The following is a 67,583-nucleotide window of genomic DNA, read 5'->3' as shown; positions in this document are numbered from 1 at the left end:
AGAAGACAATGGACAGAGGGGGGGCTGGGGGCCGGGGATCTCAGATGCCCAGCTGGGAAGCAGGGGGGCTCGGGGCTGGAGGGAGGGAGCAGGCAGAGCCCCCCCGGATGCAGGGGAGACAGGGGTGGGCTGGGCTGGGGGAGGCCAGGCCTGAGGCCGGAGAGTTTCCTGTGCTGGGTTCAGATGCTCAATAAACTCTCCAGTCTAGAGAACAGGGGGGCAACATCCCCTTCAGGGGGTGGAGGCCCCGGGGGTCCAGAGCGAGGGGACTCCCTGAGGGGGCCCATGGCAGAGACGGGTGTGCTAAGGCTCCGACAGGTGTGGCTCAGGAGGTGGAGGGCCTTAACCCCGAGAGAGAGTGGACCCCCAGGAAGGGCTCTCTCACTGAAAGGGGCACCCCCCCATGGACCACAGGGGGCCAAGAGTGGGCACGATCTGTGAGTCTGTGACACCCCCCACCCCCACAGGCAGGGCAGTGACCCCCCCCAGCCCGCTCTGAGTCCCCCAGCCCCTCCCCTCCTCCTACACTCTTTCACCTTTTCTGTGATGTTTTTGGAAGGGGGAGGCTCAATTTCAGATTTTGCCCTGGCCCCTACAGACCCTCCGCGTGGCCCTGTGGGTGTGGGGCAGGGTCAGTGCCCTGGAGCCGCCTCTGCCCTGGTCTGGGGAATGTGCCTGGCGATTCACCGATCTCTAGGCCAGAGAGGACCCTGGTGAGCATCTCGTCTGACCCCCACGTAACCAGAGAGCGCCCTGCAGCAATCCTGGTTTGACTAGCACGGAGCTGTTAGAAGAATATCACCCCGGCCCGTGCTGAATTGTCCCACTGGTTAATTCCCTTCCTCGTACAAAGGGACGTCTGATTTCCTGACCAGCTCCAGCTTCCAGCCACTGGATCGTCACGTTCCACGTTTGCGGCTGGTCTAAGGAGCCCTCTGGTATCCACCCTTTGTTCCCACCCCCGGTAGGAAGGGACAGACTGTAGCATCACCCCTTCACCTTCTCCTGGGTAAGCGAAATACATGGAGCTCCTGGAGTCTCTCACTCTCAGGCAGGTTTTCTAATCCTTGAATCATTCTCATGGCTCTTCTCTGCCCCCTCTCCAACTTATCAACATCCTTCCTGAACTGTGGGCACCAGGACATTGGATCCAGCAGCGGTCGCACCAATGCCAGATACAGAGGGAAAATCTCCCTCCTCCTTGACAGCTTTCAGAGTAACACCCGTGTTAGTCTGTATTCGCAAAAAGAAAAGGAGGACTTGTGGCACCTTAGAGACTAACCAATTTATTTGAGCATAAATCTCCCCACTGTATTTTCCACGGCATGCATCTGATGAAGTGAGCTGTAGCTCACGAAAGCTCATGCTCAAATAAATTGGTTAGTCTCTAAGGTGCCCCAAGTCCTCCTTTTCTCCTCCTTGAGATTCCCATTTATGCCCCCAACAGTCGCATTAGCCCTTCTGGACACAGCATCACCCCCGAGCTCATGTTCAGCTGATTCTCCACCATGATCCTCACGTCTTTTTCCTCGTCCCTGCTTCCCAGGAGCCAGGCCCCCACTGGGTAAGCGCGGCCTGCAGTCTTTGTTCCTTCACGGGTACATTTATGTCTGGTCGTATTAAACCCCATATTGTCTGCTTGCAGCCAGCTTACCAAGCGATCCGGGTGGCTCCATGTCAGTGACCTGTCCTCGTCCTCACTCACCACTGCCCCAAACTTGGTGTCTTCTGCAGCCTTCATCAAGGATGAGTTTATGTTTTCTTCCAGGTCATTGACAAAGATTTAAATAGTGGAAGGCCGAGAACTGATCCCTGTGGGCCCCTGCTAAAAACTCACTGTGACACTCTGGGCCTCAGGGGAACCCCCTGCACCCCCATGTTCATCCTTATAAAATGATTGTGTGGTATCATTGGGGGGCGGGATAGCTAAACCCAGGGTTGTGAGTTCAATCCTTGAGGGGGCCACTTAGGGATCTGGGGCAAAAATTGGGGATTGGTCCTGCTTTGAGCAGGGGGTTGGACTAGATGACCTCCTGAGGTCCCTTCCAACCCTGATAGTCTATGATTCTATCCAATGCAAGGTTTGTCATGTGGGTGTCTTTGGAAGGCTCATGATACACTGAGCAGTGTTGCTATAGTGATGTTATAGCTTGTAATTTCTTGTATATAGTTAGGAGGCTGAAAACGTGTCCTCATGGCTTAAAGCCAACCGATGCAAAAACTCTCCAAGAGCAGAGAGGCAGTTCACACCTCATCAGGGTATGTATGGACAAACCCAGCCCAGCCTCACAGGGACAAAGGATGCTGGCCTAGGCAGCAACAAAGGATCCGTTGGACTCTCGAGTGAGTCACCCTCTTCTTCTGGGTAGTCTGGGACTGTGATGAGATAATGCTCACCTGACCCTGAAGGGCAGTGGGAGCAAAGTCAAGAGGGAGGAAAGGACATGATAAACGGGAGAGACATTTGCCAGGTTCTCTCTCTCTCTTCCACCTACATCTACAGCCACCACCACCAAGGGAGTAAAGCGCTGATCAAAGAGGAGAGCCTGGCTGAAAAGTAACCAGCCAGCGTGTGCTGAGAAACATCTAAGCTTGTAAGGGCATTGAATGTGTTAAGATCAGCTTAGAATGCGTTTTGCTTTTATTTTATTTGACCAAGTCTGACTTGTTATGCTTTGACTTATAATCACTTAAAATTTATCTTTGTAGTTAATCTGTTTTATTCTACCTGAATCATAGAATCATAGAATATCAGGGTTGGAAGGGACCTCAGGAGGTCATCTAGTCCAACCCCCTGCGCAAAGCAGGACCAATCCCCAACTAAATCATCCCAGCCAGGGCTTTGTCAAGCCTGATCTTAAAAACTTCAAAGGAAGGAGATTCCACCACCTCCCTAGGTAACGTATTCCAGTGCTTCACCACCCTCCTTGTGAAACAGTGTTTCCTAATATCCAACCTAGACCTCCCCCACTGACACTGAAGCAGTGCATTTGGTTTGACATTTGTCAGAGACTCCCCTTGGGAGAACAAGCCTGGTACATATCAATTTCTTTGTTAAACTGATGAACTCATAGAAGCTTGCAGTGTCCAGCGGACACGGAGTTTCCTAGGGTTGTGTCTGGGACCGGAGATATTGGCTAGTGTCATTCGGTTGCACAATCTAAGGAGCAGCTTACATGCCAGAGGCTGAGCGTGAGCAGCCCAGGAGTGGGGGTTCTCTCGGCAGAGCAGGATAAAGCTGGCTCCCAGAGTTGAGGATTGGGGGACCTAGCAGATCACCGGTCTGGATAACAGCAGGGGAACGTCACACCCACCTGCTCAGTGAGACCTGGCACTTAGGCCATTTTCAATCCATTTTCCATGTGCCACATGGAGTTTATCACTTTCTAATTTCTTAATCAAAATGTCAAGTGGTACCAAGCCAGACACCTTCACATCACCGCAACGCGCTTGATCGGCCACCCTGGGAATTCATCAAAAAAAGCCCCCAGGTGCTGTGACAGGTTCTACTGTCCACGTTCTGTGTCTGGCACATGCTAGTCTAGAGACCCCAACTCTTCCCACGGGAAGGATTTCAGTATCTGCCCATCCAAGGGGCTGTGGGGCTTCGCGCCAGCAGGGATCGGTGTCCCGGGACGGAGATCATTTGGGGGTGAGCCCAGCCGTGGTTTGAGCCCTACATGTGCACAGAAGTGGGTACTAGCTGTGGAATCTGTGAACTGGTGTTTTTGGGGGGCTGTATCTCAGAAGTCCCTGGCTCAAATGACCCCCAGTTTGGATCACCAACTCTCCCCCTCACCACCATGAGCACAGCACATGGATTTTCGAGCCCTGTGCAGAGTGGCCCTTTACACAGAGTTCCCGACCTGGTCCCTCGCCCATCTGGCCCACCAGCTCATCCCCGTGGCCCAGAGCCAGGAGTCCCAGAGAAGGAATCTCCCCATGGGAGGGTCCAATCCTGCAGGGACTGCCATCCCTGCTGCTCCGTGGGGCACCAGCTCCCTGGCACAGGGTATTTTGGGCCAGGGTGTTTTCCTCTCCCAGGGCAGCTGCACTGGGGAATGTTCACTTCCCACTCCCTGCTTCCTGCCGGGCACGGCACGCAGAGCCAGCTGCATCCTGGGGCCTGGAAGGAGGGAGGGTGATGGCGGGGAGCAGTTGGGCTCTGAGCTCCCCAGCGGCTGGTACTGACCATGTCACCCCCTCAACTGAGGCAGGACAGGCAGAAATGGGGGACTCTTCCCCCAACAAGAGCCTTCTCCCTCATCCCAGCCCTCTCGCTGCTCAGCCCTGGTGCCCAGGGCCTGCCGGAGCTGCCTGAGCAGTGGGGTGTGGTGCTGTGCCCCGTGCAGGGGGCTCTGGGGCCCCCCACATTGAGAGGCAGGTCTGCCCCAGACCCTGACACTGCATTCCAGAGCCAGGTCCCAGTGTCACTCCTGTCGCTACAAGGGGCTCAAGCCAAGTGTCCACCCATCGGATGCCAGTCTACATTCGCCCAGCTTTCCGGGGCTGACCCCTTCCAGAACTGCTGCATCCCCATGTGGGGACACCGGGCAGCACAGGCTGGGCGCTAGAGTGCCTGAGAGTACCCCAAAGTCTAGCTGTGAGCAGTGGGCCCAGAGGGAACCCATGCAACCCCCTCCCCAGGGCTGGCACACCTCCCTTCCCCCGTTCCTTGGGCCAATGTAGGATTGCCTGACATTGCCCCTTTACATCCTGGCTCGGGCCAGCTCAGGCCAGCTGGGTCCCTAATGCTGGGGAAGCCGCAGGGCTGCTGTAACCACTAGGCGAACTAGGCGGCCGCCTAGGGCGCCAAGATTTGGGGGCGCCAAAAAGCGGTGCCCCAAAATAGGACCAGATAGCAATCAAGATGCTGGCTGCAGATCGCAGACTGTCGGGAGGCCGTAGCTGATAAGAACCACGCGCCCAATGAATTGCTCTCCCGCCATTTAGAAAGGCAGCGAAGACCTTTGCTTGTGAATGGATAATTGCACAGATATTGCTGTTTGTGGGGACATCACGGTCACAGTCCTCTGTCTCGCAGCTTGCACAGCAGCCAGGAGGAGAGTGGAGCAGCTTGCGGCGGGAAGTGTAAGGCCCCGCTGGGGCCGGGCGGTGCAGGCCGGGGCCGGCTTGCCCATGGCATGCTCGGAGAGCGGGCTGCAGCATTTCCAGGCAGAGGCTCTGCTCCCTGGGGAGAGAAGGGAGGGAGGCCGCGGCTGGCAGCTCTGCAGGCTCTCTCGTGTGGAGGGGCTAAGCCGCTTTAACCCACCTCCCTGCACCCCAGCTTTCTACCCTCCCGACTCTGCCTCACAGGCCTGCCTGGCCCATGCCCGCCTGCCGGAGCGAGAGCCCAGCGTTCAACTCCCCGGCCTGGTGCAGGACGGACTCGTGAAGGCAAAGCCGGCGACACGCTCCCATTGCCCTGTTGCAATTGCACTTGGCCCGCTGTTGCATGCCAGGGACTGGAGAGGAGAGCACCCATTTCACCTTGCAGCTCTTTGAATCCTACCCCCGCCTCCTCCCCGGCCAAACCCAGCTTGCGCCCTCTTCCCCCCTCCACACCCAAACCCGGTCTGCTTCCCTTCCACTCCCCATCAAAACCGATTCCCTCTCTGACCGAACTCAGTCTGCTTCCCCTCCCCATCAAACCCGATTCCCTCTCTGACCAAACCCAATCTGCTTCCCCTCCCCGTCAAACCCGATTCCCTCTCTGACCGAACCCAGTCTGCTTCCCTTCCCCACATAACCCGATACCCCACTGACTCAACCGGGTCTTCTTCCCTTCCGCTCCCCAGCCAAACCCAATCCCCCACTGACTGAATCCGGTCTGCTCCCCTTCCCCACCAAACCTGATCCGCCAGGAGTATCCACCATTCTAATTTTATAAATTTTATTAATAACAATAATTGGATATTATAAAGGTAGAATAAAACATAGTAGATTTTGGTATGAAAGAACGAGGGAAGGACGTAAGGTGACTAAAAAGGATGTATTTCCGATTACAATCAACATTGCTTAATTGTCAGGAAACGTCATCGTGATCTCTTAAGCCATGTTTACATCAATCAGGTGATGACACAGATGCTGAGAAACTCTTGGCAGATGCCGGGGAGCTTGCGGAGGAATTGGATCTACTGGCACTTTTTCAGCCAGATCCAAGCCGTATTGGACAAGAGAGGAAGCAGTTCACACACGAAGCAGCTGACGAACCCGAAAGCAACATTCAACGTGAACTTTTACTTTGCAGCCGTCGACACACCAATACACTGGGCCGAAGAAAGAGTCACAGTGATGCAGCAAATGAGTTCAGTATTTGGCTTCCTATATGATGTTTAGGTTGCAAAATACAACACCAGAGCAAATTAGGGAACATTGCTTGAATCGGGAGCAAGCTTTGCCACATGGTGAATCCAAAGATATCGAAGCCTTTGACTTGTGCAGTGAGTTGCAAGCTATTGCAAGACGAGTCGAGAGGAGTGCATCACCGCAGGAGGTATTGAACTTCGTATGGAAAGATAAGCTGACAGACAGTGTCCCCAACACAGCTATTGCTCCTCGCATCCTCTTGACTCTCCCACTTTCTGTGGCCAGTGGTGAGCGAAGTTGATAAAAACTTGGGGGGGGGCTCAAGGTGGAAGTTTCGCCTAGGGCACAAAATATCCTTGCACCGGTCCTGGGAAGCCGTGTGGTTGTCTCTCTGCAAGGGGCAACACTGCCAGGTTGAACGATTCCACTGTGAGCCCAGCTCTATGGCCACAAAGCCCCAGCGCCCGGAGTCCCATGATCATGTCAGAATCCCAGCGCTCATTTCAAAATAACCCAGAGGAAGGCTTGGAAACGTCCCATCCCGTCCCCCCCGGCATGGCTCAGAATTCAGGTGGCCACTAGCCAGAGCCCGAATCTCTCACCGTTTAAGCACGCAGCTTGTGGTTGGTGAGCTCTCCCCATCTCTGGGAGGGGAGTGGGGTCTAGTGATTAGAGCAGGGGGCTGGGAGCCAGGACTCCTGGGTTCTCTCCCTGGCCCATGGATCTCTGGTTCCTTTCATGCAGCCCAGGGCTCCCACAACGTGGCCTACGAGGGATCTTGCGGATGGTCCGGCGGCCCACAGAGACCAGACGTCTCTCTCTCGACCTGAGCAGCCCCGCAGCAATGCATCCTGGGACTTGGCGCAGAAGCAAGGGTGGCTGCCCATTAACCGCCCTCGGCTTTGTGGGCAGACCCAGGCTATGCCCCGAGCAGAGAACAATGGGGGCGCCCTGACCCCAGAGCCGCCCTTGCTCTGCCACGAATGCTGCGGGACACGCTGGCCCCTTGGCCAAATGGCCATGTCCAGAGATCTGTGGGGGCCCCCCACTGTGGGGCCTCGTGCAGGAACCTTAACGAGGGGGCGTAGGGATGGCTTGCCCAGCATCGGGAGTCCCTCCCGCACCCCTCTTAGCCTCAGCCTGGGGGTCGGCTCCCCGACCCACCAGCCCGTCTGGCCAGCCAACTCTCCAGGGCTGGGTTCTCGTCTGCCCTGGCGCACGGATCACTCAGGCTTCCTCCACAGCGGTGTCACCCCCAGCAGCGTTGTGTTTCACGGCCACAGAAAATCGTGCCCTGGGAAGGGCACCCGGCGCGTCGCAGGGGGAGGGGAGCATGCCCTAGGAGTCAGAGCATGAGAGGGGGTCAGGGCAGCCCAGCTCCACCGGTGACTCTCCATGTGCCTTGCGGAGGCCGCTCTGTGCCTCAGTTTCCCCAGCTGTATAATGGGGGTGATAACACCCAGCTGGGTGGAGGTGGGGCCCATGTTGGCAAAGGGCACTGATCGTTGGGAATGAAAGGGGCCCGAGCTGAGCCACTGGAGTCAGTGGCCATTGGGTCGGGCCTGGGGAGTTTTGCCCCTGTGTGCAGCCGGACGCCCCTTCCACGCCCGCTCAGCGGAGAATCCTCGTTAGACCCAGCCCAGCGACACCCAGCCGACAAGCTGTGCTGGGCGTCGCTTCAGCAGGCAGGTTAACATGCCCCCTGCTCCGCAGGGCCGTGCCGCGCATCCCGGTGACTGACCCGCGCACAGAGACTGGGCAGAGCAACAACAGGGATCTAGTCCCTGAGCTGCCACTTCCCTGTCCCTCTCGGGGCCTCAGTTTCCCCACCCACCAGTCAGGCCGGGAGCGCAGCCCTCACTCCTGGAGACAGGAGGGTAACTCCAATGGGGGGATCAGACCCAATGTTTCTGGGCATGGCTGGAGAGCGACCTGGCCTCGCGGGGTCTCTGGGAACCTGGCCACAGTGGGTGGGAGCCCTGGAGGGCGTTGGGAGCCAGGCGGCGGAAGATGTCCTGGGCTCTGCCTTGGCTGTGCTCTGGGGTGGGACCAGCAGGTGGCTGGGGGAGGACCAGCCGGAGAAGCTGGGGGTGTCCCCCAGAGGAGCAAGGGGGCTGATAGCCCCTCAGGAGCTGCCTTGCCCCACCCGGGCCTGGGGAGAGGTTGCCATGGTGCCTGTGTAGTTGCCATGGGGTCCCACCACACCCCGGTGCCCCCCGCTGCAGAGAGCTCTGCCCCGGCCCCAGCCCCGCTGGGAGACGCAGCCAGCCGTGGTCCCACCAGAGCCTCCAGTCTCCATAGTGAGGGTTGCCAGGGAAACGGTGCCATTTCCATAGCAACCCTGCGTTCTGCTTTCCCTTGCCAAGGGCCAGCTGGCAATAGGAGCTGTGGGTGGGGGGCAGGGGGGGCACGGCGCTGAAGTGGGCTGGAGGGGGGCAGGCAATTCCTCCAGGCCCCTCACTGGGCCTGTGGAACCAGCCCCATTCAAAGGGCCAAGGCCCAATTCGCTTCTCCCAGCCGGGTACCCCGAGCAAGGCAGCCCAGAGCCTGGGGCAGCTGAGCCAGGGAGCTGCCTGAGGCCCCACCCTGGATCCCACAGGGCGTCCCCCACAGCCAGGCTGGTCCAACCCCCAGGACATCAGTGCGGACAGGCCACGCCGATCCCCCTCCCTGGGCAGTGCACACTACCCACTAGGCGACACTCCCTCCCCTGCAGTGGCGTAAGCCCCCTTGGGCTATGTGCCGGGCATGTCTCTCTGAGGCACTTCCCCAGCCCTAGGGGCTGGGCATCTCGCCACCCGCTGGGGAGGCAGGGCAGCCCCTCTCCCCCCCGGACCCCACGGGCAGCTGACATGGAGAGCCTGAGCCACAAGGGCTTGAGGAGGGTCAGTGGGAGTCCGACACCTAAATACCATTGAGAGTCGGACAAAGCGATGACCAAGGTGCTGGGGGAGAGCAGGGAACTGACGCAGGGTTTCCCAGCTGCACCCACTGGGCCATCCGGCCCCCAGCTTCCCAGGGGAGGAGAGCCCAGAGGGGCCAAGTCTGGGTTACGCTGAGGGTCACTTTGATTTATGCTACCTAGGCCAGGCCTAGGACACAGCACCTCTAGTGCACTGCCATGCAGCCTGGCCGCGGGGATGAGCCCCGGCTACCTGACATGGGGCCCCAGGGTGGGGAAATCTCAGCATGGCAGAGGGCTCTACGGGTCTCCTGCTTTGCTGTAATCCTCTGGCCTTGGCCAATCACTCTCCTCTGAGGATCTCAAAGTGTCTCTGTGATGATGTGAAAAGGAAAGGAAAGGAAAGGAAAGAAAAGGAGGACTTGTGGCACCTTAGGGACTAACCCATTTATTTGAGCCTGAGTTTTCGTGAGCTACAGCTCACTTCATCGGAGCTCACGAAAGCTCACGCTCAAATAAATTGGTTAGTCTCTAAGGTGCCACAAGTCCTCCTGTTCTTTTTGCGAATACAGACGAACACGGCTGTTACTCTGAAACCTGTGAGGATGTGACGCAGCAGGGAGGGGGGAGCGTTGACCTGGGAATGTGCCCTGGGGATGGGAGACCTGAGAGCCTGTCACCTGAGCCAGGAGGGGGAGGGGGAGGTGACACCTCTGCCCAGGAATGTGGAGGGAGGCTGCAGGAGGGAACCTGCTGGGGGGGTTTAGTTTCAGTTTGGGGCTGGGTGGAGGAACACAGGGAACCCCAGGGCTGGGGTCTAAGCTCCCTGCTCCCCCAGAAGGACTTGACTGAGGGGTCCTGGGTGTACCCACAAGCTCTGTTTTGGACTGTGTTCCTGTTGTCCAATAAACCTTCTGTTTTACTGGCTGGCTGAGAGTCTCAGTGAATCCCTGGGAGAGGGGTGCAGGGCCTGGACTCCCTCACACTCCGTGACAACTGGTGGCAGCGGTGGGATGTACTGCACCCCGTGAACGGCGCTTCCTGCAGTAAGTGACTGGGGAACAGTAAAACGAAGGGGGATTGACGGGGACCAGGCGTGCTGAAGATTCAGAGAGAGACGGTTTCGGGGGGCAGTTAACCCCTGGGAGTGTGTGACCAGAGAGAAGGACTTTTGCAGTAACAGGGTCCCCCGGGGGATTGCAGCGAGCGGTCCCAGGGGCGGAGGAGTCTGCAGCTCGACCCTGGCAAAGAGGTGGTGACCTCAAGAAGGACTGGCACACTAAGGGTTTTTCCTGGAAACCGTGGGAAGCTGCCCGGCCTGCGAGTGGCCAGCAGGGAGATGTACGCTAAACGCCTTAAGAGCGACCTGGTGGAGCTGTGCAGGCAGAGGGGGCTGCGCATCGGGAGGTCCACCAAGGAACAGCTGATTGCCCAGTTGGAGGAGAGGGATCGCTTGGATGACCCGATCCCTGTCCCTGAGGGAAGCTGCCCGGGGGACGCAGCATGGGCCCTGGGGCCTGACCGGGCTGGGAGGGGTCAGACTGCTGCCGAGGGCATCCCGAGACCCTTCCTACCTAGGCCTGGGGGAGGGGTTGGGGGAAGCCCAGTGAATACCGAGGGCACCCTGACCCCGGCACCCAGCAGGGGATCCTCCCGGCGGAGCTCCCCATCCCTGGAGCGGAGGCGGCTGGAATGGGAGAGGGAGATGAAAATGAGGGAGCTGGAGGATCATGAAAAACAACGTCAACATGAGGAGAAACAACGTCAACATGAGCAGGAGGAGAAGGAGAGGGAGCGTCAGGAGAAGGAGAACCAGAGACAGCATGAACTGGAGCTGGCCAGGCTGAAGAGCAGTGGGGCCCCGGCTGCGGTGAGTGAGGGGGGACCCAAGACTGCAAGGAGCTTTGATAAGTGCTTCCTGGCCCAGCGGAAGGAGGGGGAGGACATGGATAGCTTCCTGACGGCCTTTGAGAATGCCTGCGAGATGCACAGGGTTGACCCTGCAGACAGGCTCCAGTTCCTCACCCCCTTACTGGACCCCAAAGCCGTGGAGGTGTACAGCCGGATGACAGGGGTGGAGGCAGGGGACTATGAACTGTTCAAACAGGCCCTGCTCCGTGAGTTTGGGCTGACCCCCGAGATGTACCGGAGAAGGTTCCGGAGTCAGCGTAAAACGCCTGAGGTCACCTACCTACAACTGGTCAACCGGATGCAGGGGTATGCCCGCAAGTGGGCAGCTGGGGCCCAAGCTAAAGAGGACCTGCTTGACCTAATCGTACTGGAGCAACTGTATGATCAGTGCCCGTCCGACCTGAGGCTGTGGCTGGGGGACAAACAGCTCGAGAACCCCCAGCACGCAGGGCAGCTGGCCGACGAGTTTGTGAACAACTCTTCACAAGATTGTGCCAATCTTTAAAAAAGGGAAGAAGGAGGATCCTGGGAACTACAGGCCAGTCAGCCTCACCTCAGTCCCCGGAAAAATCATGGAGCAGGTCCTCAAAGAATCAATCCTGAAGCATTTACATGAGAGGAAAGTGATCAGGAACAGTCAGCATGGATTCACCAAGGGAAGGTCATGCCTGACTAATCTAATCGCCTTCTATGATGAGATTACTGGTTCTGTGGATGAAGGGAAAGCAGTGGATGTATCGTTTCTTGACTTTAGCAAAGCTTTTGACACCGTCTCCCACAGTATTCTTGTCAGCAAGTTAAAGAAGTATGGACTGGATGAATGCACTATAAGGTGGGTAGAAAGTTGGCTAGATTGTCGGGCTCAATGGGTAGTGATCAATGGCTCCATGTCTAGAGAACCTCCAGCACGCAGGGCAGCTGGCCGACGAGTTTGTGAACAGTCGGTCAGGGGGTAGCCGGGAGGAGTCCCAAAAGAACAGGCCCCCCCCGATGCAGAGAGAGAGTCACCAGGGGGCCTCCCAGCGGGGAAATAGGGAGAACCCCCTCCCACGGGGAACGCCTGGCGTCGGGCCCCTCCGACCCGCTCGAGGGGACCAACGTGACCTGAGCTGCTATCACTGTGGCCAGAGAGGCCACGTACGGACCCAGTGCCCCGGGCTCAGGGACAGACTGAGCAGACCCAACCTACCCAGGGTTAACTGGGTAGGGACTCAGCTGGACAAGGGGCAGACGGCCCAGGCAAGGGGGGCTGCCAGTTTACCACCTGCTCAGGAGGGAAGAGTACCCCCGGCCAGCTCCGCCAGAGGGCTGGAGGCTCTGGACTCAGGGTGCTCGGTTTACAGGGTGGGCGCGGGGCTGTCCCTCCGGAGACAGTGCCTTGTTCCCCTGGAGGTGGATGGGAGGAAGGTCAATGGATACTGGGATACGGGCGTGGAGGTGACGCTGGCCCGGCCTGAGGTGGTGGCCCCAGATTGGGTGGTGCCCAACACCTACCTGACCCTGACAGGGGTGGGCGGGACCCCATTTAAGGTGTTCGTGGCAAGGGTACACCTGAAATGGGGGGCCAAGGAGGGCCCCAAGGATGTGGGGATACACCACCATTTGCCCACTGAGGTTTTGATGGGGGGAGACCTAGAGGACTGGCCAAGCAAGCCCCAGGCCGCCCTGGTTGTGACCTGTAGCCAGAGCCGGCGAGGGGCACTGCTCCCTGACCTTGTTGAGGGTACCACACCGGAGGCGCAGGACCCTACCCTGGTGGGGAGGGAGTGCCGAGGGGCACGGCTCAGAGAGGCGGAGGCCTCAGACCTGGCCACTGAGGGGGAACCAGTCCCCATCCCTTCCCCAGCCGCTGAGTTCCAGGCCGAGTTGAGGAAAGATCCCTCCTTGCGGAAGCTCAGGGACCTGGCCGACTTCGGTGTGGGACGGACCATGAGGAGAGGCTGCCAGGAGAGGTTCCTGTGGGAGAAGGGGTTCCTGTACCGAGAATGGGCTCCCCCAGGGGAAGTGGAGTCCTGTGGGATCAGGAGGCAGCTGGGGGTCCCCCAGAAGTATTGCCGCAAGCTCCTGTACCTGGCCCATGACATCCCCCTCGCAGGGCACCAGGGAATCCGGCGCACCCGGCAGAGGTTGCTACAGAACTTTTACTGGCCCGGGGTCTTTACCACGGTCCGGCAGTATTGCCGATCCTGTGACCCCTGTCAGAGGGTGGGGAAGGCCCGGGACAAGGGGAAAGCGGCTTTGAGACCTTTGCCCATCATAGAGGAGCCTTTCCAGAAGGTGGCCATGGACATCGTGGGGACTCTCACCAAGACGACCCGGTCGGGGAAGAAATACATTCTGGTGGTGGTAGATTTTGCCACCCGCTACCCCGAGGCAGTGCCCTTAGCTTCCATTGAAGCCGACACCGTGGCCGATGCGCTCCTGACCATTTTCAGCCGAGTGGGGTTCCCCAAGGAAGTCTTGACAGACCAAGGCTCCAACTTCATGTCGGCCCTGCTCCGGTGCTTGTGGGAGAAATGTGGGGTCCGGCACGACTGGGCCTCAGCTTATCACCCCCAGTCCAATGGGCTGGTGGAGAGGTTCAATGGGACGTTAAAGATGATGCTGAAAACCTTTATGGACCAGCACCCACAGGATTGGGACAAGTACTTACCGCACCTGCTGTTCGCGTACAGGGAGGTGCCCCAGGAGTCTACCGGATTTTCGCCTTTCGAACTGTTATATGGCAGGAGGGTGAGGGGCCCCCTGGACCTGATGAGAGACGAGTGGGAGGGGAAGGCCACTCCCGATGGAGAGTCAGTGGTGGAGTATGTCCTGATCTTCCGAGAGAGACTGGCTGAACTCATGGGCCTGGCCAGGGAGAATCTGGCCAGAGCCCGGAGGAAGCAGAAAGTCTGGTATGACCGCACGGCGCGGGCCCGTGCCTACGCCCCCGGGGATCCGGTGATAGTTCTCATCCCAGTGAGAAAGAACAAACTACAGGCCGCCTGGGAGGGCCCTTTCAAGGTCGTCAAGCAGCTCAATGAGGTAAACTATGTGGTGGAGCTGTCAAACCGGGCGCACCACCGCCGGGTGTACCATGTGAATATGATGAAGCCATATTATGCCAGGGGGAATGTGGTGTTGGCCGTGTGTGGACAGTGGGAGGAGCAGGGAGATGACCCTTTAGTAGATCTATTCCCTGGGACCAGAGCTGGTTCCGCCCTGGAAACAATTCCCCTCTCGGATCAGCTAACCCCTGCCCAGCAAGCTGAGGTCAGGGGGGTGCTGCATCCATCCCGACAGCTGTTTTCCAACCAGCCTGGACGCACTAATCTGACTGTCCACCGGGTGCAGACCGGGTCGCACCCGCCGATAAGATGCTCCCCGTTCCCAGTCACAGGGAAAACTGCTCAGGACCTGGAAAGAGAGGTCCAGGACATGCTGGCTTTGGGGGTGATCCAGCCCTCTGCCAGCCCTTGGGCCTCGCCGGTGGTGCTGGTCCCCAAAAAGGACGGGTCGGTCCGGTTCCGTGACTATCGGAAGGGGTAGTATCTGATGCCTACCCCATGCCCAGGCCGGACGAGCTCCTAGACAAGCTGGGAGGAGCTCGGTACCTCACCACCATGGACCTTACAAAGGGCTACTGGCAAGTGCTCCTGGATGCAGATGCCCGGCTGAAATTGGCCTTTATCACCCCTCTGGGGCTCTATGAGTTCCTGACCCTGCCTTTCGGCCTCAAGGGAGCACCGGCCACCTTCCAGCGCCTAGTGGACCAGCTCCTGAGGGGGATGGAGAGTTTTGCCGTGGCATATATTGATGAGATCTGTGTCTTTAGCCAGACCTGGGAGGACCACGTGTCCCAGGTTAGACAAGTGCTGGACCGACTCCAGGGGGCTGGGCTGACCGTAAAAGCAGAGAAGTGCAAGGTGGGGATGGCGGAAGTATCTTACCTGGGCCATCGGGTGGGGAGTGGCCACCTAAAGCCGGAACCAGCCAAGGTGGAGGTGATCAGAGACTGGCCCGCTCCCCACACCAAAAAGCAGGTCCAAGCCTTTATTGGGATGGCAGGATACTACCGAAGATTTGTGCCCCACTTTAGCGCCATAGCCACCCCCATCACTGAGCTATGCAAGAAGGGGAAGCCAGACAAGGTGGTCTGGACCGAGCAGTGCCAGGAGGCTTTCCGGGCGCTGAAGGAGGCTCTGGTCAGTGGCCCAGTCCTGGCAAACCCAGACTTTGACCAGCCCTTTGTGGTGTTCACCGACGCCTCGGACACGGGACTGGGGGCGGTGTTAATGCAGGAGGATGAAAAGGGGGAGAGACACCCCATCGCGTACCTGAGCAAGAAGTTGCTGCCCCGGGAGCAACACTACGTGGCCATCGAGAAGGAGTGCCTGGCCATGGTGTGGGCCCTCAAGAAACTAGAGCCGTATCTCTTCGGGCGACACTTCACCGTGTACACCGACCACTCTCCCCTGACCTGGCTGCACCAGATGAAAGGAGCCAACGCCAAGCTCCTGAGATGGAGCCTGCTCCTGCAGGATTACGACATGGACGTGGTCCACGTGAAGGGAAGTGCCAACCTGATAGCGGACGCACTGTCCCGGAGAGGGGGCCCCGAACTTCCCCAGGTCACTGGTCAGCGTGACCCCGCTCAGTTGAGTCTCGAAGGGGGGAGAGATGTGACGATGTGACGCAGCAGGGAGGGGGGAGTGTTGACCTGGGAATGTGCCCTGGGGAGGGGAGACCTGAGAGCCTGTCACCTGAGCCAGGAGAGGGAGGGGGAGGTAACACCTCTGCCCAGGAATGTGAAGACAGGCTGCAGGAGAGAGCCTGCTGGGGGGGGTTTAGTTTCAGTTTGGGGCTGGTTTCCACAGTATGCATCCGATGAAGTGAGCTGTAGCTCACGAAAGCTTATGCTCAAATAAATTGGTTAGTCTCTAAGGTGCCACAAGTCCTCCTTTTCAGTTTGGGGCTGGGTGGAGGAACACAGGGAACCCCAGGGCTGGGGTCTAAGCTCCCTGCTCCCCCAGAAGGACTTGACTGAGGGGTCCTGGTTGTACCCACAAGCTCTGGTTTGGACTGTGTTCCTCTTGTCCAATAAACCTTCTGTTTTACTGGCTGGCTGAGAGTCTCAGTGAATCCCAGGAAGAGGGGTGCAGGGCCTGGACTCCCCCACACTCCGTGACAGTCTCCCTCACCTTCATCTGCTGAGCCTCTCAAGGTAGGTCGTTATCCCCATGTTAGAGGTGGGGAAACTGAGGCACGGAGCAGGGTCATGCAGTGAACGGAACAGAGCCTGGGTCTCCCCCTCTGACCAGACTACATAGCGCAGCAGGGTTAGAGTCGGAGGGGTCAAGATCAGAAGGGAACAGCTCACCCAGTCTGACCCCCCTGTATATCCCAGACCACCCCCACCCATGGACCCAACAACCACAGATCCCAGCCCTCGGGAGCCCAGGCTGGCATGTGCCCCAGGCGGAGAACAGGAGGGGCTGAGGTGCCCGGTGCCCCGCAGTGGCAGGGAACGATGACGTGAGATACACCCTGGCAAGGGACCCACCCCCCACGCTGCAGGGGAAGGTGACAAGCCCCCAAGGTCCCTGCGTCTGACCTGGGGGAAATTTCTTCCTGTCCCGTCTCAGGCCACCAGGGAGACCCGGGGGTGTGAGCCAGAGCCGGCCAGCCACGGGCCTGAGACAGAGAGAGCCCGGTGCCCCCGCAGAGCCCGGCCCTCCCCACGGGCCCATCTCCAGCTGGCACCACCCCCATGCTTCAGAGGCCAGCGACTTAAAAAAAACCTCCCAGAACACAATGGGGGGGGGACCCTCCCTGACCCCCACTAGCGGGAGGGACCCAGGTTTGATGGAACCACTAGCCCACGCTCCCTCTGCCACCAGCGGTCAGTGGGGAGCCGGTGGCTCCCAGCCTCCCTTCGGCTTTCGAGGAAACCCCTCGCGCTCAGCACAGCCGGGAGGCGGCTGCTCCTGCTTCACACCCCTGCAAACGGGCTCTTCACGCTGCACGGCCAAGGCCGAACGCGAGCCGGGGCCAGAACGCGAAGCTAGAGGAGTTTAGACTAAAATAGGGCACCAACCTTGGGCTTGGAGGGTAACGAACCCCTGGGACGACTCCCCCGGGCCGGAGGCTTCTCCGCCCCGGAGCCGGTACATCAAGGGCTGGTTTTCTAGCAGACCTGCCCAGGAATGACTGTGGGGCAGGTCTCTGGCCTGTGCTATGCAGGGTCAGGCTGTAACCACACCAGATCCTGGGAACCCCCATGTGCCAGCAGAACCGGCGCTAGGAAAGCGCTGGCCGTCGGTGCCCTCTACCGGCTGGTCCGTGAATCTGCCAGCTGGCATCGCACATAGAATCACAGCCTATCAGGGCTGGAAGGGACCTCAGGAGGTCACCTAGTCCTACCCCCTGCTCAAAGCAGGACCAACCCCAGCTAAATCATCCCAGCCAGGGCTTTGTCAAGCCTGACCTAAAAAACTTCTAAGGAAGGAGATTCCACCACCTCCCTAGGTAACGCATTCCAGTGCTTCACCACCCTCCTCGTGGAAAAGTTTTTCCTAATATCCAACCTAAACCTCCCCCACTGCAACTTGAGACCATTGCGCCTTGTTCTGTCCTCTTCCACCACTGAGAATAGTCTAGATCCATCTTCTTTGGAACCCCCTTTCAGGTAGTTGAAAGCAGCTATCAAATCCTCGCCCCCGCACCCCTGCTTTTTTTCTGCAGATTAAATGAGTCCAGTTCCCTCAGCCTCGCCTTCTAAGTCATGTGCTCCAGCCCCCTAAGCATTTTCGTTTCCCTCCGCTGGACTCTCTCCAATTTGTCCACATCCCTTCTGCAGTGGAGGGACCAAAACTGGACACACTACTCCAGATGTGGCCTCACCAGTGCTGAATAGAGGGGAACGATCACGTCCCTCGATCTGAAGGCAACGCTCCTACTAATACAGCCCAAAATGCCATTGGCCTTCCTGGCAACAAGGGCACACCGCTGACTCAAACCAGCTTCTTGTCCACTGTAACCCCCAGGTCCTTTGCTGCAGAACTGCTGCTTAGCCAGTCGGCCCCCATCCTGTAGGGATTCTTCTGTCCTAAGTGCAGGACTCCGCACTTGTCCTTGTTGAACCTCATCAGATTTCTTTTGGCCCAATCCTCTAATTTGTCTAGGTCCCTCCGTATCCTATCCCTACCCTCCAGCATATCTCCCTCTCCTCCCAGTTTAGGGTCATCTGCAAACTTGCTGAGGGTGCAATCCACACCATCCTCCAGGTCATTAATGAAGATGTTGAACAAAACCGGCCCCAGGACCGACCCTCGGGGCACTCCACTTGATACCAGCTGCCAACTAGACATGGAGCCATTGATCACTACCCGTTGAGCTCGACAATCTAGCCAGCTTTCTATCCACCTTCTAGTCCATTCATCCAGCCCATACTTCTTTAACTTGCTGGCAAGAATACCGTGGGAGACGGTGTCAAAAGCTTAGCTAAAGTCAAGATATTTCATGTTCACCGCTTTCCCTGTATCCACAGAGCCAGTTATCTCATTATAGAAGGCAATCAGGTTGGTCTTGCCCTTGATGAATCCATGTTGACTGTTCTTGATCACCTTCCTCTCCTCCAAGTGCTTCAAAAGGGTTTCCTTGAGGACCTGCTCCATGATTTTTCCAGGGACTGAGGTGAGGCTGACCACTCTGTAGTTCCCCGGATTCTCCTTCTTCCCTTTATTAAAAGATGGACACTACATTAGCCTTTTTCCCATCGTCCGGGACTTCCCCCGATCGCCATGAGTTTTCAAAGATAATGACCAATGGCTCCGCAATCACATCCGCCAATTCCCTCAGTACCCTCGGATGCATTAGATCTGGACTCATGGACTTCTGCATGTCCAGCTTTTCTAAAGTCCTGAGCCTGTTCTTCCACCACTGAGGGCTGCTCACCTCCTCCCCATGCTGTGTGCCTGTCGTAAGATGAGGCCCTGAAACATAAACCCTTGGTATCAGAGGCCCAGTAGGAGGCCTAAGGCCTGGGCTAAAGTAATGGTCAAGACTTTGCTGACATAAAGCACAGTTAAGCTGTGAGCCAGAGGCTGGCCCTGCTCACAGACGCTGGCAAGGAGAGGGCTGATGTTGCATAAACATATATCTAAAGGGGGCTGGATACCAGAGCCATACATGAATGGTACAAGAACATTCTTATACCGTCCACAGAGATAACAAGGACAGGGGCAAAGGGCTAGGATGATGGAGAGAGTTGTTTTGTTCGAACCAACATGTACAAGGCGAGAGGTGGCAGTAGAAGCGTGGTGCGTTGTTACGTAGCGGGGTTGCATCTCACTACGTCACGGGTGTTCTGTAACTGGTTTGTACCTGTGTATAAGATACATCCCTGAGTGGATGTCTTTGTCCGGCCTAGGGGGCAGTGGAAAGTCCCACCACTGATTGAGCTGTGTCCGTTGTCAGGGAGCACATAGGGACTAGCAACAAACCGTATATAAGTTATATGAATCGGGGAGTTAGAGACTGTGTTTCTCTTCGACAATAAACCTGCCCGGGTGCCTTCGTACCTCACTAGAGTCTGTGGTCTCTGGAGGTTCTCTCGGGGTCTGCTGCGTCAGCGATACGCACAGAGCCGGGGCAGTACACAGAGGGAACGCGCACGCAGCCGACTGGTATCGCCATCGAACAGAGCAGAGCACCACACCGGTGGCATCTGACAACATTGCCCAGTGCAGCAGTCTGGGAGCTGCCCTTGGCTGTGAAGACTGAGGCAAAACAAGCATTGAGTACTTCAGCTTTTTCCACTTCCTCTGTCACTGGGTTGCCTCCCCCATTCAGTAAGGGGCCCACACTTTCCCTGACCTTCTTCTTGTTGCTAATGTACCTGTAGAAACCCTTCTTGTTACCCTTCAAATCCCTTGCTCGCTGCAACTCCAGTTGTTTTTTGGCCTTCCATGGTCCTTTCCCCCACCCTGCGCCCCGGGTTCAAAGCTGGCTGGCAGCGTGGCAACGGGACGGACCCAGGCATGGGGCAGGGCTGAACCGTGGCTCTTCGGGGCGACTGTCCCCGGCGGAGGGGGAAGCATGTCCCGTGCTGGGAGCAGATGTGGGGAGAGTGATGCTGCCCCAGAGATGTGACTACAAGCCCCTTTAGGGGGGCCAGGTGTGTTATGGGGCCTGCAGATCTCACCCTCCTTTCACACAAGCCCCAGTGATTTTGAACTGCCGGCGCCGGGACCAGAGAGGGGAGCTGGGCTGTAGCCGGCAGTAAAGCTGGCCACCAAGGAGGTTGGCGGGGGGCAGCCCTTGGCCCTGCTTTAGGAACTGGGGGAAGGGTCTTGTGCTGGGGCACAAGCCAAAAGAGACCCCAACCCTAGCCCGGCGCCACCAGGAGCAAAGCGCCTGGCTCACGTCCAGCAGCAAAGCTGAGCTGGGAGAAGGATGCAGCTCTGCCCCCAGCCACCTCTCAGACCGTAACACCAGCTCCAGGCCAACTCATTCGCAAGAGGCCTCTGGTCTCGGGGGCCAGCATGAGCCCCCAGGGGCTGAGCACCCCAACCCCTGCTACTGCAATAGGAACAGGGCACCTCCGGGCGAGGCTGAGTGCTCTCCGCCAGGCTGGTTTGAGTCCCTGGGGTGCAGCGGCTCCCAGCCCAACGCAATTGCACCGGCAGAGAGCTCAGCCCAGAGGCAGCAGCCAGAGCAGGGCAGCTTCTCGGCTCCCAGACTGAGGCAGCAGAGCCTGGAGGTCAGGGGCTAGGAGGAAGTGAGAATTCTCTGTAATATTGTTATGAAGCCTGTGTGCCTCAGTTTCCCCAGCTGCTACACTGTTCCCTAGTGGGAGAAGGGCTGTTTGCTCTGGGGGCAGGTTAGGACACAGGTGTGAGAGGCCACCCAGGTGTCCTTAGGAGGCCTGATCTCCATAGCCATGGAGAATCCAGACAACGGCAAATCCCATCCCCAGGACATCAAACCTGGCAACCAACCCCACCTGGCCCCACCTCACAGCATCTCCCTCAGCTCGCGGACACAGGACATGGGGGTTGGGGGGAAGGTGGGAGTTAAGCGTGGGCTGGGGGAAGCCATTGAGGCACCTGTGGGCTCACTATGGAGGAAGAGTGGGACCCCTCGGGGGACTCCCAGAGGCAGTTCTGAAGCTGGGGCCATAGTCCCAGTCCTGGGGACCCGAGAGGGGGGTGCAGAGCCCCGCCTGACTCCAGCGAGACGCTCCCTCAGCCCCACCCCATGCCCAGGAGTGATCTCCAGGAGCCGCCAGCGATGCTTCCCCAAAGGGATTAAAAGTCCTGCCCGCCCTGGGAGAGGGCACCGTGCTGGGGCACCCTGCCCTGGGCCAGGACTGACGCGTGGCCCGTGGGCTCGGGCCCCAAACACAGCCTGGTGAGGCACACTGCCACCCCCCGCCCTCATTGGCCAGCAAAGCCCTTTGTACCCCGCTCACCAGCGCCCCCGGCAGAACAGCCTGGCAGCTGCTCCCTGCCGGGCTCTCTGGGCCAGGCGCCCAGGCTGGGTTGCTCCAAGCCCCCAGGAAGTCTCCCCCGGCCCCAGACGACACTGCCTCACATGGATGCGACCCACCTCCAGGGGGCGCCAAGGGAGCTCAGCCCATTCACCTGCTGCCCCCCTGCAGCTTGCCCGTGGGCAGCTGCCGGGGGCTGTTCCCAGCTCCAGCGCCCCGGCTCACGCTCGATCCAGCTGGGGGATCCGGGGAGAAATGCCGGGGGATCCCCGGGGGTAACGTGGCGGCCAGCGTAGCGAGCGGTTGTGGCACCTCTCGAGCCGCAGCCAAGGAGCCGAAAAGCACCCGGGAAAGGCACAACCCAAAATCACGGGCACCAGGACAATCCAGGCTCAGGCCTGCATCAGCCGCAGGGGCCGTGGGAGTCAAGCCCCAGGTATGATCCCTGCTCCACCCCAGGCCCCAGGGAGCTTGGCTACAGGGGGGTGAAAACTTCACACCGCAGGGCGGAGCCCCACCGCCCTCCCCCCGCTCTGTGGAGCTGGGGGGCCGGGGACGGCTCTGTCCCCGCTCAGGGAGGTGGAGGAGAAAACCCCTCCCGGCCACAGGAAGTGCCCATGTGGCCTTCGGCAAAGCGGGGCGACAGCCCTGTGGATAACCGGACTGAGTGCCAGGTGCCCAGACACTGCGGGGACGGGGGCTTGACAAGTACCAGGGACGCGGAGAGGTGATGGGCACCTGCTTCTTTGGGGCGTGTCCCTCTGGGGACCAGCTGCAGACAGTGTCCCAGAGCCGGGTACCAAGCTGGCGGGACCCCAAGTCTTAAAGAAATTCCAGCTGTGCCCTGAGCTGAGCCAGCCAAGGGGGCTGAGGTTTGGTCTGGCAGCAGCTGCCCCACCCAGGCCAGGCAGGAGGCAGCAGCTCAGCTGGCAGAAGGATAAATAAGCTGCAGCCGGCACCTTGGTGCCCCCTCGCCAGGGAGCTCTGGGGATGGGCAGCAGAGCAGCGAGGGTGGGGGCTGTCAGGCCAAGTGCAGGCTGCATGCCCCGGGGGCCAGCCGCTCACAGCTCTCCCAGGCCAGAAGCAGCCAGGGGCCACTGAGGGGCCGGGCTCCCAGGGTAGCCCCCTTGGCAATGCTCCCAGCTCCGCACGCCTGGGGGAGACGGGCAGAGGATCAAGTCATACAGCATCAGGGAGAACCGCTCCCAGGAACGACGCCCAGACACACCCTGCGCCATTCAAACAAGGGTTGTATTTCCAGTGGCTATTTATAAAGGGGGCAGGGCCAGGCGTGGGAGACAGGAGACAGCCTCCCGCCGGGGGGCCCCAGGGCAAGGCTCTGCCCCCCTGCTGTGACTGCAGGGCACAGCCCGACAGGCCAAGGAGCTGCGGGCAGGGGGCAGGGGCCAGGCTCCAGGCCTAGCTGAGGTTGCCCTCGGTGCCGCTGTCCTCGTCCGGGGGCACGGGGCCCCGCTCCAGGCCCGGCTCCAGGTAGTCAAGGATGCGCCGGTCGGCCTGGAGCAGGAACTGCTGCTGCCTGAAGTAGACTTTCAGCACCCCCTTGATGGCCACAAAGGTGATGCCGCCCTGCGGAGGAGGGGCGGAGATGAAGCCAGCTGCTGTGCCAGTCCCATGGCTCTGGGCAAACCCTAGCAGCACAGCCCCCCAGCCAGCTGCCGCCCCCCACTGAGCACCAGAGACAGGGGCGCCCCCCAGCTCTGCCGGTGCCCCTCACTCCCGACCCGCAGCCCCGGCTCCCCCCAGCTCTGCCGGTGCCCCTCACTCCCGACCCACAGCCCCGGCTCCCCCCAGCTCTGCCGGTGCCCCTCACTCCCGACCCGCAGCCCCAGCTCCCCCCAGCTCTGCCAGTGCCCCTCACTCCCGACCCGCAGCCCCCTGCTAGCCCAGCCCCAGCTCCCCCCAGCTCTGCCGGTGCCCCTCACTCCCGCCCCGCAGCACCGGTCCTCCCACGAGCACAGTGCGGGCAGCGGTGCCAGGCTGGCCTGCCATTTCCACGGCAGCGAGCAGATCACAGACCGCCGAGGTTTCCCAGCTCGGACTCCCTGGGCCCGGGGTTCTCAGGCCAGGAGTCTCCAGCTCCAGGTGCGACAGGCCGCAAGCCGCACCTTGGGCACCCCGCAGTGGCTGGCACAGCCCGGCCCCGGACTCACCAGGATGGTGCGCTGCAGGCTGGAGTCCACCCGCCGGAAGAGGAGCCTGCCCACCAGGCTGGCGATGGTAGGAAACACCAGGGCCCCGCACAGCGAGCGCGAGAGGGACGTGTGGTCGCTCTGGGGGCGGGACTCAGCCAGCGGCCCCGGGGCCACCGGGCGCCCAATCCCTGGGGAAATGGGAAGGAAGGGGAAACTGAGGCAGCGATTGGTCACTGCCACCTGGCCAGGGGGCTCAGACCTGAACCGCTCCCCACACCACCCGCCTCTGCCCCAGTGTCTGTCCCCCACCCCCCCCAGCGCTCTGCCCCTCGTCACGGTCTCTCCTCCCCCCGCCAGGCCACCCGCTGATGGCGCTACTGCCCAGCTTCCCCTCCCCCCACAGCTCTGCCCCCTTCGCTGCCAGCCCGCCCCTGTCTCGGCTCACTGGCAACCGTGCCCACCCCGCACCAACCTGCCCACCCACCGGCCCCACCCAGGGCAGCCCCAGAGCAGCCCCAGGCCATCCCCGCCAAGCCGCCCGCCCCCGGCGGCGATGCCCCGCACCTGGCACCAGGGCCTGCAGGGCCTGCAGCTTGCTGGCGTACTTCCGCCAAACGCGCAGCACGTAGTCCTCCCAGCGGATCAGCCTGCCCAGCACCAGCATGACGGGGATGGTGGGCAGCCCCATGAGCAGGAAGAGGGGGTCCGCCCGCTCCATCACATCCAGCCCCTTCTTATGGCCAACCACCTGCAGCCGGGGGAGGAGGCAGCTCAGAGCCCGCGCCGAGAGCGGGGCTCCCCGTGCTGGCTGGGCCGGCCGCACCCCGCAGCACGGGGCATGGGCCCTCTCAGGCTGGGGTCACAGGGCAATTCCCAGCAGCGCCAGCTTCCTCCATGGCCCCAGCCGTGCCCTGCCGCAGCCAGCCTGGCACCCGGCAGCTCCCACTGGAGCAGTCACCCCATTGCCTCTGTTGCGGAGCCTGGCGGAAGCAGCAGCCCCGGCTCAGCTCGGGCCCCCTTCGGGGCCCCCCCAACACGTTACCTGCATCACCGTGACGGCCCCATAGGTGACAGCCGACCAGTACACCGTTCCCACCACGATGCCGGCCATGGCGAAGGGGCTGGCTCTGGACAGGATCCGGTCTGCCTGGTGGAGGAAATAGACCAGGGGCCCTGCAGGGAGATCAGAAACTCAGGCCACGCCATGTACACCCCCCGTGTTCCCTGGCCCAGCCGGCCGCGGGGGAGACTCCAGCGGGCCCCCACCCGCTCACGGGGAGGATCCCAGGGCTCTCAGCCTTTCCCCCCAGGCCAGGAATTTCCCCCGGCCCATATCAGAGGCTAGTGGGTGGAGCACAAGGTCAGGAGCCAGGGACATGCCAGGGCAGGGCACTGCGCCAACCTCTATGCTCCAGGCAAAGCCTCCCCAGACCCCTCCACGCTGCCCCGCATTGACCCCAGCGACCCCGCGCTCCCAGGCAAAGCAAGGCCCGGACGGGCCCCGCCGGGCTCACCCAGCTTGGGGAAGACGATGCGGTATTCGGTGCCGCACTGCGGGCAGCTCACGCTGCCCGTGCTGTTGCCCTTCTGCTTCTCGTCCAGCCAGCGCTGCAGGCAGGCCTGGTGGATCCATTTGGTGGAGCCTTTGCAGCGGCAGGGGCAGACCCACTCGGCGGCCCGGTCCTCGCGCTCCGTGGCGAAGCAGACCCAGCAGTGCCTGGAGAGCAGAGAGTCCGTCAGGGCCCCGGGCGCCCCCGGGCACCGCAGTGCCCCGCGGGTGGCAGGGCCGAACTCTGGGCCACCCCACCCCAGGCAGGGGGATCCCTAGGGGACCCAGCGCCCCTGAACTGCCGGGTCCCCTGCCCCAGCACCCTTCTCCAGTCCCACCCCCATCCGGATCCCGTCCCCCCTCCGGGCCCAGGCTCAGCGCAGGGCCGCCGGGACCCAGCCGCCTCCCAAGCGCCCCCAGAGCCAGGCCAAAGAGGGAGGCGGCGGGAGGGGAAACCCGCGGGGCGTTCCCGGGGGGAGGGGTTCGGGTCGGCTCCGGCCCGGGGGAGAGGGGGGGCGTTCGGGACGGGCCGGGGGGGTCGGTTCGGCTCCGGCCCGGGGGAGAGGGGGGGCGTTCGGGCCGGGGGGGATCGGGTCGGCTCCGGCCCGGGGGTAGGGGGGTTCGGCCCGGGTGGAGGGGGGGGGGTTCGGCCCGGGGGGGGGGGTCGGCTCGGCTCCGGCCCGGGGGGAGGGGCGGTTCGGGCCGGGGGGAGAGGGGGGTTCGGACCGGGGGATTTGGTTCGGCTCCGGCCCGGGGGGAGGGGCGGTTCGGGCCGGGGGGGTCGGCTCGGCTCCGGCCCGGGGGGAGGGGGGGTCGGCCCGGGGGGAGGGGGGGGGGTCGGCCCGGGGGGGGGGGTCGGCTCGGCTCCGGCCCGGGGGGAGGGGCGGTTCGGGCCGGGGGGGAGAGGGGGGTTCGGACCGGGGGATTTGGTTCGGCTCCGGCCCGGGGGGAGGGGCGGTTCGGGCCGGGGGGGTCGGCTCGGCTCCGGCCCGGGGGGAGGGGGGTTCGGCCCGGGGGGAGGGGGGGGGGGTCGGCCCGGGGGGGGGTCGGCTCGGCTCCGGCCCGGGGGGAGGGGCGGTTCGGGCCGGGGGGAGAGGGGGGTTCGGACCGGGGGATTTGGTTCGGCCCCGGCCCGGGGGCGGGGGGGCGTTCGGCCCGGGGGGGTCGGCTCGGCTCCGGCCCGGGGGGAGGGGGGTTCGGCCCGGGGGGATTCGGTTCGGCTCCGGCCCGGGGGGAGGGGCGGTTCGGGCCGGGGGTAGGGGGGGTTCGGACCGGGGGATTCGGTTCGGCTCCGGCCCGGGGGCGGGGGGGGGCGTTCGGCCCGGGGGGGGTCGGCTCGGCTCCGGCCCGGGGGGAGGGGCGGTTCGGGCCGGGGGGAGGGGGGGTTCGGACCGGGGGATTCGGTTCGGCTCCGGCCCGGGGGGAGGGGGGGGTTCGGGCCGGGGACCCCCCCAGCGCTCACCTCTCCTCGGCCGGCTCGGCCATGGCGGGCGGGCCGGTCACACCCCCGGGCGGCCCCGGGGCCCGGCCATCGCCGGCCCCCGGCCCGAGCGAGCGCGCAGCCAGCCGCGATCCGCGGGGCGCGGCCCCTGCGCCGAACTTGGCTGGATCGGGTCCGGGTCCCGGTCCCGGCTCCGGCTCCGGCTCCCCCCGGCCGCTCCGCTGCGCCTCGCTCCGCTCCCGGCCCTGGCGGAGCTTGGCCCGGCTCTGGGGCGGTTCCGCAGCCTTGAGCCCGCCCCGCAGACCCAGGGCCCGGCGCTGCCTGGTCGTGAACCGGCCCAGGGGTGTGGAGCCCAGTCCCGGGTCCAGCCCGGGCAGGGCGCGCACAGCCCCGCCCGTCTAGAGGCCCCCGGTAGGAGGGTTAATCGCAGCTGGCTCTTCTGGGGGTGCCATCATACAGCTCTCCTCGGTCAGCAGCTTTATGCCCATTTTGCAGATGGGGAAACTGAGGCACGACGAGGGCTACGATTTGGCCATGGCCACACAGCAGGCCAGGTGGCAGAGTTTGGCCCAGAAGCCTGCGCTCCCCAGGCCCAGCTCAGTGCACTATCCCTTAGGCTACACTGCCCCTAAAGTGCCAGGTTTGTGCCAGGGAGGCCCGTCCTGGCTGGAATGGCCACCTGGCGCAAACATCGCCTGTTTGTATCACCGGCTGAAAGCAACATGGGGCTTGATGGCAAAAACCGCCATGGACTTCCCTTGGAGCCCATGCACCCGGTCCAGGCCTTTCGCACCCGAAACTTCTGCAGCCACATCCCAAGCCTGCATTACACCACGATCCCACCCATCGGTGCTCAATTTCCGGGCCCGCTATGAACACCACCCACGGCTTGAACTGTTTCTCACAACATCCCCCGCAAACAGTCCTGGAAGACAGCGTCACGGCCCCCGTTGGTGCGGGACGTCCTGTGGGTCTGCAAAGCCAGAAGTGAGCATCCAGGGTTTCCCAAGGCTAGCAAAGTCTTCTGTCGAGATGGCGGACAGCGAGACGTGCCACGCAGGTTTGCGGGATTTCTAAAAAAAGTGCAAAAACTATGAGCTCTGGATGGCATTATGGGATGGAGAAAGGTGTGCTGGAAACTTGATCCTGAGCTCCCAGAGATTCCTTTCTATCCCATGACACTTTGAAAGACTTTCCCAGGTTAGGCCCCGATCCTGAGAACTTGGAGGAGCTTGCAGGACCGAGGCCTTCCTGTGAAACTACCATGGACTTCCCAGGCCATCAGCGCTGCAGCCTCTCGGGGCATCCAGTGATCTCTTGCTCCAGGAAGGAGGACATGCAAGTCTGGGATGAGGAATCAGAAGAGAAATGATCGAAGAGACACGAGGTCCCATCCCCCCAGGACCAGCACAGGAAACTTCTCTGCTGTCTACGCTCTAGGATTAATCCTCACCTATGGATCCGCCTAGAAAATAAACAGAGACCCAGCTGGTGTTTCCAGGCTTTGCCCTTTCGCTGAAGGTATTAGAACAGTAGCTTATATTTCTATATTGTGTTCCAACCGATATACTGAAATGCAGCCACCTCTAGAGTGGAACACAACAGACGTTTAACAGAGCACAGGAACACCACATAGCTGTTGGGGTCAGGCGGTGAAGAGGTGTAGGGCCTTGCTTTGCTCAGCCAGTTACTAGAATTGGTTTGTCTCGCTGTGGTGCCCAGGCGTGGCCGGGGACAGGCATGGAGCAGGGCCCCGTCATGCCAGGGGCTGTACAAATATGGAACAGAAAGGCTCCCTGATGTGCGGGGAGGTGGGGTCAGAGGGGACCATCATGATCATCTAGTCGGACCCCCTGCCCCTGGCAGGCCACGGCCCCTCCCCCACCTCCTGCCATGGGGATCCGGCCATTAGCCCATGCACCCCGCGAGCCGGGCACAGACCCCGGACCCGGCTCAGGACCCTGACCCTGACCCGATACCCACAATGCAACGGGACAGCGGCTCCTGCCACCCAGGGGTGGGTGTAGGCGGGGAAGAGGTGGAGGGGGGGTGGGTCGCACATGCGCAAACGCCTCCGCGCTCTCCCCCTTCCCCACTCTCCAAGCCGGCGGGGAGGGGCGGGAACCGCGCACTGGCCCCTTAAGAGCGGGGCCATGACGTCACCCTCCCTGCGCCGGGCAACCAGGCTTGATGCGGAAGGCCCGCCCCCGCCGCCGCGTCCCATTGGACGGCTGTCAAACCTGTCGCCCCGCCTCTCCCGCGGTCTGCTTCGGCTTCCGCCTGTCACTCGGGCCCAAGAGAGGCGCTGATTGGCTGCGCGGGGTCCCGCCCCTTGCGCGGCTCCCGAGGGCCGGTTCGGTTGCGCAGGGTGGGTGGTTGCGGGGCTGCAGCGTCGAGTGTGACTGAGCCGAGCCCGGAGCCGCGTCCCCCGCCCGGCGGCGCCGCCCCGCCCCGCCCCGCCCCGGCCCGGCCCGGCCCCGCCATGGAGTCCTACGACATCATCGCCAACCAGCCCGTGGTCATCGACAACGTGAGCCGGGGGGGCAGCCTGGGGGGGGCAGCCTGGGGGGGGCTTGCGAGTGACCTGGGGGCCCCGTGGGGCAGGGCCGGGGGGGTGGAGCGGGGAGGGGCAGGGCCGGGGGGGTGGAGCGGGGAGGGGCAGGGCCTGGGGGGCAGGGCCGGGGGGGGTCAGGGCCTGGGGGGTGGAGCGGGGAGGGGCAGGGCCTGCGGGGTGGAGCGGGGAGGGGCAGGGCTGGGGGGGTCAGGCCCTGGGGGTGGGGCAGGGCCGGGGGGGTGGAGCGGGGAGGGGCAAGGCCGGGGGGGGTCAGGCCCTGGGGGGCAGGGCCTGGGGTTCAGGGCCGGGGGGGGGTCAGGGCCGGGGGGGTGGAGCGGGGAGGGGCAGGGCCTGGGGGTGGGGCAGGGCCTGGGGGTGGGGCAGGGCCTGGGGGGGTCAGGGCCGGGGGGGGGCAGGGCCTGGGGGTGGGGCAGGGCCGGGGGGGGGGTGTCAGGGCCTGCGGGGTGGAGCGGGGAGGGGCAGGGCTGGGGGGGTCAGGCCCTGGGGGTGGGGCAGGGCCGGGGGGGGTCGCTGGGGCACGATGCGGGAGGACTGGGAGGCTCTGAGCATGTCTGGACCCCCCCCCCCCCCCCCCGGGGCCCTGCCCCATCGGACGCGCCCTGCCCCGCCCTGCCGCCTGTGGACTCGCAGGGTCTCTGGGGCAGGGACTGTGGATGGGGGAGGGGCCTGGTGTGGCTGCGCTGGAAGGGGCTCGGGGGGGTTCCCCAGCGCGGGGAGCGCCAGGCGGCTGCGACCCAGCTGGCCCCACCTGAAGCCCCTGGCGTTAACAACTCTCCTGCCGCTCTCCGGTCTGCGCTGGCAGCACGTTGGTGGCCCGACCCCTGTCGCGTACAGCGCCTTGCACGGAAAGGCCTGGCCGTGTCGCCGCTCAGACCCCAAAGCAAAATGCTGCTTCTGCCCTACAGACTCGCCAAGGCCTTGGTGCAGGGCTCACTACACAGGAGGCCCCATCGCCTCCCCCAGGCCGCACCCCTGCTTGCCTCTCGAAATACCCCATTCCACAGATCTCTAAGAGCCCCTCAGCCACAGCCGGGGGGCCAGGGCTTTCTGCCCACGCTGCTCCCCCTGGCCTCCCGAAGCATTCAGCCTCTGGTTGGGGGACGGGGGGCTTGCCCTGTGGCAGTGTAACACCCTCCTCCCTGTCCTGTCAAGCCTCGGGGCCATTTCTTCTTGCTGCTGAATAGTTGATTACGCTGAGCTAACTTTTCCGTCCAGTTCTCTCACTTCAGTGTGGCGGGTCCCTTGGCTTAGAACCATCCTCTCTTTTTGAATGGCCTCTGCTTTCCTGCTGCGAGCAGCTCTTTGCTGTGTGCGGCTCCCCAGAGCCGCACCGGGTCAGAGTCTGTGGCGCGTTTCAGTTGCGGAATTTGGCGAGAGAAATCTGGCCAGGCTTTCGGAGCAGCAAGCACTGATGTGTCCTCGCTTCGGAGTCTGTGGGCCACTGGATCTGCAGCTCTGGAGACCCAGCTGCACGCTGCCTTGGAGAAGCTGTCATTTGATCTTCTGCCTCTGTGGATCCCAATGCTCTGGGTTACAATGCATCGGGTGTTTAGAGCCAGCCAAGCCTTAATCTAAAGCATCTAATCCTTAGGTCTTCTATGACACCTGGTGCTACAAGACAGGGTGGCAAACTTGTATATGTCAAACAAAGTCCTCTGACATTCCCATGTCACCTGGGTGGGGTGAAGACTTCCTTGCCTGTAGCATACCATGTGCCTGGTTTCTCCTTTGCATGTGACAGCAGGGACACAGAGCAGGCTAACTCTGGCTGATTTGCTTTGGAAGTGTGGCTCTCCCTGTGTTCCTGTTCCCAGAAGGTGTCAGACAGCTGGATTTGCACTGTGCGTGTGTAGGGACAGGGTGTGGCTGGGGAAGAGTTCTTGCTTGCTCATGCTGTGAATCGTTTGTAATGGGGCAAGGAGAAGCGGGCGAGCCAGAGATGGATTTTGGAGCCGTTCCTGGGAGGTTGGCAGGAGAGAGGTGGCTGCTGAGTTTACAGTAGGGTTTTGCAGTGGCTGCTGCTGAGACGCAACATTCAGCTTAACCTCCTCATTCAAAGGGAGTTTCAGCACAGGCTTGGCTTCCAGGAAGTGTGCTGTGGGGTTTGTCTTCCTCCGGGCGGGTGGGTGCAGCCAGCCCCGGGGCTGCAGCTGCAGAAAACCTCTGTCCTTAGCCAGCTCCACTGGTGGGACCCCCTCAGTGGGGCAGGGGTGGTCTTTGCTTGTTTACTCCTTCCCGTAACACACGAACCAGGGGTCACCAATTAAATTAACAGGCATAAATTAAAACAAACATAAGGAAGCATTTCTTCACACAACGCACAGTCCACCTGTGGAACTGCCTGCCAGAGGATGTTGTGAAGGCCAAGACTATAACTGGGTTCAGAAAAGAACTAGATACATTCATGGGTGATAGGTCCATCAATGGCTATTAGCCAGGATGGGCAGGGATACAACCCCAAGCTCTGGGTGTTCCTAGGCTTCTGGCTGCCAGAAGCTGGGACTGGATGATGGGATGGATCACTTGCTGATTGCCTGTTCTGGTCATTCCCTCTGCAGCATCTGGCACTGGCCACTCATCAGGATACTGGGCTAGATGGATCATTGGTCTGACCCAGTCTGGCCGCTCTTATGTTCTTGGCACTTAGAGGATTCTACTCCTGGTTCCGCCACTGATTCCATGTGACCTTGGGTGTGTCGCTTCCCCTCTCAGTGCCTCAGTTTCTCCATTTGGGAAGTGAGAATAGCGACTGACCCGCCTACTGGGAAAGTGCGTTGCTGGAGTGGTTGGCACTGCAGAGGGGAAGGAATGCTACCAGGCCCATCAGGACTTAGGGCTCTTCTTCTGGTCACTGACAACATGACAACTGCCCGGGGACAGACTTGGGACGACTGAGCCCGAGAGTATCCATTTAGCTTATGGGTTTTAAACAAGCATTTGGATCAACTGGAGAGCCGGGTCTCATGGGCCATATCTGCCTCCTCCTCTCAGTCCTGGCTGGGGGTCTCTGCTTGGCCCCCCTCACTTGTTCCTGTGACAGCAGGGCTGCCGAGGGCTTCCTGGGCTGCCGCAGGGTCAGTGGCACCTGAGCCCTGTAGGCACAAGGTGTGGGGCAGAACGGAGACCCACCAAGACTACAGCCTACCCTATGCCTGCAAGGACAGGCATCGCCAGCCATGCAGGGAGCCCACTGCAGCCCCACCATCACAGCCCCACTCACTCACTCCTGTGACTGGAGCTGCCGAGGGTCCCCGGGGCTGCCCCAGGAGCTGTACAGCAGCAGGGGGGCCTCCCCTGCGGCCAGGGGCTCATCCTCCCCCTCCTCACAGTCTGGGGGTCTGCTCTATTATGTGAACCCAGCTCATCAGAATCCCTTTCTTGTCTGGCTACCTGGGGCACAGGGCAGGGATTCGTCTGATGCCGAGCCCTGGCGTACAGGGTTTTGGGTAGATGGATGGTGTGGGCTGGAGGTTACCGGTGAAGGAGAACACGTAATTCAGCTCTAGTTTCCAGCCCCTTACACTGGCTTCTCTGGGACTTTCTAGCTCAGGCTCTGTTAACTAGCCTCAGTTTGGTTTTCCCAGAGACACAGTGAAGCCTCGTGCAAGGCGGGGGTTGGACTAGGGCCCACCAGTGCTGTGGGCCCAGCTTCCAGGGAGGCAGCAGCTTGCTGTGCCATGGGGGTGCCATGGGGACAAGGGACCGGGCGGGCCAGTGGAACAAGGTTTGGGGTGTCCTCCAGGGGGTTTCCCCTGGTGGGCACAGCCAGGCTCCCTCCTGCTGTGAGCAGGGGGTGGTGAGGCACCTCGGGGAGCCCCGAGAAGCGTCACAAGGGGTGACCCAGGGGCTGCGGGATCCTGCTGTGGTCCCTGAGCCACAGAAGTTAAACTGACTAGGAGCAGGAGGGAAGTGCCCAAAGCAGCCTGCCTGGATGGAGAAACATCATTAGCTTCAGCTCTAACGAGCGGAAGGGCTGCTAGGCGCTGTCAGTGTGGTAGCTGAGTGCCTCAGATCTCGGATGTGTTCCTCCTCACACGCCTGCAGGCCGGGCTGTTCTCCAGCGGAGACCCAGGGAGAATAAAGGCCTTGTTCGGGGACATGCAGGGAGCCTCTGGCGGAGCTGGGAGTTGGGCCCAGAGCTCCCAAGCGGCGGGCGAGCGCTCTGACCCCTGGGCCGGCCGTACCCTGGGGGTCCCCGTTCACAGGTCTTGGGACCCATGATGGCTGAGCTGGGTGCACAGAAAGGGGTTTATTAACAGCTGTTTGTGTGTTCCCCAGGGTTCCGGGGTTGTCAAGGCTGGCTTTGCTGGCGACCAGATCCCGAAATACTGCTTCCCAAACTAGTGAGTATCTCCGCCCGGATGGGGGTTCTGCTGGCAGCGTCTGGCCATTATCCCCACGCCAGGCGAGTGATCCACGGCGGGGTCACACCACAGACTCCAGCAAAGGCAGCGGGAGCAGCATCAGGCCCTAAAACCTGGGGGGTGGGGCATCCTAGCCCCTCCCTCGAGAGCTGAGTGGGGATCTCCGCGGACGGATGTGTCAGCAGAGCTATGGCTGTGCCCCTAGTCGGGCTCTCAGCACTTCCCCCCGATGCCTTTGCTTGTCTGCCGCCCAGCACGGGGCTGTGTCGGAAAGAGCTGGTGTGTTACGGTGAGTCGTCTCCACCAGCATCCTGAGCTGGGCCTCCTGGGATTCTCGCCCAGGCTGGGTCAGATCAGGGCCCCTGTGAGGGGAGCCGCCTGCCGCCCTGCCCTCGGCTTCCTGGCCCAGAACTCTGTGTGGGCCACTTCTGGCCACGCCCTGCCAGCGGGGGGCTGTGCCCAGAACCGGGGTGTGGCGCGGGAGGGACATGCAGTGCCCCCCGGGGCGGTGCTGGAGCAGAGCCAGGACGTGTTAGGCTTTGACTGCAGTTGTCCAGCCCCTCTCCGCCTCCGGGAACCTGACACATCTCACGCACCAAGCCTGAGGTCCCCCCATTGCAACTAAATGCTGGAAACATCCCTTGCCAGGCTCTGCTCCCGTGGAGGGGACTAGCCGCTCCGGGGCCGAGGGGTGTCACAGTCTCTGCACAGCTCTGGCCTTGTTCTGGGCCCCCGGGGCCTGCTGGGCTCCCTCACCCCAGGCAGGATCAGAGCTCCCCCAGAAGGGGCGCGCCTGCCAGGGTGGCTCAGGAGGGCTGGGCTGGCCCCAAGGGCCAGGCCTGCTTGGGTGCCTGTGAGCCGGTGTCATCCCTGGGATGCTGCTCCCCCTGTCTGACACTGGCAGGACACCAGCCACCCCCGCCTAGGCCGGGGCTCGTCTGTTTCACCCCCTCCCCTGCCCCACCCTGGCTGATCTGCCCCCCAGAGTTGGGGGTGTTGGGGGTCTGTTGGCTCCTTGACTTCTCTGGCCCCACAAGTGCAACAGCGAGGCCCATCTCCTCCCCTTGGGGCGGGTGGGGGCGGGGGTGGGTAGATGGGGGACCATGTGAGCTGCAGCCCCACTAACTGGTTCTCTCTCTCTCGCCAGTGTGGGGCGCCCAAAGCACGTCCGGGTCATGGCGGGGGCGCTGGAGGGGGATCTCTTCATCGGCCCCAAAGCAGAGGTAAATGTGCAGCCCAGCCCCTTCCGGCCTCTTGGGGGCTCTCAGCTCCCCCCCCCCCGGCTTCAGACACAGGTTGAACAGGCAGGGGGCATCTCCAGCTGGCAGCTGCTGGGGGCAAAGGTTCCAGTTCCCCAAGCACTCACCACAGTCTACAGCGGCCAGGTGCATTGTGGGAGCTGTGCAGACAGTGCGTCCCATTGGGCTCACCCTGGCCAGCCTGCCTTCCCCTGCGGCCTGAACCGGGGGTGCTGCCCGGCCTGGAGAGTGACTCCGGTGGGTGTGTCTTCCAGGACACCCACACCCGGCCTCACCACCCACGCCAGACTGGGACAGGGCTTGTGTCCCTTAGCGGGAGTGCGGTGGTGGCTCAGCGTCAGTGCCGACCCCAGGGCAGCACTCGGGGGTGCTGTGCTGCTGGGGGGCTCAGTGGGGCACTCTCCCCTCAGTCAGGGCTGGCCCCGATGCCCCAGGGCAGCACTCGGGGGTGCTGTGCTGCTGGGGGGCTCAGTGGGGCGCTCTCCCCTCAGTCAGGGCTGGCCCCGGTGCCCCAGGGCAGCACTCGGGGGTGCTGTGCTGGCGGGGGGCTCAGTGGGGCGCTCTCCCCTCAGTCAGGGCTGGCCCCGATGCCCCAGGGCAGCACTCGGGGGTGCTGTGCTGCTGGGGGGCTCAGTGGGGCGCTCTCCCCTCAGTCAGGGCTGGCCCCGGTGCCCCAGGGCAGCACTCGGGGGTGCTGTGCTGGCGGGGGGCTCAGTGGGGCGCTCTCCCCTCAGTCAGGGCTGGCCCCGATGCCCCAGGGCAGCACTCGGGGGCGCTGTGCTGCCGGGGAGGCCTCTGCCTTGGCATCCCGCTTCAGGTGTGTCGTGACCCGGGTCTGCTCGCTCCCTCTGCCGGCAGGAGCACCGGGGCCTGCTGTCCATCCGCTACCCCATGGAGCACGGCATCGTCCGGGACTGGAACGACATGGAGAGGATCTGGCAGTACGTGTACTCCAAAGACCAGCTGCAGACCTTCTCCGAGGAGGTAACGGGCTGCGGGATGGCCAGATCCCCAGGGGGTGTCTCCCCATCACGTGTCTTGCTGGCAGCCCAGGGCTGAGTCTCTGGGGTGGACGCAGCTGGGGCGGCTGCGTCTGGGCTGAGGCTAGACATGAGACCTGTCCCAGCCGGGGCTGGGCAGGGACTGTCCCCGGGACCTGAGCTGAACCCCAGTGGGGTGCTGGGGGACATGGGGCCATCCACCCTACACAGTCCCCTTAGCGTGAGCCTCGTGCTGGACTCCCCGCCCCGGAGTGAGCACGACCCAGTTGGCACCTGGCCCAGCTTCCCTGCCATTGTCCCCCAGCCCTGGAGGGGCCTAGCTCTCTCCCCACACCCCCTCAAGTTCAGTCTCTCTCCTCTGTCCTTTGCCTGGCTGCCTGGATCAATGGCCAGGGCTACCTAGTGCAATGGGGGGTGGCGACTTGGACACCTGGGCTGAGACCCCCCCCAGCTCACATCACCCAGGCACTGAGTGACTGTGGGGAGATGAATTCAGCCCCCGCGTCTGGGCTGGGTTTGAGTTGCCAACCTGCAGGAGAGCGGCTCCGGCCCCCTGCTGACCTGGGCTCACTCTGCCAGGTGGGTCCCCAGCTGCACCTGGTCCCAGACTCCGGAGCATTGGCACCCCATGCCCAGGCCTGGCCACGAGGCGCTTCCCTGGGCAGCAGGGAAGGTGTGGGGGGTGGCTGTGGACCAAGCCTGGGGGTGACTCCTGTCCCACGGGAGCCCCGTCTCTGCTAACTGGGTGTCCTGCCCCCCAGCACCCGGTTCTCCTGACGGAAGCCCCCCTAAACCCCTGCAAGAACCGCGAGAAGGCGGCTGAGGTTTTCTTCGAGACCTTCAACGTTCCAGCGCTTTTCATCTCCATGCAGGCCGTCCTCAGCCTGTGAGTACCGGGCCCTGCCCCCCTGCAGCACTTGGGGAGCCCTCGGGAACACCGGGGCGCTCTCCTCTCACAGGCAGTGCCGGCCCCCACCCTCTAGTGGGCAGAGCTGGGTCCTGACCTGGTGATGGGGGCGCTGGGCGGCAGGGAGCAGGGCGTGTGCCCTGCCGGATGGTTTGGAAGCAGCCCAGAATCCGCAGCGTCTTGGGACCGACCCTCTGCCATGGCAGTTAATCCGGGCTCCTGAACGGCCTGCCGGCACCGCGTGGCTGGGTGCTGCTCGGTAGTTGCTCCGTCGCTCCCCAGAGGTGGCTGCCCCTTGGTGGGGGGATGAAGCCGGGCCTCGCCGGGCCTGTGCTGTCTCGGCGCTCTCGGGCTGCAAGGGGCGATCTGACGTACGCCACCGTGCCGGGCGCTTTCTGGGGATCGCAAAGCTCCGGCGGGGCCGAGCTCATGGGCTCCTGGTGTCTCCCTCTGCTCCAGCTACGCCACCGGCCGCACGACGGGGGTGGTGCTGGACGCGGGGGACGGCGTCACGCACGCGGTGCCCATCTACGAGGGCTTCGCCATGCCGCACTCCATCATGCGGGTGGACGTGGCCGGGCGGGACGTCTCACGCTACCTCCGCCTGCTGCTGCGCAAGGAGGGCTACGACTTCCACACCTCGGCCGAGTTCGAGGTGGTCAAGATGATAAAGGAGGTACGGGGGGAGCCAGGGAGCTGCCCTGGGGCTGGGCCTCGCTGCAGGCTGCGCTGCTCTCCATCTCGCTCTCCGTGCTGAGCGCTGCCGGGTGGCCGGAGGGCTAGCCCAGCGCTGGAGCTTTCAGACCTGCCCTGCTGGGGGTCCTGGGGCAAGACCCTGCCTGTCTGTGCCCCAGTCGTGACACGGAGGCTGGGGTTCCTGCCAGCTCAGGCTCTGAGCCTCATGGCTGGGGTGGGGAGGGGGGCAGGGAAGTCCTGGACCGGCCGCTCACCTGCTCTCCCCCGGCACAGCGGGCCTGCTACCTGTCCATTAACCCCCAGAAGGACGAGGCGCTGGAGACGGAGAAGGTACACTATAGCCTGCCAGACGGGAGCACGCTGGAGGTAAGTGTCAGGAGATCTCTGTGCCCTGGTGGCTCCGGTCGCTGGCTGGCCGGGAGCTCCCCTTGCCTGGGGCTGGGTTCGGTGGATTGTGTGTGGGGCCTGCGGGAGCCGGGCCTGGCTTGGCGGCTGGGGCTAGGCAGTGTGGTGTCCTGGGCACGCGGTGCTCCGTGTCTCGGGGAGCAGAGCTTCTCCCTGGGGGCTGGCTCCATGGATCCTGGGGCAGCCAAGGCAGAGATGTAGGAGCTGGTGAGAGCCCAGAGTCGCAGCCCCATTACCCTGCGGCGCGGGACTAACGTTACTCTCTGGCAGGTGGGCCCGGCCCGCTTCCGAGCCCCTGAGCTGCTCTTCCAGCCAGACCTGGTGGGGGACGAGAGTGAGGGGATCCATGAGGTCCTGGCCTTTGCCATCCAGAAATCCGACCTGGACCTGCGGCGGACACTCTTCGCCAACATCGTGCTGTCCGGCGGCTCCACGCTCTTCAAAGGTATGGCCGCGGCGCCCTGCCCTCTCTGCGTGGGCCAAGCCGGGCTCTCCCTCCCCCGGCCCAGACAGCACGGCGCCCGGGGGCTGGTCACGGCCCGTGGCCTGGCCAGCCTGGCGCCTTGGCCATCAGTGGCAGGGGTCCCCTGACCCTCTCGGCCCTCCAAGGCAGGGGGGCAATTCCTTCCTGACCCTCGGGCTGAGCCTCTGCCGATGCCGCTCCCCTGCTGCCCCTGCTGTAATTGGAGGGTTTTGGGGCGAGGCCCCTGCTTCGGGACTGGGGGGGTGCTGTGGATCCTCTGCCCCGCTGAGGGATTTTGATGGGGGTGGGGGCCTCCCAGAGCGTCCAGCAGGGCTGAGAAGGATCCGTTCTGCACGTCTAGTGAGCAACTGGCTCCAACTCTCCTGACCCTTTGGCTAGGGACAGCGCAGCCAGGAGGGTGGGGTCTCTGATGACCTCACAAGCTCTGCCCCATGGAGGCAGGATGTCATCAGGGCCCCCCGGGAAGCGTCCCCCCTGCTCCCCTGTGAGCTCAGATAGCATGGTGGGAGGGCCCCGACACCCCCTGCCTTTCCCAGCAGTGATGATCCCTCAGTCCCTAGGGGAGGCAGGGAACCCCTCAGCATCCAGAGGGGAAACTGAGTCATGTGCTCCCCCAGGTCAGGACCCAGCTCTGCCCACTAGAGGGCGCTCTCACCTCAGCTTGGGACTCCCTGAGCTTGTGCCTGCGACTGGCCACGCAATGGTCCGGCCACGCCCCTCCTCCCATAGTGCCTGGCGCTCCCGGGTGGAATCTGTCAAGGCCCCTTACCCTGCCCGGGGTCTCTGCACACTGGGGTGGCGCTGGCCAGTTTGGAGCTGGGCTCTCATCAAGCGCTGGGCAATCGGCGTGGAAAGCGGGTGGGCCAGCTGGCTCCTCGGGGTAGCCTCTGCTGGGCAGCGTGGCCTAGTGCTGACTGCTGAGCAGAGCGCTCAGCCCCCATTCCAGGCGGACACACAGCTCAGCTCCTGGGGGTGGGGAGCCCCCTCCTGCCCCCAGACCCGGCCTGTGTTCCGGGAGCCTCACCCCTAGGCCCCAGCTGTGCAGCCCTGGGGCGAGGCCGCGAACGAGGTAATTCCCTGTGGGAGGCAGCAGGAGGCGTAACTCTCGCCAGTCCCCCCGCAGCTGCCTGGTTCCTCGTCCCTGGGGAGGCCAGGTTGGTACCTGAAGCCAGGGGCTGCCATGCCGCTCCCCCAGGGCCATAGGGTGGCGCCCTAGCGCCCAGCTTTCCAGCTGCTGCATGGGGACCCCTGTGGGGTGGGGGCAGGTTGGGGGCTCTCTCTGAGGCAGCTGGGTTCACGCCCGTGTTCCCCCTTCAGGGTTTGGGGACCGGCTGCTCAGCGAGGTGAAGAAACTCGCCCCAAAAGATGTCAAAATTAAGGTGAGGATTGGCAATGCCCAGGGGCCCCCCCAGCATCCCTTTCCCCTGGGATCCCCTCCCTCATGCCCAGCCCCTCCTGCTGTGATTACCCGGGCACCGCTGCTTCCCCCAGGGCACAAAGCTACGGTGTGCATGGCGCAAACTGCCCTGGGTCCAACCCCCTGCCTGCTCCACAGCCTGGGACCCTCCTGCCTGGGCCAGTCCTGCCCCCTGGGCACAGCTCATTGCTGCTCTCCCGGCTCCCTGCACGTCCCCGAGCGACTTCAGCCTCCTGGGCCATGCTGGGAACTGTCCTGAGGCGCTGCCCCCTGGATCTGGGGGGAGGGAGGGGGCTTCGAGGGAATCCCCCCGTGATCAGGGTGGGCCCAAGGATGGGGTGCTCTGGTAGGGCTGTGTTATGGGGGGTGTGCACAGCAGGGCAGACCTGTCAGCTGGGCGCTGAGCCCCATTCCTGGGGGGGTGGGGGGGGTCTGTTGCAGGCTGGGCTCCGGGCTGACTCTCTGCTTCCTTCCAGATCTCTGCCCCGCAGGAGCGGCTGTACTCCACGTGGATCGGGTGAGTGGCTGCCCCAGGGCCTGGCCCCCTGCTCTGGGACCCGCCCGGCCCGCTGTGGGAAGGGGAGACTTCTCCAGTGCCACTGCGGGAGGGGCCCCTGGCGTGGGTGCCCTCTGCGTGGCCCAGGGACCAGGAGAAGCCCTGACTGGGGGAGGGAGCCGTGCTGGGCCCAGGGCAGACTTGCTCTGTCCAGAGTGGGGGGGGCAAGCCCCTCTGCCCCCTGTGGGTCGGGGGCTGGTTGGGCCCTGTCCCCGCAGGGCGGGGGGGGGGCGGGGGCATGTGCCTCCAGCCCCTGGTGACTCTGGCTCTCCCCTGCAGCGGCTCCATCCTGGCCTCGCTGGACACCTTCAAGAAGATGTGGGTGTCCAAGAAGGAGTACGAGGAGGACGGGGCGCGGGCCATCCACCGCAAGACGTTCTAGGGTGTGGGGCCAGCGGGCAGCTGGGGGCATGTCCTCCCGTTACCCCTTTCCAATCCAGGGCTGCTAGCACCAGCCCCGCTCCCGGGGCCTCGTCAGCCCCCTCGCTCCCCCCTTCAGCTGGACCCCTCCGAGCCGCTCATCTATGCGCACACGGCCCCCAGGGCCTTGATCCCTGCTGCCCTGGCCGCACCTGTGGGGAGGCTGGCAGCCTCAGCCCTCGACCCCTTGGGGCCTTCAGAGCCCCTGTGGCCGGGGCTTTGTGTGATGGGGCCAGAGTGCCCTAGCCTGCTTAGTGATCATTGGAAGCCCAGCCAGGGCATCTGGGGGCAGCGACCCCATGGGAGTTGGGCTTCGGCCTGAGGGTAGATGGGGCTCCTAGTTCTAGCCCTAGGAGAGCCTGCCTGGGGCACATGGATCCAGCGCCCCCTGGCTGCCCTCAGCCCCTGCTGCTGAGGAGGGGTGGGAGCCACCCCCAGAGGCCTGGAGCAAAGCCCTGGTGCCACAAGGATGGGTGGGCTCGGCCCCCCCCGTTCTGGGCCCTGCTGGGGCCAAGCTCCTTCCAATGGGGGCAGATTCCTCCCGCTGTGGAGGCGAGCTGGGGTGCGGCTGGCTCTGGCCCAGGCAGGGCTGTGGCTGCCGGCCCCGGCTGCAGCCTTGGAGTCACAGCCCCTAGCTCGCCAGAGCCGTGTGATCAAAGCCTGGAGAGCAGCTGCCTCGTGGTGCTACACTAGCCCCCGGCATTAGCCACACCACAGCCGCTGGTAGCCAGGGCCCCTTGCCCGGTGCCTGGAGGGGGTCTCTGGGGCCAGGGCAGTGGCGTGCCTGGCCCTGTGGGGCAAGTACCAACCCTGGATTGGAAAGGGGGTGAACCCCTGAACTTTTCCTAAAGGGCAGCAACTCAATCACCTGCCCCAGCGCGAGGCGAGGGGCTGTGGGGTGCCTGGCGGGGCAGAGCTCAGCTCTCTTGCCCCGGGCTAGTGGCCTGTGTCTGGATCTCGGCTTCTCCTGGTACCTCCCTGCTGAGCGGCTGCTGGTGCCCCGGACCCCCTGGAGGCCCCTGCCCACGCCCAGCTGCAATGTACAAAACTGAACACAGTTGCCTGTATTTTTTTTTGTAAATTCATTATAGTAATAATTATAAATTAACCCCTCGTGCCCTGTGTGCCTGTCCTAGAGCCCCTCCTCCCAGCTCAGCGGGGGAAGTAAGAGGAGCTGGTTTGGCTGGAGATGGGTCTTGTTCACAGGCTCAAGGGGGGCTGGATGAGGAGTAGCCCTGGGGGCTTGTGGTTCTAGGGCCCAGCTGTGCCTGGCACAGAGCAGAGCCTTACACCCAGCTCTCCTGCGTGCTGGCCAGGGCCTTATCCCTCCCCCTGCCCCTTTGTCTTGGCAGCAAGCAGAACTACTGGCGGGGGCTACGTGCCCCTCTCCTGCTGCCCCCAGCAGGGCTGTGCTGAGCAGCAGAGGGGGACGGGGGAATTGCTATGCCTGACGGGGGATGGTGTGCACAAAATGTCCCCATTGTGCATCCCTGGGGAGTGTCAAAGTTGCCACAAGAGGGCAACCTCCTCTTGGGTTGCTGAGCCAAGCTCTGGGTGGGTGAAGGTCTCTGGGGTCCAAGCAGCTGCTGCCAAGTGGGGGCCCCCCCAAAGCTCTGGGGTGAGGGGCTGCTGCTCGCCTGTGCCAAGGGCACACTACCCTGAGCGACACGCTGCATCCGTGCTGGGCCCACTGGGTAGCTATACCTAGCCCTGCTCGAGGCGCTAAGAAGGGGCTAAGAAGGGCACAGCAGTACTCCCCTCAGCCACACGCCCCCCTCCCCACTGCTGCAGGGGGCTGGGCACAGTGGCTGCCCCCTGCTGTAAGCAGGGCAGTCTGAAGAGGAAGGCTGTGCCCAGGGGGCAGGGGCTGCTCTTAGAGCAGGGGCTCTGCTGGAGGCTACACACAAGGTGTCAAGCCAAAGCAGGGCTGGGGTCTCCTCTCTCAAGCACCCACTGGGGCCAAGCTCCCTGCCTCTGGGAGCCCATCTCCAGGGGGCAGAAACAGGTGTAGTGGGTTGGGTGCAAACTCTGGCATGGGGCTTTGTGAACACCAGGCCCTGGGCACATGCCTGAGCCTACTTCCTGCCCTCAACCCAGGAAACCACCTAGCTCCTACTGCAGGGCCTGGGACAGCTCCACTCGCCCTGGCAGGGATTGGCAGCCTGGCATCTCCCCTACGATTCTCTCCAGCCTGGGCCAGCTGCACTGTGGCCCTTGCTGGCTCTTCCCCCTGCTGAGCGACACCACCCAGGGCTCCCCAGGGCACACAGCAAGAGCCTCACTTTACCCTCTGGCAGAGCCATGAGTGAATGCAGCTGGGGGGGAGTGCCCCACTGAGGCCAGCACAGGAGATGCCCCGCTGCAGGTCAGAGGGAGGTTGCTGGGGAGAGTAGCACCAGTGGGCCCCTCCAGCCGGTGCCCAGCGTAGCAGCAGGCTGGCCTGGACACTGGGGCTAAGGAAGCAGGCCAGACATGGGTAGAGGCAACGCCTTTAACACACCAACTCTTTATTGGCTCCAAGACAACACGACATTGTAAAGCAGCAAGCAGCTCGGCCTGGGGTCCCACAGAGCAGAGACAAGATGGTCCCACGGGGGTCAGGGCACCCTCTCAGTGCGGCAGATGGTGGGGGACCAGCTTGTAATGGGCACCGCAAGAGGGGCAGCGCTGGGGCTCCCCCTTGTGCAGCCAGAACCAGATCACGCAGCTGTTGTCCTCTTCACCTGGGCAGGGAGAAAGGGGTTAGACAGTCTGAGGTCACCGGGGTGGAGTGCGGGGCTGTTAATCAGCAGGCCGGATGGGGGCTGACAGCAGCCGCTAATCAGGGAGATGGGCTCCCCCCAGCAGTGCAGCGTGCCCTCCTGGCACACTCCGCTCCAGGCCCCGAGCCAGGCCGCCACGCTCAGGTGTCAGGAACAGGACCCAGGCATCCTGGCTTTTACTCCCTCCCCTCAGGCCAGGAAACACCGACTCCAGCTGGCCCAGCTCCCACAGCTCTGGGAGCAGGCTGGAACCCCCAGGCTGCTCAGAGGCCCAGCCATTGGCCCTGGAAACCAGAGTGAAGCCTTGTCCGAACCCAGCAGCCAGCTCCCCACTTCCCCTGCAGCACCGCAGGGCCAGGCCCTCCTGCCACACAGGGTGCCCTGAAGAAGGCAGTTCACTGGTCAGCCCAGAGCCTCTGTCCCCCCCGCCTTGGATGACGCGTCACTCACAGATGCAGCCCACGATCCTCTTGCTGGAGATGGAGGGGACCAGGTTGGGATCCTCCTTGGTCCCAGCATAGCGCTTTGGTTGGAGGATGTTGTAGGGATCCTGCAGGGAGCGCAGGATCATCAGCCAGGGAGTGAGGGAGGCGGTCTGCTGTTGCACCTTCCTCTGCCTCAGACCCGAGCTTTGACTGGGCCACCAGCCCACATCCCCCAGCACCGTGCCCTGGCTCTGCTCCCACGCCCAGGAGCAGCACCGCCAGCCCAACTCAGGAAGCTGCTCCCATGCCACTCGGCACCGCACGGTGCTACCCCAGGGACATGGGTGGCAGAGGAGCTCCTGCTTAGCTCAGCTTGTGTCATTCTAAAACCAGGATCCCCTCATGGCCTAACCCCAGCCCTGCACCCCCAAACTCCACCAAACGCTGTCAGTGATTTAACCGGCCTGTCGCACAGTGAGACTGGCCGCCCCTCCCCCCCCGCCCCCTGCCTGGAGGTAAGGAGCACCATGGGGGGAAGAAGAGGATGGTGCAGTGGTTCACCGGCTTGGTAACAGTGGATGAAGGAAGCTGAGTTAGAGAAGAGGCTGACTATGGCGTATCGGTGGGAAGGTACTGGGATTAGGAGACCCATTTCAGGGTAGCTCTGCTCACCTGTCCCTTTTCCATGGCCTGCATGACTTTCCTCTCCAGCCCTGTCGCTTGCTCTTCGTCGCTGGGGATACCTGGGCATCGGAGATAAAGACAACAGCAGAGCGTGATGACCCTCTGGTCATGGACAGGATCCCTCCCACCCCACAAGCAGGTCTCCACGCACACCTCTGTGCTGCTTGGGAGGTGTTGTCCCAGGGCAGGAGACCATCGGGCAGGAGCAGAGGGAAACCATCCCATAGCTGGGACCCTCCTTCCAGGCGTGTCACTGTCTCCTCTCACACTGAGGAGACCCCCAGTTATTCGAAAGAGATGGGTAATAAATAGCAACAAGGGATTTGATCATTAGAAATCTAGCTGGGTTATGATGACCGGGAGCATCGCAGCGGGACTTGCCTCCCAGGTGTAAAGGGTGCAGCTCTCTCAAGACATCGAGACAGGCCTATGTGCAGTGCTGGGGAGTAGACAGTGGTTGTGGTACATGTAGGTACCAGTGACACAGGAGAAGGCTCTACTCAAGATAGTTAAGTCCCAGGCAGACTGAGAAGAGCTACACAAGGATCTCTCAAAACCAGGTGACTGGGCAACAAAATGGCAGATGAAATTCAATGTTGATAAATGCAAAGTAATGCACAAAGTAATCATCCCAACTCTACATACAAAATGATGGGGTCTAAATTAGCTCTTACTGCTCAAGAAAGATCTTGGAGTCACTGTGGATAGTTCTCTGAAAACAGCCACTCAATGTGCAGCAGCCATCAAAAAAAGCTAACAATGTTATTCCAAAAAGAACAGGAGGACTTGTGGCACCTTGGAGACTAACCAATTTATTTCAGCATAAGCTTTCGTGAGCTACAGCTCACTTCATCGGATGCATCGAATAGAACATATAGTAAAAAAAAATATACACGCACACATATATATACACACACACAGAGAACATGCAAAGGTGGAGTAAGGCTAATTGAGAAAAAAAACTTGTAGTGATGATCAAGGTGGCCCATACAGACAGTTGGCAAGAAGGTGGGAGGACACTTAACATGGGGAAATAGATTCAGTGTGTGTAATGAATCACCCCATCTCAAAAAAAGATACACTGGAACTGGAAAAGGTACAGAGAATGACAACAAAAATTAGGGGTATGGAAGCTTCCGTATGAGGAGAGATTAAGAAGACTGGGACTTGGAGAAGAGTGGATTGAGCGGGGGATATGATAGAGGGCTATAAAATCCTGACTGGGGAGGAGAAAGTGACTAGGGAAATGTCATTTCCCCCTTCACCTAACACAAGAACCAGGTGTCACCCAGGCTGTGGCTACACCACAGAGCTCACAGCGGTGGCCGCGGTCATGGCTGGTGCAGACCCTCTAAGACGACGGGCAGCAGCAGCAGCTGTGTCGGCTGGAGACGCTCTCCTGCCAACGCAGCGCTGTGCGTACCCACCGCCATGCAGGTCCGTGTAAATTAGCAACAAAATGTCTGCCAGCGCAGACTGCAGTGCGTACAGAGCCCCAGATACATTAAGGGGCAGCAGATTTAAAACAAATCTGCTGGAAGTATTTCTTCACCCAACGCACAGTCAACCCGTGGAACTCCTTGCCTGGGGATGTTGTTGTGAAGGCCAGAAGTATCACAGGGTTAAAGAAAAGGTTGGAGAAGTTCACGGAGGACAGGTCCCCCGATGGGGATTAGCCAGGATGGGCAGGGACGCAGCCCCGTGCCCTGGGTGTCCCTAAACCTCGGAGAGCCAGAAGCTGGAGCGGAAGTTGCCCCGTTCATTCCCTCTGAAGCGCCGGGCCCTGGCCGCTGCCGGCGGACAGGACACGGGGCTGGACGGACCTTTGGGCTGAGCCGGTCTGGCACCAGGACCCTTGTCCGGACCCCCGCCCTGGACACCCGGAAACAGCCTCACCGTCAGGAGCCAAACGGCGCATCAACCCAGGGGAGCGGGGTAGAGATCGGCACTGCCACGTGCGCCCCCCCGCGGGCCCCTCCCCCGCCTCTCTCCAGGGGGGCCCCCGCTCCCAGCCCCCCGCCCCCCCTGCGGGCCCCTCCCCCGCCTCCCTCCGGGCCCCTCCCCCGCCTCCCCCTCCGGGCCCCTCCCCCGCCTCCCCCTCCGGGCCCCTCCCCCGCCTCCCCCGCTCCCCCGCCTCCCCTGCGGGCCCCTCCCCCGCCTCCCCTCCGGGCCCCCCGCTCCCCCTGCGGGCCCCTCCCCCGCCTCCCCTCCGGGCCCCCCGCTCCCCCTGCGGGCCCCTCCCCCGCCTCCCCTCCCGGCCCCCCGCTCCCCCTGCGGGCCCCTCCCCCGCTCCCCCCTCCCTCCAGTCCCGCCTCCCCCGCCTCCCCTCCGGGCCCCCCGCTCCCCCTCCCCCACCTCCCCCTCCGGGCCCCTCCCCCACCTCCCCCTCCGGGCCCCTCCCCCGCCTCCCCTCCGGGCCCCTCCCCCGCCCCCCTCCGGGCCCCTCCCCCGCCCCGCCCCCGCCAGCCCCGGGCTCCAGCGATTCCGCCGACCGAGTCTCTCTCAAGCCCCGGGCCCGGCCGGGAGCTCGGGCTGTTCTCGGGGGGGGGGGGGTCATGAGCCGGCCGGCCAGAGGCGGGGTCGCCCCGTCGCCCCAGGGGGGGGCGCCCCAGGCCGCGGAGCCCCGCCCGCTCTGACCCGGCAGCCCCCGGGGGACCCGCCGCGAGGCCCCGGCCCGGCGCGCGCTCACCCACCTCCAGCCGCCAGGCCGCGGGCGGGGGCGGGGCCGGGCGCGCGGAGCGGCCCGGGCGGGGGGCGGCGCAGGGCCCGCAGCGCGCCGCGCACACGCAGTAACCTTGACGCCATGGCGCGAGCGGACAGACTGAGCCGGGCGCCCGCCGACGGCGGCTTCCTTCCGGGAGATGGCCGGAAACAGGGCGGGACTTCCGGGGCACGTGAGCGCCCGCGCCCCTGCTGCCTCACGTGACCGGTCGGCGCCGCTCCGCCCGTCACGTGACCGGGAAGCGAGGCTCGGCCGGGCAGGCGGCTCCCTGCCACGTGATGGAGGATGGGCGGGGACAGGCCCGCTGGCCACGCCCCCCGCTGGGGTGACCCGCCCCCGGCAGGTCCATCACTCGCTCACCCGAGGGGGGGGGCAGAGAGGCCCAGAGGCGAGGAGGAGCCAGTGGGGGGGGGGATGGGCCTCCCCGCTGCCTCCCCCACATGGCCCCCCCGCGCAGCGCTGGCCCCCCCCTCGCACCCGCCCCCGGCCCGTCTGCGTGCAGCGCCCTGCACCCGGGGCTGCCCCCGGCCGGCACCCCGAGGTGCTGCGGCAATACCGGGGGGGGGCGAGGTTCAGTCGAGACGGGCGCTGGGAGACCCGGCGTGATGCCAGGCAGAGGGAGAGCGAGGCCCGGCCCGGCCCGGCCCACCAGGACAACCGGCCGGGGCCGAGGGGCTCAGTCAGGCTCAAGGCACCCGCAATCGGAGGCCCAGAGACGGAGACGCGGGGCCACTTCTGCTGTATCGCAAGTGACATGGCCAAGGCCGGCCGGGCCCCACCTCCCGGCTCCCTCCTGGGGCCCTGCAGCGCCAAGAGCCGTGCGAGAGTCAGCGAGTCTCCGCAGCCCCCGCTCCTGGTGTCACCGGGTCGCCCGGGGCTCGCTCGCTTTCGTTCCGTTGCCTGGGGTTGGCGGGAAAAGCTTTGAACGGCGACCCTGGACGGCTCCCACACCAGAAGGCCAATAGACAGCACCACCACACTGAGTGGGAGGCAAGCTCGTCGTTGTGGGGGGCCTGACTGATGAGAGCTGAAGGCGACACGTGGGCAGTATTGACCAATACAGGACCAGTGTGGCTGTTTCCTCCGAGAGGTGGCTTTGAGAGTACAATCAAAATCATCATTCTTGGTAAAAGGTCCCTAGAATCCAAGGCCAGAAGGGACCATTGGGATCATCTCTGCCCTCCTGTCGAACGTAGCACTTCCCTGACTTCATTCCTCGTTGAACCGGAGCAGATCTTTTGGCAGCTCTGGGCTTGTGTACGCTTGAAATCCTGCTGTAATGATTCCACCTCCCCGAGAGGCGGTACCGAGCGCTGTCTACACTGGTGATAAGTCACGCCCAGGAGCCTGGACCAGGCTTTCGTCTCCTTGTTAGCTGTAGACTGGCTTGAGGCTAAGTCCACCCCCTGAGCAACATAGTTAAGCCAGCCTAGCCCCCAGCATAAACAGCGCCCAGTACTGCTGCTCTGGGAGGTAGACCACCTACGCCGATGGGCGAACCCCTCCAGCGCTGCAGTGAGTGGCTACAGCAGCATTTCTAGTGAAGACGCAGCCTCAGTGACGTTCTTACCTGGGCTGCGAGGCCGACGGGCTGGGCTGGGCTGACACCCAGGGCTGGGTTGGCCTCTGGGTTGCTCCCGTTTGTTTCACACTGGAGGGCCTCCATGGAGATTGCTGGGAAGCTGTGGGAATGGCACGGTGAAGCCAGGCCTTGGCTTTCCCACTTGTGCTAGCCACAGACAGGCAGTCCCAGTTACCCCAGCCAGGGCCATCCTTAGCCATACACAAAATACGCAGCTGCTTAGGGCACCACAAAATTTGGGGCATACATGGCAGCACCAGCTTCGGCGGCCAGCCCTATCCCCTGGCCGGACCCCACGCGGGCTGCGCCCACTGCAAGGGGCAGGGCCATCCCTGGGGGTTGTGGGGCTCCAGACAACCCCCTCTGCCCCACCTCTTAGCCTTTCCCCCTGCTCCACCCCCGGCCCACCCCCATTCCACCTCTTCCCCCAGCGAGCCCGCACTCACCAGCAGCAGGCAGCGGAGCGCCGCGGCTAGGAGCTGGCGGAGCTGGAAGACCGTGCTGCTGACTGAGCTGTCATGAGACTTTGAGTTCACAGCTGGCTCTTCGTGGAGAAACAGAAACCGCTTCTCTCATCCCCGCCCTGTGCAACTGTCCGGGCCGATCTGAGAGGGGGCACCACTCCCAAGCACCCACTGCCATCCATGGGCACTGCGGGCGCTGAGGATCGGACAGGGGAGCTGCATGGGCTGGAAGGACCCGAGCCTGCACCTCGGAATAGGTGTCAAGCCCCTTGTCAGCTCCCATGGCTCCAGAGGGGTTTGAGAGTGTCTCTCCACACTGTGGAGGATCAGGACTGAAGATGAATCTAAAGTAATTAGCACGTGGGAGGATTTTTGTTAAGCTGTAACCAGTGGCGGGATCATCTCCCTTTAAACTCTGGGCTTCTCGATATTCGGGCTAACGCTCAGAAAAAGAAGCCAGGAGCACTGGGATCTACGTGGCTTTGGACAACCCGCTGGGTGTCCTTCGGCAAATTCCCCCCCAGGCCCTCTGTGCCTCCATTTTCTGAGGTGTTTCCCTCCATGGCAAGGCGCTTGGATGAGCTGAATTCTTTCTTGTTGGTAAACGGCTGGGAGCATCTCATGCCACACCCAGCATCGCTATTCCATGGGCACAAGCAATGGCATGAAGGGAAGGGATCTGAACAGACGGCGTCCTGTTCCCAAAGCCACGGGAGTCATGGCACAAACGGAGCGTTGCAAGTCCCAGCAAGCAGAGTCAGAAACAGCGAGTGACAATCCAGTCACGTGAAAATGCCGACAGCCGAGACAAACCCGAAATGAGACCGAGCGTCCGCAGGTCCCACTCGGAATAGAGCTGTCAGACTGCAGGGGCGGATTAGTCACTGGCCATCGGGGCCCTGGCAGGAGCACCGGGTGCTACAGACTGGGGACTGACTGGCTAAGTGGCAGTTCTGCAGAAAAGGACCTGGGGATTACAGTGGATGAGAAGCTGGATATGAGTCAGCAGTGTGCCCTTGTTGCCAAGAAGGCCGATGACATATTGGGCTGTATTAGTAGGAGCACTGCCAGCAGATCGAGGGACGTGATTATTCCCCTCTATTCGGCACTGGTGAGGCCACACCTGGAGTATTGCGTCCAGTTTTGGTTCCCCCCCCCCACTACAGAAGGGATGTGGACAAATTGGAAAGAGTCCAGTGGAGGGCAACGAAAATGCTTAGGGGGCTGGAGCACATGACTTATGAGGAGAGGCTGAGGGAACCAGGATTGTTTAGTCTGCGGAAGAGAAGAATGAGGGGGGATTTGATAGCTGCTTTCATCTACCTGAAGGGGGGTTCCAAAGAGGATGGAGCTCGGCTGTTCTCAGTGGTGGCAGATGACAGAACGAGGAGTAATGGTCTCAAGTTGCAGTGGGGGAGGTTTAGGTTGGATATTAGGAAAAACTTTTTCACTAGGAGGGTGGTGAAGCACTGGAATGGGTTCCCTAGGGAGGTGGTGGAATCTCCATCCTTAGAGGTTTTTAAGGTCAGGCCTGACAAAGCCCTGGCTGGGATGATTTAGTTGGTGTTGGTCCTGCTTTGAGCAGGGGGTTGGACTAGATCTGAGGGGGTTGGACTAGATGACCTCGTGAAGTCCCTTTCAACCCTAATATTCTATGATTCTGCGATTCTATTAATAAACAAAAGTGATTTTATTAAGTATAAAAAGTAGGATTTAAGTGGTTCCAAGGAATAACAGACAGAACAAAGCAAGTTACCAAGCAAAATAAAACAAAACAGGCAAGTCTAAGCCTAATACATTAAGAAACTGATTACAGGTAAATCTCACCCTTAGAGATATTCCAATAAGCTTCTTTCACAGACTACACTCCTTCCTAGTCTGGGCCCAATACTTTCCCCTGTACAGTCCTTGTTAGTTCCAGCATGCATTTTAGGTGAAAAGCAGGGGTTTTCTCATGACTGGGACCCCACTTGGTTCTTTTCCACCCCCTTTTATATCTTTGGCACAAGGTGGGAACCTTTTGTCTCTCTGGGTTCCCACCTCTCCTAAAAAGTACCAGGTTTAAGATGGATTCCAGTATCAGGTGACATGTTCACATGTCCTGTGAGACCCCCCCTCCATTCTTCTAGGGCTGGCCCACGTGTACACAGGAAGGCTTGCAGGTAAATAAACCATTTACAACCAAAAGGAGTACTTGTGGCACCTTAGAGACTAACCAATTTATTTGAGCATGAGCTTTCGTGAGCTACAGCTCACTTCATCAGATGTTTACCGTGGAAACTGCAGCAGACTTTATATACACACAGAAATCATGAAACAATACCTCCTCCCACCCCACTGTCCTGCTGGTAATAGCTTATCTAAAGTGATCAACAGGTGGGCCATTTCCAGCACAAATCCAGGTTTTCTCACCCTCCACCCCCCCACACAAATTCACTCTCCTGCTGGTGCTAGCCCATCCAAAGTGACAACTCTTTACATAATCAAGTCGGGCTATTTCCTGCATAGATCAAGGTTTTCTCACATCCCCCCCACCCCCATACACACACAAACTCACTCTCCTGCTGGTAATAGCTGATCTAAACTGACCATTCTCCAGGTTTAAATCCAAGTTAAACCAGAACATCTGGGGGGGGGGGTAGGAAAAAACAAGAGGAAACAGGCTACCTTGCATAATGACTTAGCCACTCCCAGTCTCTATTTAAGCCTAAATTAATAGTATCCAATTTGCAAATGAATTCCAATTCAGCAGTTTCTCGCTGGAGTCTGGATTTGAAGTTTTTTTGTTTTAAGATAGCGACCTTATCTATCTATCAGAGGCTCGTTCACCTGCACATCCACCAATGTGATCTATGCCATCATGTGCCAGCAATGCCCCTCTGCCATGTACATTGGTCAAACTGGACAGTCTCTACGTAAAAGAATAAATGGACACAAATCAGATGTCAAGAATTATAACATTCATAAACCAGTCGGAGAACACTTCAATCTCTCTGGTCACGCAATCACAGACATGAAGGTCGCTATCTTAAAACAAAAAAACTTCAAATCCAGACTCCAGCGAGAAACTGCTGAATTGGAATTCATTTGCAAATTGGATACTATTAATTTAGGCTTAAATAGAGACTGGGAGTGGCTAAGTCATTATGCAAGGTAGCCTGTTTCCTCTTGTTTTTTCCTACCCCCCCCCCCAGATGTTCTGGTTTAACTTGGATTTAAACCTGGAGAATGGTCAGTTTAGATGAGCTATTACCAGCAGGAGAGTGAGTTTGTGTGTGTATGGGGGTGGGGGGGATGTGAGAAAACCTTGATCTATGCAGGAAATAGCCCGACTTGATTATGTAAAGAGTTGTCACTTTGGATGGGCTAGCACCAGCAGGAGAGTGAATTTGTGTGGGGGGGTGGAGGGTAAGAAAACCTGGATTTGTGCTGGAAATGGCCCACCTGTTGATCACTTTAGATAAGCTATTACCAGCAGGACAGTGGGGTGGGAGGAGGTATTGTTTCATGATTTCTGTGTGTATATAAAGTCTGCTGCAGTTTCCACGGTAAACATCTGATGAAGTGAGCTGTAGCTCACGAAAGCTCATGCTCAAATAAATTGGTTAGTCTCTAAGGTGCCACAAGTACTCCTTTTCTTTTTGCGAATACAGACTAACACGGCTGTTCCTCTGAAACCTGTCATTTACAACCAGTTGTCCTAGTCAATGGGAGCTATCAAGATTTTAAACCACCATTAATGGCCCACTACAGTACTACAATTTGCATAACTACAATAGGACCTCAGAGTTATACTTCATGTTCCTAGTTTTAGATACAAGAATGATACATACATACAAATAGGATGACCATGCTCGGTAGATCATAAGCTTTGTAATGATACCTTACAAGAGACTTTTTGCATGGAGCTTATTCCCGTTCCATCATATTCACACTTATAAACCTGTTTTTATGAAGCATGGGAGTGCAACGTCACACCGTAGTCCACCTCTCAAGACCTAGACATAGTCTCGCTTAGCTTGGACTGGTTTCCATCTAACCAGGCGACACTGGTTTCCCACCCCATCAGTGCGTGGGACCAAGCTACCGGGGGTCTCTCCGTGGCTTTGGAGGGGCTGTCCGTGGAAAAAGGAACATTTCAAAGCCTGTTATTTCCGTCCCACGCATGGCGACCAGGAGGTGGCACCACAGAGCCATGCTGGGACTCCCAATGGCCCGACGGGATCGGCCCAGAGCCCTGGTTCCACCTGTCGGCGGGTCGCTGGCCGTGGGTGTCGGTCACTCTTGCCGGCAGCCTCAGAAGACAAGACAAGGGACGCATCAGCTGCCGGGATAGAACTGCCCTGAGTCTTGCCCAGCGTCCCCAGTGGTTCCTGCCAGGCTGATTCGTAGCCCAGCCGCGCCCCGGGTGCCGTTTCTGTGGCAGCATTTCCTTGCATTGCAACACGTCGGTGCTGCCAGATCGTCCGAGGTATCTGTCGCTGGGCTAGTGCGAGCCAAGGGCACCCATGCTGCAGCCACCCCTGAGACTTCCGTGTAACCACCCCCCAGCGGCCCAGGGGGAGGGGCACTCATTGCCCACCAGAGGCTGGGAAAAGCCCATTGCCTTGAATCCATCGATTGGTTTCTGGGGATCGCCCAGCCCCAGGGGGACAGTGCTGAGCAGCTGGAGATGCTCAATGGCTTTGCACGCCTGGCTGACGACTGCCCCCACGGGAGGGGTTCCAACTCCAAACCGATGGCTCACAGAGCGGTAGCGATCCGGGGTGCTGGCACCCAGAGAGTGACCCATCGCCCCCTTCCTCCCCTGGCAGAGCCTGGAGCTCGGCACCTGGCTCCAAGGACGCAGCCGTCTGCATCCCCAGGCTCTGGAGCCGCAGCTGCTCCTCCCAGGTTGGCATCTCGATGGGATCCCGCCGCCTGGGGCTCAGAGTGGGGACCCAGCCCGGCTGGTGTGAACGCCTGCAGCAGGTGGGCCAGAGCACTCGCTGTCTCCATGGGCCCCTCACCCTCGCAGCCCGGCTGCTGGCTTCCGCAAACACGGACGAATCCCTCGCCGGAGAGCCCCGCCGGTCCGTGCAGGAGCCCCAGGTCTGGGGGCGAGAAGGCCGCAGGTTATGGGACGGAGCGGAGGGATTTGTGGGCATTTGACCCCAACCCCCCCACCCAGTTCCCTGAAAGGGGTGGGGCTGTCCCACAATACACTGCAACAGCGGCCCACAAGGCTGCGCAGGGGACCCCTACCCACAATGCATGTGGCTTTTGCAGGTCCGGCTTGATGCTGGCAGGACACGCTGCAGGGGGCCGAGCCGAACGGCCCAGTTCCCCAGTGCGGGCAAGGTCTGAGCGGGGCCGTGCAGGGGGAGGTGCTGTCTGCACGCCCCTGGCAACGCAGCTCCAGGGCTAGCCCCGGTGGGAAAGGGGCCCAGCCCCTCCTGGGCGTGGCTGTGCCCCTCAGTCGGGCTGACCCAGCAGAGCATCCACCAGGCGCCACCCAGCTGCCGGGCCGAGGGACAGGCAGACACCCTAATTCTGGGATCCCCGGCACGGTGACCTCGCCAGACCTGTTCATCCCATGGGCCAGCACTGAGATTCCAGGGCCAGGACCCCCTTGCCCACCCCCGCAGTAGATCAGGAGCCCCCGGGGGCGACACTGCTGTCAGCTCCCGGTGCCGGCCCTGTGCAACGTCCTCTCCCCTTCCCACACTGCGACCCGCAGCGCCAGGGTACCCTGGGGGAGCCCCAGCCCCCAGCCGGCCTGGGCTGAACATAGGGACTGCTCATTAACCCGCCTTCGCCCTCCGAGGGCAGTTCCGAGGCCAGGAAGGGGCAGGTGCAGCCACCTCTGGTGTGGAGCATGGAGGGTGCCGCTGCCCCTGGGCTCGGGGGACGCTGCTGGGGCTGCAAGGAGGGTGGGAAGGGGGATGGGAGGGTCCCTGCCTGTCCCAGGCTCTCCTGGGAATCCTCCGATGCTCTGGCTTTTGTCCCGTCTGACGGACGCTGCCTTCAGCAGCCCAGCACCCCCTAGTGCCACGCTGGGGCCAGCGCTCATTGAGCGGGGAGAGCGCCCCCCGATGAGCCCCCCGCGCCCTGCAGCCCAGCGCCCCCTAGCGCCGTTCCTCCTGTCACTCCTTTGGCTTCCCCATGCCCCTGGCAGCAGCTTAGTGGGGGGACGGGAGGGGCTGTGGGAGGCATGGTCCCGCGTGGGCATGTCTGAGTGGGCACCCGTGTGACTGTGTGTGCTTCTGGGGGCTCCCGGGGGCTATGTGCACAGGCTGGTGTGTGTAGGAGTGTCTGTGCTCATGTGTGACAGGGTGTGTAGGTGTGTGCGGGGTGCGTGGAGATGCGTGTTTGGAGGTGCGTGGAGATGCATGCGGGGTGCGTGTGAAGTGTGTAAATGCATGCGGGATGCGTGTGTAAATGCATGCGGGGTGCGTGTGGAAGTGTGTAAATGCATGTGGGATGCGTGTGTAAATGCATGCGGGCTGCGTGTGGAAGTGTGTAAATGCATGCGGGCTGCGTGTGTAAATGCATGCGGGCTGCGTGTGGAAGTGTGTAAATGCACGCGGGCTGCGTGTGTAAATGCATGCGGGCTGCGTGTGGAAGTGTGTAAATGCATGCGGGCTGCGTGTGTAAATGCATGCGGGCTGTGTGTGGAAGTGTGTAAATGCATGCGGGCTGCGTGTGTAAATGCATGCGGGCTGCGTGTGGAAGTGTGTAAATGCATGCGGGCTGCGTGTGTAAATGCATGCGGGCTGCGTGTGGAAGTGTGTGAATGCATGCGGGCTGCGTGTGTAAATGCATGCGGGCTGCATGTGGAAGTGTGTAAATGCATGCGGGCTGCGTGTGTAAATGCATGCGGGCTGCGTGTGGAAGTGTGTAAATGCATGTGGGATGCGTGTGTAAATGCATGCGGGGTGCGTGTGGAAGTGTGTAAATGCATGCGGGCTGCGTGTGTAAATGCATGCGGGCTGCGTGTGGAAGTGTGTAAATGCATGTGGGCTGCGTGTGTAAATGCATGCGGGGTGCGTGTGGAAGTGTGTAAATGCATGCGGGCTGTGTGTGTAAATGCATGCGGGCTGCGTGTGGAAGTGTGTAAATGCATGCGGGCTGTGTGTGTAAATGCATGCGGGCTGCGTGTGGAAGTGTGTAAATGCATGCAGGCTGCGTGTGTAAATGCATGCGGGCTGCGTGTGGAAGTGTGTAAATGCATGCGGGCTGCGTGTGGAAGTGTGCGGCGGTGTGCGCACACTCATGACTACTCCAGCAGGGGGTGAGGCAGGTTACCAGCTCTGTGGCAGCCTGTGCTGGGTGGGGCCGGGGCGCGGGGTCTGCTCCTGAGTCCCCGAGGAGTCGCTCGCTGACTGGGCTCAGCCATGGGGGCAGGAGGCTGGCCCGGGCCGAGGCAGCCACCCGCCGGCGCCTGCTTGATACTCAGCCCCGCTCGGCGCTGCTAATTGACGGGCCCAGCCCTGCTCTCAATCTGCAGCTGTTGCTGTGTAGCAGAGCCCAGACCTGGGCCCTTGGGGGGCTGATGCCCCCCCAGCCCCTCCCAGCGGGCAGGCCAGCAGTGCACAGCTGAGGGCGGGGGAAGGACACCTGGCTACCCCAGCTGGGGAGCAGGAGGGACCCAAGGTGTTCGCTGGCCACTGGGCTCGCTCACGATGGTGGCATCTCGCCCACAGCACCAGCTCCTTTCTCGAAAAGCTCACACACTAAATGGACCCAGGGAGGGGAAACTGAGGCTCATCTGGCCCCAGCCTGGCATATCTGAGCAGCTCCCTCCTTACCGCATGTAGCCTCCCCGCACTAGGGACAGGGACGGGGCTGAGGCCCGGATCCCGGGGCCTCGCACCTGCCGCTGAAATCAATGGGCCCCAGGCCCCGCAGTGAGTCCGTGCAGCGTCTTGGCCCCCACGTTGACAGGCCAACCAGGCTCATACTCTGGTGCCCCCAGCAACTGTGTGGCCCTGGCGGCCTGGACTGGGGCTCTGAAGGTCAGAGTGGGGAGCCCGGGTTCTGGGACTCGTTGCCGCTCGCTGGGCAGATCCACCCAGAGTCCAAGCGACGCTTCCTTCTCCAGGCCCTGGCGTCCTGAGATCTCCGTGGAGCCTCCCGGACGCTGGGGAGGGGAGCAGCAGCAGCCCAGCCTGTGGCCTGTTGGTGTGTACAGCCCCTGGCACAATGAGCTGGACTAGGCCCCACAGCAGTGTAAATGCTTAATAACAACGTACATCTGGGGAAACTGAGGCACAGAGAGGGGCCAGGACTTGCCAAGGTCGCACTGAGCCGTGACTAGGACCCAGGAGTCCTAATGCCTTGTCCCTTAACCACAAGCCCCGTGATGCGCAGGGCTCCTTCCCCTGCCCATCCATCGGCCCCGCAACCGCTCCGTGGAGCTGGTGCTGCGGCTGGCCCGTCGTAGGTGCTGCCACGTGCCTGCCAAGGCAATGGGGCGCTGAGCTGAGCCAGCCCTTCCCACAGTGCTGAGCGGGCAGCGATTCGGGGAGGGTTAGTCCTGCTCGGCACCTGCCGCCCCCCGTAAGGATCAGGCCTTTTCCTGTAGCCATATTGTGAGGCTCAAAGCCTACGGCCTTCGGCTGCAGCCAGATCCGAAGAGCAGCCAAGCAGCTGCCGTTAGCTGAGACGCAGGAAGTCAGATCCGCACGGTCCAGCTACATGACAGTAAAACAATGTCAGATCCGGCTGGTGAGGAGGAGACCCCGTCCCAATGGCCCCCACGACCACCAGATAAAGACCCAGCTCTTAAGATGGTTAAAGAAAACTTAGTTCGATGGCGTCTGTTGTGAAACCCTCATTGCTTCATTGTTTTGTCTTTATGGTCCCCACTCCCCCATTGTTTCTCTGTCTGGTCTCTGTCTGGTTCTTGAATTGTTTCTGTCTGATACATAATTAATTTTGCTAGGTGTGAGTTAATTAAGGTGGTGGGGTAGGATTGGCTAGAGAATTTTGCAAAAAGAAAAGGAGTACTTGTGGCACCTTAGAGACTAACCAATTTATTTGAGCATGAGCTTTCGTGAGCTACAGCTCACTTCATCAGATGTTTTTTGTTACACTGTGTTAGGATTGGTTAGTAAAATTTCAGTATAATGACTGGTCAAGGTGCACCTAAAAAGGACTCAAATTTCACTGTATAAAATGGGGTCCAAAAGGAAGTTTTTGGGAATCAACTCCAGGACACAGCCCCAAAGATCAGAACTGCCAGACTTCAACACCCTGCCAATGACACCGGGCAGAAACTGGAGTCCCCCGGATGGACTGATCCTGCCTGGCCAGCAGGAAAAGTTATTGGGTGTGGTGAGCACTGTTTTTGGGGCGTGTGCCGTCTGGTCTGGGTGATTGTTAATCAATAGAGGTGATGTAGGGCATGACCGCGTAAGGCTCTTTCACTGGTAACAGGACCTGCACACCTGCAGAGGTAGTTACACCCGGAGCCCTACGCACTGGGAAGGGGTGATCCTGAGCCCTACGCACTGGGAAGGGGTGATCCTGAGCCCTACGCTCTGGGAAGGGGTGTGGGTCCAGGTTAGTTGCACCCGGAGCCCTACGCACTGGGAAAGGGTGATCCTGAGCCCTACGCACTGGGTAAGGGTGGGTGCTTTTCGCCTGGAGCCCGATGGACTGGGAAACGGTGGGGTGCCCTAATGGGTGCAGGTAACACCCCAGCCACTGTCGCGGCCGCAGGAGCGTCAGAACCGCAGCTCCAGCCCCTGCCTGGGCCTGGCATTGCCCGCGCGGAGCCTGTGCGGGGTGACTGGCGCTGCCCAGGAATCAGGGCACTGCTAGAAACACTCCCTGGGTGTAACGCAGCAGCTGCCCCTGCCCTATATCTGCTAATGTCCGTCAGTCCCGCCCCCAGCCCCTTCTGCTCCAGCCCCAGGGCCTCCCTGCTCTGCTGTGGGCCTCCCCTGGACTGAGGGGGGCTGACAACTAGCCTCAACCCAGCACCCGTAGCTCCCTTGTGACTTGGTCTGGATTGAACCCACTTCGTCAGCCCCGGGTCGTCTCCGGCAGGGGACAAAGGCGCCCTTGATTCCCGGTGGCAGGGGACAGACCCCCCCTTCCTGTGCCTCCCCCTTGCTCGGGAGAGATCTGGCCTCATCCCCCCAGCCGGACAGGCAGCTCTTTGGGGAGTGGTGCGCCCCCCACCCCCGGCCGGGGTGCAGTCGGGCTGGCAGGAGCCGAGCGCGTCAATCGGCCCATTGAGAGCCCCAGGCAGGATGCAGGAGCAGGCCCAGCAGAGCCCCCCCCGTCCTCCTGGCTGCATCTCCCTGTGCGGGGCCTGCCTGGGACTTGTGCCTTGTGCAGAGCACGTGTGTGCGAGGGATTTGCACGGCCTGTCTGTCCTGTAGAATCACAGAATCCTAGACTGTCAGGGCTGGAAGGGACCTCAGGAGGTCACCTAGTCCAGCCCCCTACTCAAAGCAGGACTGATCCCCACCTAAATCAAAAGCCCACAGGACACACGAGTTGTGTATAGTTGTGGGGGGAGGGGCTGTGTGTGTGCACGTGTGTGTCAGAAGCGTGTGGCATGTGCAGGCGTGCGTGCGAGCGAAGGAGCTCGGGGCACACACAGAAGAGCTGTTCCTAGCGAGGGGAACAAAGAGTCTTCTCTTCTGCAAATGCCGAGCGCCCCGGTGGGAGTAAACGCCGCAGCTCCCGGGGCCCGGGCAGGATGGGACGCAAGCCGCCTGCCCGGGGGCCCATCCGCTGCCTCGCTCTGTTCGCAGCCGCCGAGCCTGGTTTGCCCTTGAAAAGCAGGTGGAAACACGGTGAGCGGCTGCTCCCAGGGCTTTGATCGTCCTCTTAATGCACCAACACAAACCCGCCTCGCTGGGGTTTCTGCTCGCGCGGCTCGCAGAGAACTGAACGGGCTGGGGACGCTGCTGCTTTGGGCACGTTCTCCCTGCGGCCCCGATCCCACGGAGCACCCCTGAAATCCACCAGTGTGATCCTGGCAGCTGGGGGTGCCCCTGCAGCCCCTGGAGGCCACAGGAAAGTGTCCCCAAAGCCGTCAGGGCCCCAGGCAGGGAGGCCAGGTCTCGGCGCTGCAGGCCCACGTCCTGCGGTCCCTTGGCATTCTCCCCTCTCCCCCGCGGCTGGCAGCCAGAGCTCGGGGCTGCCCTGGGCAGGAAGAGCTGGGGCTGGAGCCAAGCCGGGAGCCTCCTCTGAGGGAGCCTCCACTCCAGAGTTCACTCCAGAATTGCCCCTCCGGTGCCAGCCTGCCACGGAGCTCTGTGCCGGGGGGTGGGGGGTAGCTGGCACTGGGGGCTCTGTGCTGGAGGGGTATAGCTGGCACTGGCTGGAGGGTGGTGTGTAGCTGGCACCGGTGGCTGGGGCCTCTGTGCTTGATGGGGGGTTGTGACGTTCCCCTCTGGTGATATCCAGACTGGTGATCTGCTAGGTCCCCCAATCCTCGACTCTGGGAGCCAGCCTCACCCTGCTCTGCTGGGAGAACCCCCACTCCTGGGCTGCTCACGCTCAGCCTCTGCCATGTAAGGGGCTCCCAGCTACTTGCGAGTGAATGACACTAGCCAATATCTCCGGTCCCAGACACAACCCTGGGAACCGCCGTCTTGCCGTGTCCAGTTGTGCCCGCTGGACGCTGCAAGCGTTTATGAGCGCGTCAATTTAACAAAGAAATTGATATGTACAGTCCCAGACTGACCAAAGGAAGGGGGGTGACTCACTCCAGAGTCCAACTGATCCTTTTGTTGCTGGCTAGGCCAGCGTCCTTTGTCCCTGTGAGGCTGGGCCGGGTCTGTCTCACACCTGCCCTGATGAGGTGTGAACTGCCCCTCTGTGAGCTGTAGCTCAGGAAAGCTCACGCTCCAATAAATGGGTTAGTCTCTAAGGTGCCACAAGTCCTCCTGTTCTTTTTGCTCTTGGAGCGTTTTTGCCTGGGCTTGCTTTAAGCCATGAGGACGCATTTTCAGCCTCCTAACTATATCCATGAAATCACAGACTACCAGGGTGGGAAAGGACCTCAGGAGGTCATCTAGTCCAACCCCCTGCTCAAAGCAGGACCGATCCCCAATTTTTGCCCCAGATCCCTAGATGGCCCCCTCAGGGATTGAACTCACAACCCTGGGTTTAGCAGGCCAGTGCTCCAACCTTTACTATAACATTTCTGCAGCAACAATCACTGTCACATGACTAGAACAACCATGCTCAGGGCATCACGAGTCTTCCGAAGACACCCGACATGACAAACTTTGCATTGGATCCCACACAGTCGTGTTACAAAGATGAACACCGGGGGGGGGGGGGGGGCAGGCGTTCCCCCGAGGTACCGAATGTCACAGGGGTGTGTAGCTGGCGCTGACGGCTGGGGGTTCTGGCCGGAGCGCTGTGCATAGCTGGCCTGGGGGCTGGACTCTGTGCTGGAGGAGGGTGGGGAGCTGGCAATGGCAGGTCTGTCTGATTGGGGGGTAGTTTCTGGGCAGGGTGCCGGGAGGGCGGCCGGAGGCTTTGCAGGAAGGACCCCGAGGGCTCGCTGGGCATGTCACGGAGCTAACCTGCATCTGACATGTGCACTCACGCCAGCTCTGCCCCGCTCTGCCCAGGCCCCCTGGTCGTGCCAGCCGGCTGGGTTATCCCCCCGGTGCCCCATGTGGATGTGGGGGGGCTCAGGGGCAGAGGGTGAAGCCAGTGGGGAGGACAGTGCGCGCAGGATCAGGGTCAGACGGCCAGGCAGGGGGCAGGAGCGCCGGGCAGTCACCCCTGGCTCCGTGTGGAAGGGCCCCAAGGGTTCTCGGGAGACTCCCAAGGGGATCTCGCATCCGGCCCTCGGTGCATTTTCCCTGGGCTCCGAATCCCACAGAGAATTTCACCAGCCTGTTGGTGTTGACCCTGCCCCCCAGTATGGCGCCAGGGGGCGCTGTGCTTTGGGGCCCCGGGGGCTCAGGCGCTCTCCTCTCACCCTGAGCGCTGGCTCTAAACGCCAGTGGCGCACTAGGGGGTGCTGTGCTGCAAGGAGCCGGGGGCTCACTAGGGGGCGCTCTCCTCTCACAAAAAGAACAGGAGGACTTGTGGCCCCTTAGAGACTAACCAATTGATTTGAGCATGAGCTTTCGTGGGCTACGGCTCACTTCATCGGATGCATGCTGTGGAAAATACAGTGGGGAGAGTTATATACACAGAGAACATGAAACAATGGGTGTTACCAGACACACTGTAACCAGGGTGATCAGGGAAGGTCAGCTATGACCAGCAGGAGAGTGGGGTGGGGGGGAACCTTTTGCAGTGATGATCAAGGGGGCCCATTTCCAGCAGCTGACAAGAACGTCTGAGGAACAGTGTGGGGGGGGGGGGAGGGAATAAACATGGGGAAATAGTTTTACTTTGTGTAATGACCCATCCACTCCCAGTCTCTATTCAAGCCTAAGTTAATTGTATCCAGTTTGCAAATGAATTCCAATTCAGCAGTCTCTCCTTGGAGTCTGTTTCTGAAGTTTTTTTGTTGAAGAATTGCCACTTTTAGGTCAGAAATCGAGTGACCGGAGAGGTTGAAGTGCTCTCCCTCAGCACAGGGGGCTCCTGTGCGGTGTCTGGGGGCGGTTGGTCGGGGCTGGGGGGTGGGAATTGCAGGGGAGATGGGAGGATTCCCAACTTTCTACTCGCACAAAACCGAACACCCTTGCCCCGCCCTCTGCCCACACACCTCGCTGGGCATGGACGCTCCTGTGCCCAGAGCTCGGGGGCCTTGTCCCCAAGGCCCCCCATGACGGTGCGTCTTCCCTGGGCTGTGGCCTGGCTGCAGCCCCTGGTCGGTGCCGGTTGGGCCCTTCCAGCCTCAGGCCTGCCCAGGAATCTGGACTGGGAATGACTGGGAGGGGCTGGAGCCCTGCGTGGCCCCACACAGGGACTGAACCAAAGGGAGGAAAGGGAACGTTAGCCCCTGGCCTCTCTCTGGGGTCTGCTGCCTGGCCCCAGGGATCCCACATGGTGCCCGGTCCCAGGGATCCCACGTGCTGCCCAGGCCCCAGAATCCCACATTCTGCCCGGGACCAGGGGTCCCACATGGTGCCTGGTCCCAGGGATCCCACGTGGTGGCCAGGCCCAGGGGCTGTGGCCGCCTGCTCTCCTTGCTGGTGCCAGCCGCGGGATTAGCCTGTGTGTCTGCCAGCCAGGTGCAGCTCCGCATCCCACGCAGGGATTAGGAGCGGGCGTGTTCCATTCACACTCCATTGTTGGAGTCCCGGAAGGCTCCTGCCCCCCCTGCCCAATGCAGATCCCCTGCCACCCCACGCCCTGGAGCAGGACCAGACCCGCCTACTTTCATTCACCAGACGTGCCTGGAGCGTCTCACCCAGTCCTCCCCAGCAGCCTGTGCCGGGGCCCTTCCCACGGCCCGGTCCTGGCACAGGGCTCAGCCCATGGAGAGCCGGACCTGAGGCGAGGTCCCTGCAGGCCAGGGCACAGCGGGCTGGCAGCCGTGAAGAGCCGGCCCTGGCTTGTGGAGAAGCTGTGGACTGAGCGGCAGAGGTGCCAGCTGTTCAGAGTGCGCCCCAGTGCCCACGCCCAGGCACAGCCTCCCGAGACCCGGCGGGCCCAGGACAGAGCCACGGCGGGACGTGTGGGGTCACTTGGCCGCGTGGGCCGGGAGATGCCACCTCCCCAGGTGGCCAGCTGGCAAACGGAGCTGCTTCCTGCCCCTCTGCCGCCTGCAAGAGCAGCTCACACGGGCACAGAGGGGTTCCCTTGGTGCCGCAGAGCTTGCAGGGGCCTGATCCTGATCCCCCACCAACATCACCCTGCTGGCCCTGCCAATGTCACTGGAGCCCATAAATCCACCCCCCCAGCCCCACTGCCATCAGTCAATCAATCAAGTGGATGAAATCCCACATACAAGAAGCATGTACCCAATGGAACCCAGGCCGCCCGCCATGCCCCACACAGCCGACCTTACGCTGGCAACCAGATCATAAAAACTCTCTTCTTCAGCACGGTGCCAGCAGGACCATTCCTCCGGTGCCGTTACTGCCGGGGGTCGAGACAGCCCCAAACCCCGGGGCTGCCGCTCTCTGGCCAATTGGCTGCTCGCGTTGGGAGCAATAGCAAAGCCCAACCGCATTACGCCCGAGGGGAGGGGCTGCTCTTGCTCGGAGAGCGGCAACCCCGGGCCTGAGCGTTGCAGTCGGAGGGACAACGGGGGGCTAGCCAGCACGGGCCGCTTGGCATTTGTGAGCAAGCAACCGTGTCCTCAGCCTCTGGCAACAGCGGGCTGGAGCGGCCCGGGATCTGTGGCCAAGAAAAATGATCTTCCCGTGAAACGGCCTCATCATTCATCGAGAATTAAAAGAGGCGCTGGACAGCCCTGGCATACGCCCCAGCACCAGGACAATGGCAGTGCCTTCTCCGCCGACCTCCGCTCCTCCCCTCCCTGGCTGCCTGGCGCAGAGCGACCCGAATACCCACCGTTCTCAATCAATACCCCTCCTGCTTCACGGCACCCGCAGCGAGTCTCAGCTCAGAGGATCAAATGCCGTCTTGAGAGTAACCGCAGCATCGCTAGAACTCCCAGCGGAGAAAAGGAAACACTTCCCAGTGATGGCTCTCCCGGCCCGCCAGCCACTCACGCGGGCAGGTAGCCGCCAAATCCCTGAGCCAAGTGCAGATCGTAAATTCCTAGAATCGTTTTCCCTGCCACATCGAGCAGACCAGGAGGTGCAGGTGATTCACACCAGTCAATAGTGCAGCCAGGTCTGGCCGGCACCAGGCAAAACTCTCCTGAAAAACTTCAGCGCGGGGAAAATCTTCTGGAGCTTTTCTCCAACGCTGGCCTTCGCTGTCTGTTCCTGGAGGCCCATGTGATAAATCACAGAGAGGACCTGGCAGCGCATCCACTAGGGGAGAATTAGAGAAAGAAACTGGTTGGGGGGATTCATTAACGGTCTGGCCAAAACGTGCCATCCAGGGTTCACCATGACTTCAGGTCCCTCCCCTGCGGGCGTCTGCCTGAGGCCCTGGCCACCAGCCCTCCAAACATGGAAGAATTTTTAGCTGCAGCTGCTGCTTGACAAACCTTCCACAGGGATCTAAGATATCCTGGGGCCAGCTCTCTGTGGAGAAAGAGGTGGTTCGGGACTATTTAGAAAAGCTGGACGTGCACAAGTCCATGGGGCTGGATACGTTGCATCCGAGAGTGCTGAAGGAATTGGCGGCTGTGAGTGCAGAGCCAGTGGCCATTATCTTTGAAAACTCGTGGCGAACGGGGGAAGTCCCGGCTGACTGGAAAAAGGCTAATGTAGCGCCAATCTTTAAAAAAGGGAAGAAGGAGGATCCTGGGAACTACAGGCCAGTCAGCCTCACCTCAGTCCCCGGAAAAATCATGGAGCAGGTCCTCAAGGAATCAATCCTGAAGCACTTACACGAGAGGAAAGTGATCAGGAACAGCCAGCATGGATTCACCAAGGGAAGGTCATGCCTGACTAATCTAATCGCCTTCTATGATGAGATTACTGGTTCTGTGGATGAAGGGAAAGCAGTGGATGTATTGTATCTTGACTTTAGCAAAGCTTTTGACACGGTCTCCCACAGTATTCTTGTCAGCAAGTTAAGGAAGTATGGGCTGGATGAATGCACTTTAAGGTGGGTAGAAAGTTGGCTAGATTGTCGGGCTCAACGGGTAGTGATCAATGGCTCCATGTCTAGTTGGCAGCCGGTATCAAGTGGAGTGCCCCAAGGGTCGGTCCTGGGGCTGGTTTTGTTCAATATCTTCATTAATGATCTGGAGGATGGTGTGGATTGCACCCTCAGCAAGTTTGCAGATGACACTAAACTGGGAGGAGAGGTAGATACACTGGAGGGTAGGGATAGGATACAGAGGGCCCTAGACAAATTAGAGGATTGGGCCAAAAGAAATCTGATGAGGTTCAACAAGGACAAGTGCAGAATCCTGCACTTAGGATGGAAGAATCCAATGCACCGCTACAGACTAGGGACCGAATGGCTAGGCAGCAGTTCTGCGGAAAAGGACCTAGGGGTGACAGTGGACGAGAAGCTGGATAGGAGTCAACAGTGTGCCCTTGTTGCCAAGAAGGCCAATCGCATTTTGGGTTGTATAAGTAGGGGCATTGCCAGCAGATCGAGGGACGTGATCATTCTCCTCTATTCGACATTGGAGAGGCCTCATCTGGAGTACTGTGTCCAGTTTTGGGCCCCACACTACAAGAAGGATGTGGATAAATTGGAGAGAGTCCAGCGAAGGGCAACAAAAATTATTAGGGGTCTGGAACACATGACTTATGAGGAGAGGCTGAGGGAACTGGGATTGTTTAGTCTGCAGAAGAGAAGAATGAGAGGGGATTTGATAGCTGCTTTCAACTACCTGAGAGGTGGTTCCAGAGAGGATGGTTCTAGACTATTCTCAGTGGTAGAAGATGGCAGGACAAGGAGTAAGTCTCAAGTTGCTGTGGGGGAGGTTTAGGTTGGATATTAGGAAAAACTTTTTCACTAGGAGGGTGGTGAAACACTGGAATGCGTTACCTAGGGAGGTGGTAGAATCTCCTTCCTTAGAAGTTTTTAAGGTGAGGCTTGACAAAGCCCTGGCTGGGATGATTTAATTGGGGATTGGTCCTGCTTTGAGCAGGGGGTTGGACTAGATGACCTCCTGAGGTCCCTTCAAACCCTGATATTCTATGATTCTATGATGCTTTTGTATGGTCCTCAGGCAGCTCCAAATGAGGAGAGGGGCTGGCTCTGGCCCCGTTAGCTGGCCACGCTCGGGCCGAGGGTGCTTATCTTGGCGGTAATTAAAACCAAACTCATTTCATTCAGAGACACGAGGCTGTGAGGACCCCGGCCCCTCCTGGGCTCCCCGGTGTGAGAGGAATTCTCCCGCTGAGATCTAAGGTCCAGGCTCCCAGACAGTCTGTGCCCAGTGGCTGGGGTCCGTGCTCGTCTGCCACAGCCAGGTTGTTCCAAGGGGGCTCTCAGGCTCTTCCCCCAAGGGAATGAAACTGCTCTCTGAAAAGGGCACCTGACAGAGCTCGATGGGCACTACCGGGCATGGGGCCCTGCCTGTAGCCCAGTCACTCTCCTGGCAGCCCAGTGGGCGCTGCTGGCCCTGAGAGCCGCTGGCCTGGCAAAGCTACCA

At 61.4% G+C, this 67,583-nt stretch overlaps 3 protein-coding genes across 5 annotated transcripts; 1 reads left to right on the top strand and 2 right to left on the bottom strand.

Annotated features, from left to right (window-relative positions):
- Window positions 1-22,828: 22,828 nt before the first annotated feature.
- On the bottom strand, window positions 22,829-27,776 carry LOC140903692 (E3 ubiquitin-protein ligase MARCHF5-like). The gene is made up of 6 exons (XM_073325388.1): window positions 26,761-27,776; window positions 25,264-25,466; window positions 24,792-24,922; window positions 24,314-24,497; window positions 23,768-23,937; window positions 22,829-23,183 (listed from the first exon to the last, which is right to left on the bottom strand). The coding sequence occupies exons 1-6, from the start codon at window positions 26,781-26,783 to the stop codon at window positions 23,016-23,018; spliced, it is 879 nt and encodes a 292-aa protein (XP_073181489.1). The 5' UTR covers window positions 26,784-27,776; the 3' UTR covers window positions 22,829-23,015.
- Window positions 27,777-29,074: 1,298 nt separating this feature from the next.
- Window positions 29,075-48,638, top strand: LOC140903691 (beta-centractin). 3 transcript variants are annotated; one of them, XM_073325386.1, is made up of 11 exons: window positions 29,075-29,269; window positions 33,593-33,657; window positions 34,826-34,901; window positions 35,796-35,921; window positions 36,700-36,824; window positions 37,305-37,521; window positions 37,815-37,907; window positions 38,217-38,391; window positions 39,748-39,809; window positions 40,324-40,364; window positions 40,683-41,931. In XM_073325386.1, the coding sequence occupies exons 1-11, from the start codon at window positions 29,222-29,224 to the stop codon at window positions 40,783-40,785; spliced, it is 1,131 nt and encodes a 376-aa protein (XP_073181487.1). In that variant the 5' UTR covers window positions 29,075-29,221; the 3' UTR covers window positions 40,786-41,931. The 3 variants fall into 3 exon arrangements, with proteins under 3 accessions (XP_073181487.1, XP_073181486.1, XP_073181488.1); XM_073325385.1 differs by lacking the exons at window positions 29,075-29,269; window positions 33,593-33,657 and adding an exon at window positions 33,664-33,967; XM_073325387.1 differs by lacking the exons at window positions 29,075-29,269; window positions 33,593-33,657; window positions 40,324-40,364; window positions 40,683-41,931 and adding exons at window positions 33,664-33,967; window positions 48,588-48,638.
- COX5B (cytochrome c oxidase subunit 5B) lies at window positions 43,301-47,571 on the bottom strand. Its single transcript, XM_073325389.1, has 4 exons — window positions 47,388-47,571; window positions 44,683-44,753; window positions 44,036-44,135; window positions 43,301-43,546 (listed from the first exon to the last, which is right to left on the bottom strand). Exons 1-4 carry the CDS (start codon window positions 47,497-47,499, stop codon window positions 43,434-43,436), a joined length of 396 nt encoding a protein of 131 aa, XP_073181490.1. The 5' UTR covers window positions 47,500-47,571; the 3' UTR covers window positions 43,301-43,433.
- Window positions 48,639-67,583: the final 18,945 nt, after the last annotated feature.

Source organism: Lepidochelys kempii, chromosome 26 (assembly GCF_965140265.1).
Source record: "Lepidochelys kempii isolate rLepKem1 chromosome 26, rLepKem1.hap2, whole genome shotgun sequence".
In the NCBI taxonomy this organism is placed as follows: Eukaryota; Metazoa; Chordata; order Testudines; family Cheloniidae; genus Lepidochelys; species Lepidochelys kempii.
The sequence above is the reverse complement of the archived record's forward strand: the minus strand, read 5'-3'. Positions and strand labels throughout refer to the sequence as shown.

Coding starts and splice junctions, on each gene's coding strand:
- LOC140903692 (XM_073325388.1), bottom strand. CDS start 26,783: ATGGCCGAGCCGGCCGAGGAGAG. Junction 24,498..24,791: donor GGGCCGTCACGGTGATGCAG/GTAACGTGTTGG, acceptor CCCCGGCTGCAG/GTGGTTGGCCATAAGAAGGG. Junction 23,938..24,313: donor CCTGCAGGCCCTGGTGCCAG/GTGCGGGGCATC, acceptor CCATTTCCCCAG/GGATTGGGCGCCCGGTGGCC.
- COX5B (XM_073325389.1), bottom strand. CDS start 47,499: ATGGCGTCAAGGTTACTGCGTGTGCGCGGCGCGCTGCGGGCCCTGCGC. Junction 44,754..47,387: donor CCGCGGCCTGGCGGCTGGAG/GTGGGTGAGCGC, acceptor TCCGATGCCCAG/GTATCCCCAGCGACGAAGAG. Junction 43,547..44,035: donor GAGGATCGTGGGCTGCATCT/GTGAGTGACGCG, acceptor CTCCCTGCCCAG/GTGAAGAGGACAACAGCTGC.
- LOC140903691 (XM_073325385.1), top strand. CDS start 33,852: ATGTGTCAGCAGAGCTATGGCTGTGCCCCTAGTCGGGCTCTCAGCACT. Junction 34,902..35,795: donor TCATCGGCCCCAAAGCAGAG/GTAAATGTGCAG, acceptor CTCTGCCGGCAG/GAGCACCGGGGCCTGCTGTC. Junction 39,810..40,323: donor CAAAAGATGTCAAAATTAAG/GTGAGGATTGGC, acceptor GCTTCCTTCCAG/ATCTCTGCCCCGCAGGAGCG.